Genomic DNA, 72,089 nt, shown 5'->3' on the forward strand with positions numbered 1-72,089 from the left:
TCATATACAGTATGAAGCATAACATAACAGCAATAACAATAATAATAACAGTAATAATATTAATAATATTGCAGAGTAATAATAAAACAATAATACAGATAATCATGTGTTATATTGACCTACAGAGTAATTTATAATACCAATGGTGAGGCCACCTTAAAACGACAAACAATCTATCCAATCAGCTTTGGGTATTTGATTGAGCTACAACCCTTTTAGCCAATGAGATTCTAATTTTTGGAGTGAGCTGTCAAATCGCAGGCCGGCGTATCCTGGAAGAGGCGGTGCGTTTCCTCCGCTGGCTTTGCCCAGTCCGGATGTTCCCCAGTAGCGAGCAGCGCTGTGAATGTGGCAGCCGAGGTAGACAGGGAGTGGTAGACAGGCTGACCGGAGCACGGGTTTTTGTCTCTTTTCTTTATTTTTCTTCACTCCCGGCGCCAGTCCTTTCCAGTTTATGTTAGGCCACGGCTGGAAACTTGTTTGTAGAGCAGAAAAACCCGGTTGCTGCTGCTTTTTTTCGGCACTAACCGGTGTCGTAGTGAAACCAGAAGAAAGAAGCAAAGGGAGAAACAACATGGGGCGATAATGAGAAAGGAGGTGTTGTGAACCGACGATGACTCTCTGGGAGGATCCGTGAAGCTTATTTATTTTTATTTATCCCCCCTCTTCCTTTCCCCCCGTGTCTTTCTTTCTTTTTTTTTTTTGGTTTTATTTTTCCGTTTTCTCCTTTGGGGGTTGTGCTTTTTAAAGAAAGGCAGCGGTGCACAGGGCTGGAGGATGGACCAAGCCGGCATCCTGAGAAAGTTTATCCAGGGGGTGAAGACCATGAGCGAAGGGGACGAGGAGAGGGGAGAGGACAACTTCGGCAGCGACTTTATGGTGGGTCAAAATTATTATCATATCTGTCTCAGCCGGACCTCTTTGCCTTCATAATTTCCACCTTTTCCTCCATATCCCAGCCCCCCTCCCTGCCTCCTGGCTCCCTGTATCCCCCCGGAGGTGAAGCAGGGGCGGCCACACTGCCCTCTTCCTTTTCCTCCCATTTCCAGGCTTTACATGGCGGCCTAGCATTGTCTGCCAAAGCACAGAAACACCACAGGCTCCTCTTTCTTTAATTTAAAGAGAAAAACAACAAAACAAGACACGTTACGCGTCTCTGTCCAGGCCTGGGCTCTTTTTTTACACAGCTTATCTTGAAGGTAAATACCAGGCAGTGCAGTCTTATTGTGTCTGTCTGCTTACATTGTGTTAACCATGCCTCATTGTTGGGATCCAGTGCAATGATTCACTACAATCCAGAGTATATAGCACAGATCAAAGCATCTCATAATCATTTCTTACACATGCAAGGGGTCTTTTGAGAGTGAAAATGGCTTTTGTTGTAGGAAACATACACCGATGACATATTTTCTTTGCCTTATGATGAACCCAGTCACAGGTTTGTCGCTTCATCACTGTGTTATTGTGTTGCAACTCTGGACTCTAAACAGGGCTTCTCCCAGTTCTGTCATTACGTGGTCATAGTAGTTTATTGACTTTGATTAGGACATGTCAGGAAATGTTGTGCTATCTTGAGTGCGTATAAACATTTATGACCTGTGTTTGCAACAGAGCAGTTTGTAGCTGCAGGTTATGGTTTGGTTTATGTCACATAAACATACTGTACGTTATGTTTCAGGAAATTTAAGTGTGGTAATTTCGTTTTTTTTTGGCAAACAGTTTACTTCTTCTCCGTCTGGTTACAGATGCAAACACACACACACACACACACACACACACACACACACACACACACACCCTTCTCCTTACTTCTTCTACTTCATGCAAGCTGCTTGCTGGAGCTTGCAACATTCTTCTCTTGGCCCATTTCATAACAGTGTGTCCTGGGTTTCAAACTGGAGCTCGACTATTGGGCACACGTTGGATAAAATCTGCACAAGGACAGGCCGTTGTCTTTGAAAATACATAACGAATGGATAAAACTCTATGTACTGTATGTGTCTAGTTGTGTGCAGATGACCTGGCCCATCCTGTTCTTCGAGCGTGTTTCAGAAAACGAAGGGGCGTGGGGGTGTGTAGCGGATATTGCGCAAAACCCAGACTACCACGGGCGTTAGGCTGTATGAGAGGCATTGAAGAAGTGCTTTATGGATATGGGAGACAACTAATTGGGACTAGTAGATGTAATCAGAAATACAGAAACTACACTATAGCCGATTAGTTGGAATGATTTTCTAGTCTAATCTTTATAAAACTGCATTTTCATTGGCTGATTGTTTCTATTAATCTTATGGTGTCACCATATTATAGAAAAAAAAAAAAAGGGTTCCATTATCAGTTTTCCCAATAAAACATCTCTCCATCCTTTGTGGCTACGGAAAATGACATCCTTTTATGGGAAACCCAATTTAAAAATTGTACTGTAACTTTTTGCCACGTTCTGATTCTTGAGTCTTGAGAAATAATATCTGTTCAGTTTCCTTCCAAATCAGATTTATTTGCATGAAATGAAATAATTTTTAGTAGATGCTGCATGCTATTGTACCGAGCATCAGCCAATGTTTACGTCAGATGCTGCTGGTCTGTTGTACCAATTTTAAGCCTTAGTTGAAGCTCTCAATTTCTGCAGTCAAACTCGCAATACCGCAAGCGTATGGGCTGTGCTCCTCGGTACACTGAGTCACCAGAACGCCCTGACATAACACCCTCTTTAACTGCCTATTGTTGTTTATATATAGAATGTGTTTTATAGACATAATTACAGTGCTCTGGTAGGGCAACGAGTCAGAGATTATACGCTTTGGTCAGTACTTGTTTTCAGCTGCAACAGGAACACTTGAATTTTTTTTTTCTCCTGGCACCCAAATGTGCGAAGTGTTATTTTCTCCTGTTCTGTCGTGGTCCTGTCATGTTTGAGCCCACCAGATTTATTTTTGTGACCACCCTTTTTGTCAACATTAGTACTGGATGATGTTAATTATTTTAGGAATTTCATTTACTGGCATTTCTATGAAGAAACATCAGCCACTGATCTAATTACATGGCAAATATTGGTGTAACCAAAGGGTAAGTTGGACACGTTTGTTCATGAAATAAAGAGCTAGATTACATGGTTTTGTATTCTCTTATAGCCAGTATTTGCATATAATCCTGTGTTTTTCTGCTGAGTATTTGATAGAGTATGTTGAACTAGACACCTTTGCATGGTAGTGAATACAAATGTTAGTGAGAACTATATTAATCGTTCAAACCTGCACAGGTTTATGACCCAGTTTTTACCCAGGCTGGTCTGATTAGGATACATTTGAAAGCCCAATACCCAACAGTACAAAATATGTACTGTTGGGTATTGGGCTCTGCAAAGCTGGGGTATTTGTGCAGTCTGTGGTTCCGTAAAACCAAACAATGGCAATCTTACTTGTTTCACAAGAGTTGTTATCAACTGGCTCTGTCAACCCACGACTTTCCAAACCAGCTATTAGTACGCTTATGTAAGGGAGCCAGAGTTTTATAACAAATAGCCATTTACAGAGGCTGCACTGTGGGCACATCTAGTGAAGAAGGTGAAAAATGTGGGGGGGGGGTTGATTGTGATACAATAATCAAAAGGAAACTTGCAAAGTAACTCCTCTAAAAGGTCAGATGAAAGACAAAATTGCAGAAATATGATCTGGTGTAATTAAATATGTTGGATTACTTGTAAATTTTTGCTGCTTCATCTTTTGTGATCAGCTCACACAAAGTTGATCATAAAAGTTGTCACTGGTGACTCACAGATCTGGCTTTGTGAAGCTTAATTGCTGTATGGGCACAGCGCTCGCTGCCTGCTGTCTCAGAGATGTGTATTTTGCACTGAAGTTTTGATGTGTCACTTCCTGTGGGCAGAGAAAGTGTCTGTGTTTGACACAGACTTTTATTTTGGCCAAGACAGAGAGAAAGAACAGCATTTTCTGGTTTGTCAATCCAGGGGCACTGTTCTTCTCTACATTTATTATATATATGTATATGAAATGTATATTTAGGCGGTACTTTGAGGACAGTGAGGTTGTAGGAGTCTAGAGTTTAGCTTGAGGCCAAGATGATTGAACATGCAGCTGTTGATGGACATACAGGCTGCAGGGATTGAGCTTGTGACCTCTGTTATGGGAAACCTGTAACCATTAGAACTCCCTGCGGCCTGAAAGAAACATGCTGTTACAGAAAACGTTTTTCCTCACAGTGTTGTAGACATGCGTGCTTCAGATCTCCGTACTCTGGCAGTGTAATAGTGGCATTACAGCTCACATTAAATGAACCTCCAACTTGTTGTCAAACTGAGAACAGATTCCTTTAAACACAGTGTAAATCTGTGTGTGTTCATATGCCAGGTGCCCTCATGTAGCACATGAGCAGACGTCTTCGTGTGAACAGATGCCTGCATTTCATGGCCTACGTATGGGCAAGGAGGAGGCGCTGAAAGTGTCTTTATGGAGATAGTTTCACAGGTTCAACAAATGGAGCTACAAAGTACTTAGAGTTAGAAATAAAAAGATTTTTATGGAGCCTGATGTAAAGACAGAAAATAAACCACACAGCTAAAATCAAAATGAAACACAGCTCTGTGTGATCTGGTACCTCTGTGATGTTTTACCTGTGTCACCACACCAACTTTGATATTGTTCTCAAATACACACATTAAAACACATTATAATATTTGGTGTGTCTGTGTGTATGTGTGTGTGTGTGTGTTCCTGCCCCTGCCCCACCTTTGTAAGCAGATTATTCCCAAGCGGGGCATCAAAGAAAGCGAAAAAGTGCAAACACACACTCTTCTGTACACATGTCCTGTCGGGGAGACATAAAACACTCAGAGGGGAGGCAAGAAAATGAGATGTGACACTGCCAAACCTACTGGTGTGCATGAGTTCTTGCAGGTTTGTGCTTGTGTATAGTAGCAATTTCCATTGTCAGCAGGGGGGCTTCCCCTTCTGCTTTCTGGGTTTGTATGCGTGTGTGCATGATGAGCCCCCAGCACATGATCTGGAAGCTTTTTTGCCCCCCCACGCACAAACCCCGCACAGGTCACAGATGCAGGGCTTCTGTTTGTGTGTAAAAGCATGGTAGGTTAGTTCTGGCACTGTGTGTGTGTGTGTGTGTGTGTGTGTGTGTGTGTGTGTGTGTGTGTGTGTGTGTGTGTGTGTGTGTGTGTGTGTGTGTTTTCAACAGAAAGATGGACTTGTGTGTTCAGGGAGCTTTAATTAGAAGCCATTCTGATGATCTCAGGCCATTAACGCAGATTTTAAGGTTATTGTTGCAGGAACAGCTTAAGTGTATGGATGTGCAACCAAAGGTTTTTGTTAGTATGTATTATATGATATGAAAAAAAAACCCAAACTCTTTGAATCTGACCCATTATGTAGTGAACTGAGGCATCACCGCTAGTGGCTGTGTTTAGACTCATCAGTTATTGTGTTGGAAATGAGCTGTGGGGAAACAGAACCCTGACCATTTAGCTTCTACATTTATCTAAAAAAATAAAATGGATGCATAGTGAACATGGTGTATTTATTCAATTATTTACACCGTTTATATATAGCTGCTTAAATTAGACTTGATACTCCTCTCTTCTATCACCTAAAAATGAGAAGCTTGTTATGTGTCTAGTGGTCAGTGCTGTTTGTGTGTGCGTGTGTGTGTGTGATAATCTCTGTAAGGCCTACTCATGTTACTGTAACAAGACTTCCTCATTTCTTTTGGTGTCACAAGCCTCCTTCTGTCTCATCCACCACCTCCTACAGCTTAACCCAGAAACCAGCCTTTTGCCCTTAAGCTGGATGTTTCTCAGAAGAGATGCAACACAGTATTTCCACTCTTGTGTGTGTGTGTGTGTGTGTGTGTGTGTGTGTGTGTGTGTGTGTGTGTGTGTGTGTGTGTGTGTGTGTGTGTGTGTGTGTGTGTGTGTGTGGCTCTACACTATGAAACTGGCTGACCCACCGACGAGCCCGAACCAAGAACTTTATTGACCACATGCTTGAATATGTGCATAATACGTGAAAATACGAGGAGTCAATTAGGCCTTAAGGCAACTCTCACACATCAGAGAGAAGAAGAAGAAAATCTCCTCTGGAAATGAGCCAAATTATTATAATATCAATAAACAAACACAGAACGTTCTATGGACGTCCGAATATAACTACAGTGAGGGGTCGTGAAAGGGTGAAAGATGTAAAATCACGGCAGTCACACGGTCACCAGTTTGACCCCAGATACAGCCGGCGAATATCTGAGCAGGAAAGTGATTAATACCCAAACACTGAGCACACACTCAGCACACAATGAGCTCCTGTCCCAGATGATTGGGATTATATGCGGTTTGTGCACATCTGCTTCCTGCTGTAGGCCCAAATCCAGAGCGGGAAGTTAGCACCAGCCAAATAGCAGCACTATTGACTGTGCATGGCAGTGAAGTCAACCAGCGTGTCAGACTCCTTAGGCTGTGTGTTTGTGCTTTAAGGAATTATTTCCCTGTTGATCAGTTTTTGTATTTATGCAGTTGGTGTTAGAGGTTGATTGTGGTTCGAGCGTATGGTAGAGAAGAGAATTACTGAGAAGAGAGCCGGGAGGTCATGCTGTGAAAATGATGTGATCTTTACAGAAAAAGTTACCCGGCGGTCAGCTGCAGTGGTTTATGACCGAAAATTCAACATACTTGTGTGTCATGAGTTTGTGCATTTATTTATTTCTTTGCACCACATTGTTTTCACTTGTTTTTTATGTTCAAATTGAAAATGTGCATAGAAACAGGTGGATGAGAAGGAGCTTCATGTCACACAGTGAACTTCTGGTACATTCCAAAGTGTTCTGCTTATTGTGATATTTAATTTTCCACTTCCTTCACCTCTACTCAGCCCTCATCTGTTTCTCCGACTATCCCCCCCAATGTCTTTCCCATCCACAGCCTTCCCTTGCCTTTTTCATTGTCTACTTTGTTTTGTCTCCTGATGTTGTCAAGACACAAACTTTATCAGTCAGAGGAAGCAGCATGAGTGGATTTTCTGTGATGTTCTTGCTTTTCTAAGCCTGTAATGTAAATTGTAGTCTGTGTACTGAACATGCATAGCTGACTTCTCAGCTCCCAAAGGAAGTGGGTGCACAGGAGTGTTTTAAATGGCTGGTTGAGTCAGGTGCTTTCAGTTTAGCACAGGTGTGAACAGTGTGACCATGTCGCCAACCACATACACATGAAACGGACGTGTTGACACAAAGAAGCAAGTTAAAGGCTGATGCATATATACTTAAATAGGTTGAGAACTATATTTGCTTATGTGTTTTTTTTTCTTTTTTCTTTTAGAGATTCCTATTTTTAACACGATGTTCTGCTTTTGGTGTTCACTTGCAAAACCTTTAGAGTTGCATAACAGAATAGTCATGGTCTGATTCTGTCAGATGATTTAGGAATTGAAAATGAAATCATGATGGAGACAAAGACGAGTCCGATACCGAGAGCATGTTCTGGTTTATGCCAGTGAACGTCTGACTGCCCCTCACACGCCTACGTGTGTTTGATTGTTCATGTCCACCAGCGCGCTCAGTGCTCCACTGACCTACATTGGCCAGTAGCCATAAAGCGACTGCACAGTGAGTGCACGTTTGCATGTGTGCATGCAGTTTTGCAGCTTTGTTGGCCGTAATCTCTGTCGGGATCTCTGGCTAATGAGGAGGTCTCCCACAACCACAGCCAGGACCCCTGACTCACACTGGTGGTCAGGGTGTGGTTTTGTGCTATTTCCTTTGATGATGGCACTTGAACCGGTGAACTCACAGCACATGAATGACATGATGACATCTGAAAGATATTTTTTGTTTGTCACCAGTACATTTAAATGGAATAGATCAACATTAAATTAAACGTTCAATCCCACATTTCTATACGTTAAAATGTTGTTCAGGCTCACAGCTGATTAGCTTAGCTTAGCACAATGACTGGAAATAGGTGGAAACAGTTAGCATGATCTTTGTCTGTTTAATTTATACAAAAGCTGTGAAGAAAATGTAAAAATGCCATTCATTGGTGGATAATTGCTGCAGTAATTTCCTGCGTGCGAGTACAACAGCGTGAACAGTTTCTCATCTAGCTCTCAGATAAGTGAATTCCTCAAAAAGTCAATTTTTTCCTTTAGTACTGTTGCTGATTTGTGTTTAAATCATAACTCCTTTCACAACCACACATTTCATTCATTCGTACAATTAAAAACAGTTGATGCAGTCCCATTTTCTCTGTCGGCAAATCTAACTTTGCACATTGCAGCGTTGTCTGATGGAAGGGCAGAGAGAGAACGCCAGTCAGGCTTATTGAATTGTCAGGGGGAGAGAAGCAGAGCGACGGAGTCAACGAGAGCCACGCAGACCCTTTTAGTGTCTGTGCATCTTTTACCCGTATGCTCGGAGCGCTGGAGATGGATTTTTCTGGGAGTATTGTTAAGGGTGACCTATTTTATTCTGTGTGTGTGTGTGTGCGTGCGTGCGTGCGTGCGTGCGTGCGTGCGTGCGTGGCAGGTGACCCTCAGTACAGGCTCTCTGCAGCTGGTGTTTGACACCCCCACTTCCTGGCCACACACACACACAAAACCCCTTTCCCCCACTGTTTCTGCAGGAAAAGGAGATTTTCTGCCAATCGGTGCTCACTGCTGAGTTCAAGGAAGAGAATGTGTGTTTCTCTTATGTGTGTGTTTGTGTGTCTGTGTTAATTATTCAGTGTGCCAGGGAAGTACAGCGATGCTGACTTATTCAGCCCGGAGACAGAAAGTAGGTTAGATCTCTCTCCTCACCTCGTTTTACCTCTGCAACAGTCTGTGTCTTTGCCAGGTTCTCTGTTGGTATTTTTAACCTATCACTTTTTTAACATCCTTTTCTAATCATCTTTTTTTTTTTCTCTCTCTCTGCCCGGTAACTGCCTTGGCATCCTCGAGTCATTTCAGGCCACGTTCAGTCAATGTGAAGAAACATGCGTGTGAGCACACATGACTCAGTGGGACCCTGAAGGGGGTCCAGGAAGTCGACCCTGGGCTTTTAAGGGGCAACGCCCTGTGTGTGGCAGTGGAAGTTGAGCATTCACAGGAAACTGGCCAACCCAGTCATGCTGTTTTACACTTCTGGCCCATAGGATCTAAGAGCAAGTGCAAGAGCAACATGGGAAAGATGCTGAATGATTGTAATTTTGCTGTAAAGCAGATAAAAAACAGATAGTATTCAATTTCAGTAGAACTTGAGTTGATAGATGACAATTGGTTGAACATGGGGCATGAAAATGCATCAGCCCAGTCTCAGCAAAAAGGCGCTATCAGCTAAACTTTGAAAAAAAGTGCAGGCGAAATCTATCAACTAGCAGATGTCCATCGCTTGTTTAAGTTTGAGTAATCTGCCTCACACGTTTTACTGCCAAAACCACAACAGTGCCGCGTAGGTGGTTTCATTTTATTCTTTAAATGTGTGAAAACCGTAGAAAACTTATTGAGTTTGTTTTGTTTTTTTTTTGTGGTGCTTTAGTTACATCCTTTTCCTGTGAGGTGTTTTAGCTTGTTCTGTTGTGCTTAACAAAAGTACAAATGATAGATTTAAAAAAAAAAAAAAAAAAAGAGTGCAAAACACCTTTTCAAATATGAAGATGACTTAATTAAAAATAAAAATTTCAAATCAAATCAAAAACTGCAAAATATGCACTGATTTCCAGCATCTCAGTGTCATGATTTCCTGCTTCTCCATGTATTTGTCTTTTATAACAGTAAATAAAATGTCTTTTGGCTTCAGACTATTGACGAGTCAACACAAGACATTTATAGACGTCGTCTGGGACTCCGGGAAATTGGGATAAGCACCAGAAAGTCAACTGATTAATTGGGAAGTCATATTTTGAGTAGAAATTTGAATAATTTACCTTTTCCAGCTTCTCAAATGTGCTGTTTTGGTTATTTTGTTTTATCTGACAAACAGTCCACAAGTCAGAAATCTTCAGTTTACTATCACATGATGAAGAAAAGAATGAAATCCACATATCTGACCAGTTCGCACGTTCGCGTTTGGCAAATTTGCCCGAGAAACGACTTAAGTGATAAATGCATTGTTAGAATAATTGCAGATTAAGTTTCTGTTAACTGATTGAATAACGCTCATTATTTCAACTCTACATAATTCACTCAAATCAAAATCAGCATTAATTCATCTCCCATCCTCTTTTTTTTGTTCTGGTCAGTGCTGCTCCATCACTACATCACTAACCTGAATAGAGGAGTACACTTGAGTACTGACTCATTAGCTTAGTTAAACTCTTAAAAACCAGTACTTTCCTTCTCCATCTTTTTTTTTTTCTATTTTTTTGTTTTCCCCCAGAATCAATCCTTTCCTCCCCCCATCCTCTCTCCCTCTCCTCCACCTGTATTTTTCTCTCCTCCTTACATTTCCCCTCTCAGCAGCAGGCAAAGGACTCTTCCCCCTGTATCATTCTTTAAAGTCCTCTTCACTCATGTGTGAGCTGACGTGCACGCTGCTGTGTGCAGCTATCTGCATATGTGTCTTTTTGTGCGTTTTTTCCATGTGTGTTTTCATGTAACAGAGAAAGTAAAGAGGAATTAGAAACAACGTCTGTCTGTCTGTCAGCGCGATGAATGATCGAATTTAACTATAAACAGCAGTTGGAGAATATTTGCGGACATTTTGAAATGCTCATTCATTATGTTGTCATCATCTCTTAACTTAATTTGAGTTGATGCAATAACACAGCCATGGATGAAAATGAGCTTCCTTGGGTGGAAGATGTTTGTGTATTTGAAATAGTAGGAAAACTTTATACTTTAATGTAACAACAGAGTTGCACTAATGCATTTATTGAAACCAGCAATTATCTCCTTATGTTTACTCATGCAAACGGAGTTGCATCTGTTGTAGTATAAATATGTTGCTAATTTGACAGTTGTTGTAACAGACGTCCCTCTAAAGTGATAAAATAAAAACAAGATACCAAAAAAAAATCACAATATAGATGGCAGTCAAATAGACAGTGTGCCAATGTGACTACCCTTTCTGTCAGATTACCAAATAAATTTTCTCAGTTGCCGTCCAGAAAATGTCAGTATGATCGAGTGTGTTGCTGACCATTAGAAAGCAGAGGTCACCTGTTGCTTAATTGAAATTAGTCAAGAGATACAGACCTTAGCATTAAAGTTCAGGACCTCCTGATTTGAAAAATAGAAATTGCAACTCTGAGTGCTGAAATACCTGAACACAGGGTCAAACTAAGGTCTTGATGAGGTGCAGAAGGTTACTATAATGAGACAATCATCTTGCACTTCCCAGTGTTATGTAAATAAAGTGAAATGGGATCTGAAGAGAAAATACACATTGTCGTTACAGCATTAGTGGGCTCGATCGTGCGTATGTTTGTCTCCACATAATGTGTTTTGTGGGTTGGGGGATCACAAATCACTACTGCCTGCCTTTTCTGCTCATTACGTATGTGTATATGTGTGTGTGTGTGTGTGTATGTGTGTGTTTTTCTGTGTCTTTTTCCGGGCTCTGGCCCAGCACAGAAGCAGACCTCTGCTGGAAATGTAATTCACATGAGGCCAGAGGAGCTCTAATGCTATTACCACACACAGACACAAACGAACAGACACGCACGCACAGCTGTGTTGCCGCCCACAGTTTCTGTCTGTACCTCTGTTTCTCTCAAATTCCTCTTCTCTCACTTGCTCCCTCCAATCAGTTTTTGAGTCTGTTGTCGTGGTTTACAAAGATGTGTGATGTAAAAGGAAAGGTGAAAGACCTAGTATGTCTTTAGGTTGTCTCTTTGATGCTAGTCTATCACAGTCCACTTGCAGGAGTTGAAAGTTGAGATGGAAGGTAGATTTGTGTGGTAATTTTATCTTTTTGAGCCATTTTAAAGTATGTGTTTGCAATATGAAAGATCATATGCAGGGTTAGCTGTTTGTAATATCAAACTGCATCTGTGTGCGCTGTTGTACACGTCTCTGCAGTAGCGGGGAAACGACGTGACAACAGGAGTACAGAGTAAAACGAGGACAGGAAAAAAAGTCTGCGGTTTGAGAGTCTCAGGAAGTCAGGATGTACGCTACAGTTTGTGTCCATGTAACAGCAGCACGAGGACAGTGCCAGAGAGACGAGAGGTGGGACCATTTTTCACACGAGGCTCCAGCAGCCCGAACACCCACGCTGACTTTCTCAGAGACAGAGAGAGAGAAAAGCTGAGAAGGGGAGTGAGAGAGGCAGAAAAAGTGGAGTGATGCCTAATTTCCTCACTCACAAGAGAGAAGAGAGTGACTGAACCAACTGAGAGAATCAAAAAAGACCCTTGAGAGCAATATCACGTGAAAGCTATTAGAGTCGAGCAGCGGGAACCTTTTTTCATGGCACAAACGTCTTGTCTCTCTTGTGAAGTTTCTGTTAAGTTTGACTGTGGTTCTTCAGGAAAAAGGAATTCATGGAAAAGAGTCACACAATAACATTTATTGAAACTTAAAAAAGTCCCTTAATTTGTACTTGAACCCTAAATCTCACGTTTAGGTGTGTAAAGTACAATCTGCTGAACAATGGTCAAAATATTTTCACCACTCCAGCAGGTACCAACCACGATGAAACTGAACATTTGCCCTTTTCATAGAGGACGATTGTCACATATGAAAACATTAAAGCTTTTAACACCAGACATAAAAAAGAAAAATTATATAAAAAGAAATTATGGAGCTCTTCAGAGAGTACATTTCCTCAGGTGAAGTTGCTCAGATGTAAAAAACAATTAAGTGGTGCTAAAATGATAATGTATTCTTTAGCAGGGGGTGATGTAATAATATTTTCTTTCCCAATATATTCCTGGTATTGGATTCTCATCATTTCTCATTTTGCTGAATGATGTTGCACTAGTGATTAAATTACAGTACATTTTTTAGAGTAGATTTTGACTCTAATGGATTTAATAGAATACCTGAAAAATGAAAGTACTTTCACACATTGAGGCAAAAACCTTGTAATTCACGTTACCATGGGAGATAAGTCATTTGCATCAACGCCATAACCAGAGGTAATAAATGTATATCTTTATGTGGCAGACACAGTAATAATAAAATCTCTACTTACTAATAAATCTCTGTCTTCTTGTCCGGCTCAAATGTTGTTTTAACTCGGTTTTATTGACATTCTCATTAGTGGAGATAACTTCCCTGATGTTTCTGGGCCACAGTGTCTGAGCACAGCTAGATGAGCTTCGTCCTGCTGTCAGACAAGAGACATTGTAATTGTTCTCTTCCCATTAACCGAATGTGTCTTCATCAGTGTCAGCCACTATTAGATTTGCAGAGTGAATGTGAGCGTTGAGGGTCGGGCAGTGTGTGTGCGCCTAACCTGTTTGTGTGGCAGCTTAAGAGGCCGGGAAACTAAGATACACTAAACAGCTTCACTGTAACTCGATCAAGTGTGTATGTACCTGTTTGTGGAGACACTGCGGATTAACAATTTTATTATGTCACTGCACCACAGCTCTTAGAAACTCTGTCATGTCACATCATGTTTTACTGTCATAAATGTCTTTCCTGTGTGTTGTCAATGAAAAGCAGATCCGACATGACCCTAAAACCTGTTGCTTTAGCAACAGTGCATTTATACAAACAAATCAAACTACTGTAAGAGTGGAGTCAAATGTCAGTATTTGCTATCTACTAAATATTTTTTCTTTCCTTTGTCTTGTTTATTTTCAGCGTTTACGGAGGTTATCGACCAAATACCGGACGGAGAAGATCTATCCCACCAACGTAGGAGAGAGGGAGGAGAATGTGAAGAAGAACAGATATAAAGATATTCTGCCATGTAAGTCGGGCACACCCACAAATGCACACCAACAACGTGTAAATGGTTCTTCCTCACAGTGGACGTTTTGTGTTATCAGCTGTCTGAGGTCACAGTTACAGGTGTCACTAATAACTGCTTTACATTTAGATGTATATACTTGCTCACTTGATTGTAACGAAACTACCGTTGATGATATTAGCTTTTTTTTGTTGTTAAAACAGGGAAAGTCAGAGATGGCTTAGATATAAATACCGATCTGTCTGCTCTGTTAAAGAAAAAGTTACGGAGTAGAAATTTGGATGTCTGTTTTTATGCGGACGATTGCATACTTAGTATTACAAGTTCCACATCAAAGATTTGTAGTTTACATTCATGGCTAGATTTCTTTTATTTATTTTAAACTTTAAATGTGGACAGAAATATACATAGAAAAATGTACATAGCTGCCAGTTCATTAGGTATACCTGTAGATACAAATTAAGCTTCATGGTCATTTTCTTTAGTTCGTTTGTTGACTCAAACCCTGGTTGGGTGGACAAAAGTGTCCAATTGTGTTTAACACAACAAGGGAAGGTTTATAGCACCAGGTGATCGGGATAACCTATGCATGAATGCATCTATCAGACAATATTTGGCAGTGTCTGTCTACATCTTAGCTGTTTTGGTTCACTCTGACTTTATGTGAGTCTTTTGTATCTTCTGTCATCTGACACATCCACAACAAAAGCAAACCCAAATATACAAAATTAGATTTAAACCAGATGCTGTCAAGCGACGACCTCAATCCTGAGCGGCTAGATCTGCTGGTTCAACAAGCTCTGTCACATTCCTGAGGCTGATACACAGCGATAACCTTGATGTGCTGCTGTTAATAGCTACAACACTTTAATTTGGCTAAATTTTAGGTGCGTGTTCAATGCTTGACAATATATTCTGTTTGAAAGCTTGTGTCCTGCGTGCCAGAAGCATTAAGACATTAAGTTAGTTCTCAGCTTTAAAGACTGGCACTGCTTATGCCAGAAAACAACTTTCAATTAAAGTTAAATAGCTTTTTTAACCATTTCACCTGCCACTGTTCAGTTTTAGCCAGAATTTCTTTACCCTAACCGGCTACATAAAAACAGATTAAATTAATAGAGTAAAGAAAATGATGTTGGCTAAAGACAAGGTGATGACAGAATGTACATGCAAACATTCATTCACTGTGCCCTCTGCCTTGTATACAGGCTCTCTCACTTAATAACTTGGTGGCTGGAGACCTGAAGCCTCCATGACACAACATCTGTCCTACTTTTTTTATACCTTTTATACCCCCCCCCCCCTTCCATTCATCCATCCATTTATCCACTCAATAGGGCTTTTATGAGCTGCAGATAAGGCAAAGGAAGGACTGATACATCCGTAACAGATGTGTATATATGCACACACACATATACAGGAATGAGGATATTGCTGTGCGTGTCCATTAACCTCTTCACATTCCACTTGTCCTTGTTTAGCCTCTCTTTGTCTCTTCCCATCTCATTCTTTTAGTTTTTCTGTCAATCCGCCTTTTCCTGTAAGAAGAAAATGTTTCAGATGCATCAGAATAAATATTTCATATTTTCTTTATTATTTTTGTCCGCAGTCGATCACAGTAGAGTGAAGCTGACTCTAAAAACGACCAATCAGGACACAGATTACGTCAATGCTAACTTCATTAAGGTAACATCCTTTGTGGAAAGTTAAAAAATATATACATAAAATATATAATAAAAAAAATTGTTGTTAATTGCCATACTTTGTTCCCTTCTTTCTATTCAGGGTATAGATGGCCCAGAGGCCTATATTGCAACTCAGGGCCCATTGCCGAACACTGTCATCGACTTCTGGAGGATGAACTGGGAGTACAATGTAGCTGTGAGTATGGCTCATTGGATAGAGTTAAAGCTAAACAGTGGATTGACCAATCAAGTACAAAAAAGATTGTAGCATATATAATGTTAATGGACTTATTTCTGAGTTTGCATGGGAACGGAAGGTTGTCACTTTCAGTTTTATGCAGTATTTTTTTATTAATGGTATATATTCGCTATTTACCAAATAGGAAAATTTTATTTTGGCTACATTTGTGCAAGGATTCAAGGATTTAACTAAACTGTTTTTGGAAGTGCACGATTTGGTTGTGATAGTGTACCTATGGGTTATAATCCTTTCTGTTTTGTCTCTGCAGGTTATTGTAATGGCTTGTCGAGAGTTTGAGATGGGAAGGGTAAGACGGGGATATTAAATCTCTTCATTTGCAGTACATTATGTATGGGTATGCAAGTGGACATACAGTCCATAATATATGTATCTGGACAGTTAAACTTTGTGTTTCTTATTCAGATGGGCTTTAGTCCATTTAATTTGTAATGAAATAATGGATACAGCATTTCAGCTGTAATTTGAGTAGGTTTGAGTCAGTATAGAAAGAACTGCATAAGCTGAGATACATCACAGACCCTGAAGAAAAATTTTTTAACTATCCACATTTTTAGGGTCTTGACATTATGTATGTATTCATGTCTGTTTGCACATCTGTGCTTTAACTCCATCAAAGTTAAATTATGTTTTTGGTCCCATTGTTGCCTGTTAGAATATCAGGAAAACATTCTTTAGTCCAGTGAATCAAATAACAGAATTAGAGGATTGTCTGTGATTGGAAACATTTCTAGCATTTAGTGATTGTATTTGTGTGTGTGTGTGTGTATTTATACTTTGAAAAGACTCAGAGGTGTCTAAAGACAGTTTCCACAAGCTTGAATTGTTTTAGCTTTCCATTTTAGACCAAGATATTCACTGAACTGAATACTGGGTGTATCTGATTCATGAGATAGCTCATATATTTCTCTATAAATCAGTGTTTTGCATATGTATTGAAATATATAGTAATATGTGTAAAGTATATGCTTAGTCTTTTTTCTGTAACTTCTATTGTCTATGTTTGATGTCACATTAATTGTTTGTTTCAAACCAGAAGGTGAATGTGCACAGGAAGCTGTGGTATCTCTCTGGTATTTTGTTGTCAGCCAAAACTAACTCCTGTTGTTCTCTGGTTAGAAAAAGTGTGAGCGGTATTTCCCGCTGCAGGGGGAGAAGCCTATGAGTTTTGGCCCTTTCAGAATCTCCTGTGTAAGTAGACAAATATATTATAGCTGTGTGTGTAATGAATGTTTAACAAGAAAAGGGGGTGGGGGGGGGGATCTGTTTTTGGACTGCATTTCTTACATTTTGTTCTAGTGACTGTTTTAGTCGAGATTTGTGTAAATGTTCCCCCTATCTTTCTATTCTAGGAATCAGAGCAGGCCAGAACAGACTATGTTATCAGGACTCTGGTGGTGGAATATGAAAATGTGAGTTCAAAGTTGTCAAAAGCAGTGGCATGTGTTTTGCTGTTATGCATTACATCTAAAAAACACCAAAAAAAATTTGGTATATAGGTAAAATGCCACTGAAAATCATTAATTTGGCAAAAATTTAGTACGGTGATACATATGTTTTTTTTGTACAATTCCAGTGAAAGTTGATTGGTGATAATATTGAAACCCAGGCCACATATACACATTTTGATTCAGTTCATCCTCCCACCTTTAAAAATGTTCCCCTGCATGTTTCCCTGCAGGAAAGTCGGAGGATAACACAGTTCCATTATATGAACTGGCCGGATCATGACGTCCCCTCATCATTTGACTCCATACTGGATATGATTGGACTAATGAGAGAATACCAAGATAATGATGACGTCCCAATATGTGTGCACTGCAGGTAGCTACACCACCATAAATACACCCATGTAGGCACAAACTGTAACTAAGGCAGCCTTTTAAAAAAAGATGCTGATTACTAATGTGAAAATAAAGTGAGATGGACATGAAGCAGGGGGCTGTGTCTTTTGACATCAAGGTTCAGCAGAGAATTGTAGCAGTAGCTAAACTAATCATTTATAAATACAGGGCTACTTTAATGTTCAAAGTCAGCCTGATACTTGCCAGTTTTGGTTGACATTTCATTGTTTGTCACCTAATCTTTGATTTTGAAATGGATTAACTAAATGGTAGTGTCCAGATGAGCCGAACATTTAAGAGTCTATACGAATCTATTTTCTCTTGATGGCTGCTGTTGAAATGCCACCAATCTGACATTAAGAGGCTACAATGCACCACATTTAATAAATATGGAAGTAATCACAAAATTGTTGCACAAGAACTATGTTAATCATCTCCTGTGTTTTAATTACTGGATGTGTCAGTATGGTGCAAAATTATTACAGACTTGTGGGGCCATAGATCCAGGTTCTCTGCTGGACAGATGTGTGGTTACACACACACACACACACACACACACACACACACACACACACACACACACACACACACAGCACATACAGCACATACACTGTGTCCATGTGTGTGTAATCAGCTATAACGAGCAGCCTGAGGACATTTCCTGGTTCCTCTGTTACACAGCAGGACTCAAAGCTGCGCCACTGCGTCTGCAAAGATGCTTAGTGTGGGTCGATGTGTATTGTTTGTGTGTGCTTGTTAGAGTAGCAGAGACAGCACGAGATAAAGTTTTATGATTTTATGTGTCAGACGTGATGTCACATCATCTGAGCTTCTGTGTGGGTCCTGTCTCCATCCTGTCTGCATGAGGTGTTGTTACTACACACAGACATGAGACTGAGTGTTTGTCTTGTGCCCGCTTGATAGCTCTTTTAGTGGATTTATGTTTGGGATGAGAAGCTGAAATGTGAGCATTTGTGTCTTTAACCATTTGTTTGTGTGACTGTACAGTGCAGGTTGTGGGAGGACCGGTGCTATCTGTGCTATTGACTACACATGGAACCTCCTTAAAGCTGGGGTATGTGAACACCCACACACACACGCTCCTACTCCTAAAACACATGCATGTGTGTAAATACACACTTTCCACACACAATGTAACGTCATAATTAACGTTTTGTTATTGTGTCCTCTACAAGAAAATTCCCGAAGATTTTAATGTTTTCCGGTTGATCCAAGAAATGAGGACACAGCGGCACTCTGCTGTTCAGACCAAGGTTTGTTCAAAGATTTTTGTCATATGCTTTTCTGGTGGTCAAATAAATGAATTTTACCAACTGGGGCTTCAAAGCATTGTCCGCTTCTTTGGATGGCAATTACAGGAAGTTATGAATAATGATGTGGGTTAAAGAAATAATAAACCTTTAACTGCATTTATAGGTCTGCAAACACAAAGATGGAACAAAAATATAATAAAACACAAGTTGGATATACTGTGTTTCTGGTGTTTCTCAGCAGCATTTGGAAAATTATGGGAAACTCTTTACAAGGCTGTTGCTCTGTTAAGGCTTTAATGTCTTTATTCAGAATTTGCCTCAGGTGGTGGTGACTGTGTTGTAAAGCTTAGCAGCATTTTCTCCTTTATGACCGCTAGCACAGTTCTCATCATTCATGTGCTACCTGCCACACACCTGGCTGAAAATGCCTCCTCCTTCTATTACTTGTAACTGGTTGAGGTTATTCTGCCACAGTTTTGACATGGGTGTGTTTGCATATTTTCAGCAATTTGCTGAAGTAAATTCTTTGCTGGGCGTAACTTACATCTTCCATACCTTCCACATCATACTCCTATCTTTAAGTGGTGTGAATTCAAAATAGTCTGGGTCTTAACAAAACTGTGTGGTTTTTTTTTTTTTTTAATCTTATTTATGGAGTTCTTTCTTACACACATTCCACAACACTGAGGGGGGAAAATAAGACCTGTTGGATAAACTAAAGAACTGGTTTGACACATGTTTTGATCCAGGGTCTCACACCAGAATTCTGCAGAATTTGTTGAAGCCCTTTTATGTTTTTTTTGTTTTTTTTTCTCTCCCCTCCAATCTCCTTTACCTCACTTGTCCTCCGCGTACTTTCTGTACTGGCTTTTTGCAACTTTTCTCTCTCCCCTGCTTCATTATATATTTGTCTTTTTCTCTCTATCACGCTCTTTCTTCTTTGTCTCTCTCCAGGAGCAGTATGAGTTAGTTCATAGAGCGATCGCTCAGCTCTTTCAGAAACAGCTACAGCTACTGGAGAGCCCCACCAACACGCAGTTACACGATGGCATGGTATGGCACACGCACAGACACATACACACACACTGTACATGCTGTCAGAAAGACAGGATGTCGCTGAGTAACACATTCAGAATAGGGAAAAAAAAACACAAATAATTAGTCACAGGGGAAGGACAGGGTAGGAGGAATAGAGGAGAGGGCGTAGAGGTCTTCAGAAAACAAAGAAGAAGAAGAAGAGTTAGTTTGTGCCTAAAAGAGAGAAATCTCCATTCTACAGGGTAGTCTCACAGGACTGCATGCAGTGAAGCCCTATTTAAAAGAGCCAGATAAAAAGCTTTCCTCTGTCAGTCACCAGTGCCCTCATTCTAATTTACTTCACGCTATCCTCTATTGCCCCCAATCACACACATCAACAAACACATATAACATATACAAAGTGTCCTTAATTGTTCGTGTCCTTCCTCCTGCTGCACTAGAAGCACGACCTAGTCAAAAAGTTTACTCATATGACAAAAATAGCAAATAAGGAAATCAAAGGAGCAGAAAACATTTTTGTTCTCAGTGGCTTATACTAGTTTTCTTTTTTTTTCCCCCCTTTGCCAGTCAGTTTAATTATTAAAGTTTTTAGAATCTAGTCAAGCACTGCATTGTAACACACAAACTGTTCAGGTCATATCTTCTGTTGATGCATAAAAAGTAGAGTGTTATCATGTTATTGTTAGTTAATTTTTTGAGATCACAGGACTCTGGCACAGGTCGACTGTCAGGCTGTCTTCTTCACTGATGTTGCAGGAATCATTTTAGTCCTCTTTTAAAATCTCCATTAGAAAATAACGTGATGTGGTGCTTGGTGTCACTAACTACAGTATGTCAAAAACCACTGGGAAATGTAGTGAAACGAGCAGTGTCACTACCACCCTTTCCCTCCCATTGCTGTTATGTTGCTATGAACATAGAAGTAGTTATGAAGATAAATGACAGCCAAAGGAAAGAGAGATCAGAGAGACAAGGGGAAGACAGACAATTGCACAGACTGAGGACAAGGAGAGATCATGAGAGATTGCATTGGCAGAAATCCCGGGGCTGACTTCCTGCATAGGAAGCTTTATGACATCATGCCTTTCCCATAATGCACTTTCAGTCTGAGAATAGACATGCATCCGTTGGGAAAGGGGGGACCCTCACAAGAGACAGACACATGAAAACATAACACCCATGTTTATGTTAGACAACACTCAGCTGACACAATTTGAGACCTGTTTCCTAAAATCCTAAAATATATTTCAGTATCCCTAAAATGAGGACAAGAGTGTGTGCTGTAAAGTACCTTACTACACTTTATTACACCTTATATTACTGCTACTGGTTTTTTAGAGCTTACGCTGTTGATTATATGTGGTATATATTGTCGAAGCTTGTTGCTACTTATTATAACCTTGACATTATCCTACAAAGTTGCAAACCCAAGCATATTACAATCACACACACTATTGGTTTGAAGAATATTATCAGTGTGCTGTACTGACTCAGTCCTTACACACATTGACTCATGTCCAGTCAGCCATGGTTGGCGACTAAAACACCCACACAGGTGCACTCAATGGCAGTACGAACAATAAACCTACACATACACACATCCCACACACGTTTTTCTGCTTACACGCACACACACCATTGTTTTGCAGGAAGTTTTCCTACCAAATTAATTCTCACAACTCAGTTCGATAAACGTAACCAGCCGAATGAGATGGAATCTCTCTGTACCTAAATGTGCTCAAGTTAGTTACTTTAGCATTCATACAGACGCACTGAGCTGCAGGGGTCTCATTTGCCCCTGTGTCATGAGTGTATGACGACTACGGTTGTCCTGTCATTTCCTCAGTATCAGAGTGGACAGAGAGCCAAATTAATGAGTCATGGGGGAAGAAAGTAAAGTAGGAAGATGAGAGGAAGAGAAAACATTAGGTGGTAGGAGGAGGATTTCTTTCAGAAACAATTTTGATGCTTCAGTGAAGAAATTTTACAGCAACTCTTATGCCTGCTCCAGAAACATCTAGGAGAGAAGAGATAGTCATGACAGTCTGAAAGAACAGTTCTAATGCTTACAGTGACAAAACTAATAATGTGTGTAGTGAAGTATTATGTGATCTGACAGTTATGCAGGTCAAATTCCAGCAAAGCAAGATGACATGCGTCTTTCTCATACAGAGGAAATGTTCTTAGATCTGTAGTACCTGCAGAACCTCACATTTTGGAATGCAGTCAAACAGAAAATACCTGTACATGTGCTGCAGCTCAGGTGTATTCATATGATACATCAGTGTTGGACGAAAGCACTTTGTAGGCCAAATGGGAGCAAACTCAAAAGTTTCACAGAGCAGTAAACACAGAACATGCTTTAACTGTAGAAGTAAAAACCACTGAGAGCTTGTATTTAAATAAAAATAACCATGCCACAGTAATATTCCATTACTAGTAAAATACCATAATAACCTTAGGCAAAAGTACATGTTCACATCCAAACATAGTTGTATTATTATTATTATTATTGCTGCTACATAAACTGCTATGCAACGTTGTAGCTGTTTGAGATGCAGCTTATTTTAGCTGCTTTATGTACTTTGTACAAGAACTACTGTACAAGTACTTTTCTCTGAAATACAGTGGAGTATAAAGTGGAGTATAAAGTAGCTAAAAATAAAAGAACTCAGGTGAATTGCAAGTATAAAGTATATTATGTGTTATATCTGAGCCCACCATTTGAAATCTGAAAACCTCAGTAAGAGTAACATTTGATTCTGCATGTGTGTACTTTTGTCTGTATATTTTTCTTGATTTGTTTGTTTCATTATTCTGTCCAGGATGAAAGCAGTCCAGACAAAGCAAGCCACCAGTCAGATGATGACAGATGGGACACACCGCCTCCCAAACCTCCCCGCATACGCAGGTAAGACCTTCCACACTTTTTTCCAAAAACCTTAAAAAAAAAAAAAAAAAAACTTCTGCTTTTTTTTTTTTTTTTTTTTTTTTTTTTTAAGTTGTTTTACTGAGAAATCACAAATCACCTGTCACTTTCAAAACAGTTGTAGAACAAACTGACCCGCAGGCATCCTCCACACAGATGAATGAACAGGCTCACACAGGAGTGAGCAGTAGGTGTGAAGTGGCCCGTCACTGAACACAGTGGGTGTTGTGTTTTGTAGAAGCAACAAAAAAAAAAAAAAACGTTTGTGTGATGCACACAATGAAAACATATTAAACTGACCAAACAGAAGCAGCTGGCTTTGTTTTCACCCCGAAAGAACCGGAGCTTTCTGACACATTATTTCCCCGTCAGCCCACAGACGCATCGAGCCTCCACTTTTCCAAAGTTAATTTCTGTTGTGGCCTGCGAAAGAGCTGGATCTTAGAAATCAATTTGCAATGGTTTGCAATACACTGTAATGCTTTTACATACAAGCAGGCATGTTATTTCAAACTCATACGCACTCTGATCAATTTATATGCACAAATACACTTAAATAACCCTCTCACTTTTCCTCTGCAACTCTTCCCATGACAGATTTGTTGCTTCATCCCCTTTCTCAGTCTTTTCTCACTTTATCATTTTGTCTCTGTTCCCTTTGCCTCCCCTCATCTCATTTTTAATTTTGTTATATGTGCCCAGCAGGGGTTGTGCTCCACTTTCTCTCCGCCAGTTCATCTCCAGGCCTCTTTCCATCTTCTGATAATTTATCCACAGACAGCCCGACCTCTTTCCCCTGTTAATGCCGCAATACATTCACCTCACGCTAACTTTTTAAACAAACCTGATAGATGTCATTGCTCAGAGAGTTATCTGTGCTATTTCTTTAATGCCACAGGGGACGTCTTGTTGCCTGGAGACACTGTTTCATTTAATTACCTGTTGCTAGAAACATTGTCTAAAAATGCCCTGTTTGACAGCCTTTCTTGTGCTAATATGTACATCATTGGCTCTGTGATTATCCATTTGATTTAGATATTTTCATTCCTTGTTATTGAAGTCCACTGTCATTTATTGGAGCTAGCATGTCCCTTGTTACATTCACATATTGCACTAAAATTGTTATGCCCCTGATTTTCTTTTGCTGTCTCATGTACCAGCCGGCTTGACGGGAAAGCCGACATTTTTCAGAGGCTCTAAATTTGTGATGTATCTGTAAGTGACTCGTTCACTGAAGTTCCTTTCCTGTTCAGACCAAATGTTCTGGAAACGCTGCCAAAAGCTTTCCTTGAAGTGGGGCAGAGCGAGACTATCAGGAATATATCGGTGCCTTTCCTAATGTGACTCTCTCTTACATCTCTGTATTGGTCTTTTTTTTCTCCATGTCATCACTCTGTTTCCTGAAGGCCTACTTTAAGCCTGGGAGTGATGGTCAGAGCTATTTTTACTAACATAGTCCACATTCTATTGGCCACACTCCCTCTGGGTCACTCCAGTGATGTGTGTGTGTCTGTGGGAGAGATCAAGTGTGAGATACTGCAGGAATGCCTGTGAAGCATCTAGGTTGCTGATACTGAGTCATGGCTTTCACATATATACACATACTCATTCACAGCCACACCCTGGAAAGTCATATCCTGTACCTCTACTGGGTATTAAACTTCCAAACCAACATGTAGCTGTGTAGCATCTTGGTTATTGAAAACTGTCAAGTATCCAAACATACTTAATGTATTATCAGATAACTTTGGTGGGAAGATATTAAAAAAGGGATAAAGCACCATAGAAATAACAGTGTGAAAAAATAGGTCTCTTGATGCAACTTTTCAGTGTTTGTTAGCGTTGCAAATTTGTTAAATCTTAGTGTTTGCAGAGTCGAATCATCTTATCCAGAAGGCACGGATACATATTTGCTTAAGCAGTGATCTAAATCTGTGTGGTCTGAGTGTACACTTTGTTGTTTTTCGTGCTCGTCTGTGAATTTATTCTCCACACAACGTGAAACCAGAAAGTGTATCTCTAAGTTCTGTCCCCTTCAGCCCGCCTCCCATGAATGCATGCAGGTCCTGCAGTGAACCAACGCTGTGATTAAAAATGCAGCATCTTCCCTCCGGAGTACATATGTGGAGGGCACAGTGCTCTTGTCAGGCGTGTGTGTTTGAGTTTGTGCATTTATTTATGAGTGTGGGTGGTGTTATTACATGCGTTTCAAGTTTTTTGTGGAGGAATGCATCTGTGTGTACGTGTGCTGTATGTTTATGCGTGGGAGTTTAGGTTGTGTATGTGTGCATGATGTTTGTGTGTTCGATGTTAGTTCTTATGTGTATGTATGTTTTACAGTTTTACAGTTTTACAACTTTAAAGAAAAAAAACTGATTCGGACAGCAGAAATATATAACACTCTAAGAGCTAGAAATCAAAACATTTACAGCTCCAAAAGAAATGCAGAGCAAAATGAGTGAATTCAGCCAATCTCAATATGAAAAGCTGAGTGAATTAGTTTAATGTGATGTGGACAGCTTCTTTTTGATTAGGCAGGTAATGCTAGTAAATTTTTGTGTTTTGTAGAAAACCACCATTTTGCTGAAATCACTAGATGGAAAATGAAGAAAGCAGGAATAAAAAGGTGCATTTGTGGTATTACATATTGTTAAGGGGGTCTCCATTTGCTTCCATTGATGCATTTGCTAGTCTGACACTAGTCAGACTCAGCCTAGTCTGAAAACTGGTACATAACCCAAAGAGGAAATGAAAGCTAGATGTCTAGATTAAACCGCATTAACTATTTCACTTGATGTTTGCTTTTAAGATTAGAAATGCATTCGATGTATGTTGGTATTAGCATTTGATGAGCACATCTCATGTCCACAAAGGGGAGTAGCAGACGGTTTTGGTAAAAGGTTGAATAAGTGATGTTTGTCACAGTCTACAGTCCATTAGAACGTTTTGACGGTGGTAATGAAAGCCAAGTTCCTCCCTCAGGAAAAACACTACTGCTACCTATTTGTTCACCTTTATGAAAACTTCGTAAGACCTGAGTTTCTTTTTTCTTCATATGCTTCTTGGTGCTGTGGATGTCTGATGTGTTTTGTGCCTGTGATTTAAATTTTCTTTATTTTCATAGGTAGCTTTTATTAGTTTTTGCTGTCACATATTAATGTTTGCTCCTCTAAATGCCCAGCTTCCTCTTAGGAGTCATTAAAGTTTCATCTTATCTTATCTTACCTTAGAGGGATGCAGAGCCTGAATAAACTCTGGCATCTGAATGATTCATATCCCCATAGAAACAATCAGCACCAGTGGGAATCTTCTGTTATCTGTGGTATAGGCAATGAACATGATATAGAAGAAGGAATTCTCGTGGGTAATTTATGTTTTCGTGAAAGAAAACAAGGGAATAATGGCGTTCTTGTTTAAATAATGTTTAGCTTGGAGACCCCTATTTGCCAATAAGCACATGCAAGGAGGTTCAGGCGGTTAGAAAAACTCTGCTGCACTTGAGCTTAATGTCAACAGGGGCACTGTTATCCAGCAATCATCATGTTTGACCTCCCTGCTGAGAATAATAATAAAAGCTATTATTCTAGTGTTAGTGTTTAGCAATTAAAATAAACAGTTTGGGATGATTTGCTTTAAATCCCTGCATGGTTTTCATTATTAGTGTACTTTGTCGTGCCATGTTATATTAAAGTCCCTATCAAAAATCACGAATACAGATTCATAAATAAATAAAACACATAACCTATAGTGAGATCCTTCAAAGAAAAGTAGCTGTCAGTGGCAGCTATATTGCACTTTTGAGGCTTTAGGAGGAAGCCTCTCACAATTATGACTGCAACCCCAGAACTGTTTAAGAAAAGGAAATCCCCGTGCAGCTTGTCTGTCTTTGATCCACACACACACACACACGCACACACGCACACACACGCGCAGCATCATGTGCAGTCGGTCCTATGTTAGCTCCTGCTTCAATCATGTGCTCTTGATTTAGCGCATCACCACATCCTTTCCCTTTTTTCTCTCTGTGTATATTATATATTTGCATGCTAATGTGAATGTATATTCAGGAGAGTGGAACAGATTCATAATATATAAGTTTCCATCGCTGCGTGGCTCGCCTTGCCACGACCTCAGCATCCTGTGTTTAACTCACACCTACACTTCATGTATCTATAGGTGTGTTGCTGAAGTACACTGTACTGTGAATGAGAAGAGAATTAAATGTGTATATATTTTTAGACATTACCTCCGTCATAGAACAAAACAGAATAGAAAAGGACAGCAATCAAATCCAGTGAGCAAATCATATGTTGATGGATAAACGGTGTAGCACTGATTCAGTCTGTTCTCACTTTGTTTCACATCAACACATCATATCAACCATAAACCCACAAAATATGGGTGAGAGCTGTATTGGTGAAAACAGTGAAAACTTACTGAGCATAATCTGCTCAGACATACTGCCAGCATATTGCTGCACTTTTTAAAATTCTGCCATCTGCTGGTGAAAGACCTGACAGCATCAATGGAACCTAGTTTTATTTATTTATGAAATGAATTTAATATAACTTCATTTCATCTCATTTTCATTAATCTTCTTTTGAAACAGAATCATTTAAACATGGATGACCAAATGATGTCTGACCAGTATGATGAAATGCTTGCATTTTTCTCATTACATTTTAAATTTGAAAATTTGTGGTTTAAAAAGGTAGTGTTTTTTTCCCCTGTGAATATGCAGTTGTGAATGAGATTTGTATTTTTTTTTTTTATTATAGCACCTCTGCTGCATTTTGAGATATCTCATTAAAAAACACCACAAACCTGTTGGAGTGTAAAATTCATTTATAACAAGTCTTTTTTTGCCTCTTTCTCTCTAGCTCCCAGGCAGAAGGTGATGTGAAGGAGGAGATTCTTCAACCCCCAGAGCCTCACCCCGTACCCCCCATTCTGACCCCGTCTCCCCCCTCAGCCTTCCCCACCGTCACTAATGTACGTCAGGACAATGATCGCTACCACCCCAAACCTCTCATACACGTCCTGGCTTCTTCACAGCACAGTGTAACCCAGGTGAGCTGGCTAATTCAGTACAGAATGGTAAATTGTATATGTATGTGACTTCATGGGACAAATCCACATTACTGTGTGGCTTTCAGTTTCTTATACATGGAAAGTTTTGCTATGTATATATGCATGTATGGTATTTGGGCCTGTAAAACTTGTATATTTTACATCTCATGCAAAGCATTTTACAGATCCCCATATCCAGGGTAACTTATCGTATTGCTATGCACGATTAACACTGAAGAAAAGTGAGCTTCAGTGAGTTCCCCAGAGCTCGCTAGTCATCACAGTGAAATAGAAAACACTTTCTCTCATGTGATCTGCGGTATAAGTGAACGGAAAATAAATGATTGGAAGTCAGAAGTATAATGTGGCCATACCTTTATGCTGTAGTGGCCTTCTATGTTCTTTACAGGGGAATCTCACATTTATGTTATGTTTTATGTCTTCTGGGGCCCCTTTTACACCACAATAATAAAACAGCTGGGGGATTTTATGTGGTTCTGAATGACATGTGCATTCAAAAATGTAAAATGTATTTTCCTCTTAGAATAAAGAAGTGGACCAGCTGCAGAGGCAGACAGAACCCAGTTCGAACAAACAGACCAGCCCCTCAGAGCAGAGACACAAAGATGTACAAAATCTGGATCTCAACGACAACTACAACAACAAATTGTCTTCAGCGTCAACAAAATCAGAAGCAGGCCAAAGCCAGACTCACACACCCTCCTCTCCCAGCTCCCCGGTCGTTGAATGTTCTGGTGCTCCTCGGATCGAGAGGAAGCTCAGTATTGAGATTAAAAAGGTGCCGTTGCAGGAAGGACCTCGTAGCTTCGACACTTCCTCTTCGATGGGAGTAGCGGGCGGGCACAGCAGCAGTTCAGCCAACAGCACAGCTGTGCTGCAAAGAAGCCACGCCTTCAAAGCCCGATCTGGCCAGTCCCTGCTGACATCTAGCTCCTCGTTGTCAGAGGACTCGGGTGCAGAGGGAGGAGCAGGTGGGGACAGCCATGGAGACAGAGTCGTCCTCGCCAGACCAAACCACCTCCCTGTGAAGAGTGGAGAGAAGGCGGAGGCACAGGGAGGGGAGAAGGGAGAGGTGAAAGCTGGCCACGCAGCTTGGGCTCAGACCTCCAACAGCCCAGAAAAACAGTTCCCAAAGACCTCCTCCTCTTCTTCCTCCTCTGACCGTGTCGCTCCATCCTCATCCTCATCGTCTCACCTCTCCTCCTCCTCTTCCTCTTCCTCCTCCACTCCTGTTAGGACTGCCCTGAGTTTCACAAACCCCATACACTCCGATAACTCGGACGAGGAGGGGGATGGAGAGATGTCCGGAGGAAAGGAAGGTTATCGTACTAACGTATCCACAGCGACGGCCATGGTAACTACATTCCCTCACCATGGAGACCAGCAGCCAATCAGGAAGGTGTTGCCAATGTCAATCGCAGGGCAGGGCTCTCCATCACTGTCTGCAACCACAGCAAGTATGTCTGCTTTAACAGAATGAGTCGATCTAATTCTTTTAACTAACTGTGTGCTTTGCTGACAGATCGATTAACAAAGAAACCAACAAATGAGCAGTCTCTGACATCCAATAGATGTGGATTCACATGTTTTGTCAGGTTTGGTAATGAGCAACATCTTACAATTTGAGCTAAATGAACACAGAAATGATCTAAACTAAACATTCAACTAAAACACAGAAGTTCAGTGTAGTTAATTTCTACAGGGTTTAGTCAAGTTTTTCCCCTTTAAACGCTGGTGGTAGAGACATTGAGTAAGTCTGACAACCTGACTTTATCCACTCTCACATATTGTATGCTCAGGGAAGCCACATGGTAAAGTCATTTTCTGCATCTGTAAGGAAACAAAGGTCTCTGACAGACCACATGCTAATGATAAGTTATGTCTGTCAACACACACACACACAAACTGTGTTATACTGCACATATAATAGACATGGAAGAAAGCAACAGAACAATGAGAAAGAAGGAGAAAACAATTCAGAGTCTCATTGGAAACACAACTGTACGACTAATTGGTTGGTTTGCAAGGAATGCTGCAAATGTTAACAGGCACACATCTGTCAAAACATCTCTTCAGCTTGTGTGTGTTTGTCTAAGTGAATGAATGGGGAGGCAGGATGAAAGAAATCCTGTTTGTGTGTTTTTGTTGCAGTGCACTTGTGTGAGAGCAGAGAAGTGCGTGTGCATGTTGTATGGTGAAGGATCAACACTGCATGATACTGATAAATCCACACTTTTGTGCACGTTGGGTTGAACAGAGCAGTGTCATGCTGTTTGCTGTGTATGCATCGGTCTGGCTGCACTGTCATGATTGCAATGATAAGGTTTTGATCTTCTGGGGTGTAGAGAACCATATCCCTTCTCCTCCTTTGATTTCAAAATCATGAGATTCTGAAATCTGTGCGATTGCAGCTGACATGGAATGTCAGTCCATTCGATCGGACTGGATTTTGCCTGGAACAGTTTTTATCTTGAGTGGGCTCGGGATGAAATAAATGCATGTTTAAATATTTGAATGAATCTTTGAAGAGACATGATGTGATTCTGTTTGCTGGCAGTAAGTGCCCTTACTTCAAGTAAGGTTAGTGTAAATTCTACAAGCAGAGTTTCTTGGACTTTAAATTATGCATTGGTTTTTGAAGACGTTTTAGTTAAGAATGAAAGTAAAACAATGTGATTATTGAACCAGATATTTTTTATTAATCCTCATTTTCACTAGCAATACCAACACAAGGCACAAGACAAGAAGAATTGCTGTGCCTCAGCGAAGTAACCCATTTCTGTTAAATAATCAAATGAGATTTAAATGTTATAGTAGCCATTAACATATCTGGTATCATACATCATGCTCTCCTCAAGTTATTCCAATATTTAAACCAAAAGCAGCAACATTTGCCTCAGTCTTGAAGTGGATTGTTTTTGGTCTGCTTAGCTTTCTGGCACATGATTTATTTGGGCTGCGGTAGTGCTTTGTGATCGGTTATGAAAAGCTAACAGCTGCTGTGTGATTGGTTGCAAATACCTAATGACTGCTTTTCGATGAGTTGCAAATTGCTGCTGTGTGGTTGGTCAAGAGAAAGCTGGCGGGTGCTTGTTTTTGCTGGTTGATCAAAATATTTTGCACATTTCATATGTATTAGTATGTAGTATTTTGGATTACTGTACACGTGAGTGACAGACAAATTATAGACAGCAACATGTTCAAGCTGAGAGGTGACATTTGGAATCAATTATGTAAAACATGACAAATATGCTAAAATTGTAAAAAAAAAAAAAAAAAAAGTGACAGAAAATGATTATTAACTTTAAAGGTGGAGCTGTATAGCCTCTTAATGTTTCCTGGAAATGGTGCAAAGCTTGATTAACTAGCCATCAGACTAATGTTACACTAAAGAAGGCTGGTTTATGGGCTTTCCCAGGGCAGTCTGAAATCCAGTGGATTCAAGTGGAAACATTCGAGATAGAAGAACATAGAAAAAGATTCAGTTAAGCTCATTAACAGTGAGATACAATGATGATCAGATAGAGCCAAGTCAACTAGAGTCTAACTAGTGTACAAAAAATTACAAAAAACACCCACTAATATACTGCTGGTGTAAAAAGTAAATGAATTATTGCATAGGCATAGTGTCACTTCTCTGAGGCTGTTTTATAATGTCAGCATTGACGCTTCAAAAGCAATATCTCACCCCTTCAGAGTCCCAGAGTAAATTTTAACCTAGATGAATGAGAGAAATTTTAATTAAGGGGTCAAGCTTCTCTGAGAGTATTACACCTAAGTGTAGCCAATAAAAAAATACAGTTAACCTTCTGGTGGGTAATAAGGTCATTAATTCTAAAATATCTACTTGGATATTGGCCTTGAATGAAAAATAATCACATTTATTTTAGCTGGAGAACAGATAAAGGGTAGCTTTGTATCAAGAAGAGCCATTAAAGGTTCCTATATTCAGGCCCCATAAAGATTCTGGTAGCAGTGTTGTCTTAGATTAAGATAATGGAGTTTGTATAGTAATCACTAATAAGTCCAAGAGTCATAGTCACAGTCGATATTTTACATTCTCCCATGTTCTTAATTTCTCATTATTGGACTGTGTGATCCAGTGTCCAAAGAGAAATTTTATTGATTAGGGGTGGTTGTCCCTGGTGTGTACTGAACCAGCTGGAACACAAAATAAGATCATCCTTTCCTCATTACATTTCTTCTGGCAGCAGCAACTTATTTTAACGTTGATGACCCACATAAAAAGACAATATAAGACGGAGATGGTCCAGTAAGAGGATAAGATCAGGAAAATGTCAAGATTTTTAATCATGACTATGACTGTCTGGAGCATATCAGGGATTTTAGTTGCAGATCCGTCTGTCATGTAGTCGTCTGGTAATAACTTAGCAATAACCAGCATGTAAAATAATGAAGCAGCAACACAGAAAAAGCAAGTTCAATACAAGTTCAAATTGTCTTGTTGATCATGTCCTAATGCAGTACTGCTAATAATATAATATAAAATTAATTGGTTTTAAAAAGTTGTTACAACAACTGATTTAATATTTCCAAAAGATAAAACATTATAGACATGATTTTAACGTCACCTCTTCTTTTTGTAGTTAAGGGGTTTTGAATCACTTTGTGCTTAATTTAGCACTATCTTTAGACAGAGAATCAAAGACACTATGGGTTTCAGCATTCAAACTTCCTTTGCCTCACTGTCCTTTGACTGCCCATCTCTTGTCTTTCTTCTCGGTCAGTTATTAATGTTTGACCTCTGACCTTTTAACCCAGACTGCTGGGACAGCGATGACTCCCCTCCCCCCCTCCCTGAGAGAACCCCCGAGTCCTTCATACTGGCCACAGGTGCGTTTGCATTGGTCAAGATTCACAGGTGTGTTTCCAGTGCTGCGGGTTCACTGGGTCGCCAACGGGTGTAAAGTATATCTGGTCAACTCCTCGAAGGTGCATGGATCGATGAAAATGAGCAAAGGAGGAAAAATAAGAGTCTTTGTGTTTGAATCATCACCAGTGGTTGTTTGATAGAGTTGCTTTGGGTATGACTGAAACAGGATAAATATCTGTTCCTATTTTATCTGTTTCCTTCCAGTGCATGAACAGGTAGGGACCCAACCTCTCTCATCCTCATATCAAACACACACGTTGCAGATACAAGTTCTGGGACCTCTTTCACAGGATAGTCTCTTTAGTAACTGCCAACCTGTTGCCTTCTGATTGTTGTCTATGTAGCACAAGCGTTAAAATATTCAACCACACATCAAAAGGTTAAACATTTCTGTTAAAAGTGAACATGTTGCTTTGTGAGAAGCTATGTCAGTTTTACCGCACTAGAGGGCAGCATTGGCTATTTCAAACCCACAGGGGAGATGATTTTGAAATAGGGCACGATCAGTCATAGTATACTGCTTCTGGAGTGATTTGGAAATTGAAGCAGAGATAAGAGAAATGAATGCTGGATGAAGGGACACAGCGGATAAAGGGATGCAGGAAATAACAGGCTTTTTAATCTCATGTTATTCTGTGAAGAATCTCATCTTTGTGTCACTTGTTCTGAATATCTTGCACAATTGGACACAACACTGAGTCATTTTTGAGGTCTGGAGTGGAGGTTGTTCTGTGACTAAAAGAGTTGCGTTAAAGGTTGAGCGGAGAACAACCTGAAGGTACTGTGAAGGATAGTGAGTTTGAAAGGAAATATGAATGTGTTTATATGTATGTGTCTGCTCCTGCTCATCGTGTGCATGCCTTAACATTTTGTCATCGCTCATCCTTTCTTCGTCTCATTCGCTCATTTGTTCTCCCGCTCTCTGTCAGACCCTTCGGAAGTGAGAACGTCAGCCTCAGCCGAATGGAGCGGCTCACGCAAAGGTATGAACACACACTTAATTAACTCGCTTTGTTTATGGGTGTGTTGGTGTATACAGAGGTTTGGTTTGTTTTGCATTCACAGTATTTGTCCACAGACTAGAGGAGGAAACAGACCTTTAGTGTTTTACAAATTAACCAGGCCACGATAAAACGGGCAACATTTGTCAAAAGCACAACTGTAAGACACAGAGAGAGAGTAACACTGAGAAGGAAAGATACAGCAAGACAGAGGGAAAAGGAGAAAAAAAAAAGATATAGAGAGGTGTGTGCGTGTGCTTATCCATGCTCCGGATTGTGTGCTGATGGTTTCTGCCAATTTACTGCTTCACTAGTTTCAGCGTGTGTGTGAGAAAGGGAACGAATAATCAAAAAGAAATAACTTTTTGGCTTATAATGATTTTTTTTACTAGCTATGAATATACCTCAGTAGGAGCATTTATACAGAACAGCAACGCTGCAGTTTCATTTATTTGCTGATAAACTGGCTTTAAACGTCATGCAATTTCAAGTTTCTTTTGCAGAAGAAATGATTTGTTGTAGTTGTTTTTCGTACACGTGGGTCTATGCAACTCATATTAGGATATTTGAGCCTGAGGCCTATGGGTGTTAAACCAGCCAGCGGTCTAAAATGTAACACATAAACAGAAATCAAGCCAAACCTAACTATTAAATGTAAGTAGATAAGGTTTGATCTAGTATTTTGTGTTGAGTACAAACTACACTGAAGATATATAATAGAATAAAATAAATGAGTTGGTCTATCAGTATCACTGATTCTATTATACAGCACCTCCTAAGCACTTTACACTACTGAAACCCTCGCAGTGTTTCCACTCCATTAAGCTGTGTGTGTTTTGCTGTGTGCAGATGTGTCAGACTGCGTTAAGAAGACCTCTCCAACTGACCCGTCATCTGCTGGCACCACAGCAACAAACAGCAAAGCAGACCTGGGTGGGTAAGTCTGCTGTTGTACCTCTTTTAGATGTTATGTTTAAACCTTGCTGACAAACATGGCAATGACATCTTGCTGATTGGAAAACTAGCTGTGGGGTGAATGAGGTGAAAATGCGTGATGGTTTGGAGGCTAAGCACAAACCAAAGACGCGTTTTCCTTCAGGTAGAACATGTCTGGATGTATTTCATTTAAATCAAAGTTAAGGAATCCCTCTTCTTTCAGGATTCGGTAACCGCTGCATTCAGCCCAAAGGCCCTCGACAACCCCCCTTGGAGTGGACATGATGGAACGATGCGTCTGTCTGTCCACCAACAGTATCAAGAAATGGACTCTACCGATCTCACCTGGCTGGTCCAAAAACCAAGTTGATAGATGCCTCACAGACAGACAGCTCCTCTTCTTCCCCCTGCTCCTCCTCAGTCCTTCCTTCAAAGTGCCACTGTGCAAAGCAGAAGACTTTCTGGTCAGGTGGCTTGTCCATTTTAGAACAAAGCCCACATTTTCCTGTTCAACATGCTGATTTTTTTTTTAGAGGTTTTAACTTCTGTAGACACTTACCCAGGATCAGTCAGGTTATTTTCCTGTTAATGGTTAAAGTATAATTCCTGTTTTTACCACATTTTTGATGAGTAGATTAAAAAATGATCCCTGTGTAGATAAAAAATTGAAAGTCTCTACATTCTTTGACTCAATGGAGAGGAACATAGACGTAACCTTACTTTCTTAAATTCCTCTCCTTAAATTAACGGCAAGAAAACTTTTCATCCCAAACGAGCAAAAAGTAAAATTTTTTCTCCTAAACCAGGAATTATCGTTAATCAGAAAAGCTACTGTGGGAAGCTGATTTCTGAGGTTTAACTGAACTCCCAGAACGTGTCTGCTTCCTCCTACTGAATGATCAACAATCTTCAAAGCGAACCTAGATAATCTGTTACCCATGATGCAACCTTTTCTCTCGGGTATGTACAGGTTGCCAGGGTGCTCTCTCTTTTTCTGTATCTCTGTCTCTCCCTCCTATGTGCTGGTGCTACATTACGAAGGATCGGCATAGAAACAGAAAGACTAGAGCTGACTTACCAACATAATTCTGTTTCTCACCTCCTGTTTCCTGTGGGATTTGTTCCTGTGCTAGCTGCAGTAATGTCAGCTCTAGCACTTTATATTTCTATGCTGACCTCCCTGTTTACCAGAGTCACAGGCTGACATAGTTTGGTCATTGCAGTTGTCAGTAGCTGCCATGTTGAATCCAGAAATCTGCTGTGAGGCCATTAAAGGAATAGTTCGGCATTTTTGGTAATATAATGCATAGAGACTGGAAATACGGATGCCAAACACAACGCTGAGAATTTAAAATAAGGGATTCAGACAAAACGATGATAGATTATACAAATTTTTATCATATTAACAGTTTTTAAATTATTTCACAGGAAAATTTGATTATTAAAAAAAGGGTTATTAAAGTGTGTAAGTACTGTTTTAATCTCTTTTAATCTTACTACCACTCAGATGGATCATTTAATACCTTGTGGGCTACCAACCTTCAGGTTAAAAATAACAGGCCACAGCTGTTTGCCATCAATCTAGTCTCAGCACAGTTAATAAAACAAAAATCTGGAAACACATCAGCAATGACCCATCTTGTCAATGCTGTGACTCTGGCTCTCACTGCTGGGACCATGAGCCTGCCTTAGTCCGCCTCTCAGAGAAGACAGCCAATGACAGCTCTCCTCACTTTGTCTTTTCTCTTCAGTTCATTTCTCTCTTTGTGATTTTTGCTTCTTTTAGCCTTTACTTGGGACTCATATTTTATTGTGTATCTCTTTTTTTTCTGTTCTGTTTTCTGTTTTTCATTCTCCCGTTGGCGAGGCCCTCAGATGAGCGACCAAGCACGTTCTTTTTTTAGCAGCAATTTTACTCACCTCAGTGTTTTAGGTTATGAATGTTACACCATCTGATACTCTTATGGGACAGATTAGAGTAATATTAAACCTGCACACCTCCTCTACTGACTGGTTTGGTTTGTCATCTGACAACCAAATCATACTTATACATGTTTCTGTGTGTGTGAGACAATGATTCAATGAGACCACAGAAGCTACGGGCCCAGGACTACTGTTTTCCCCTGATTTTTTTTTTTTTTTTTTTTATTGATCACTGCTAATTTCTCCTTCATTAGCTTTCATAACTACACAGTATATGCATTGTTTTATAAAGATAAAGAACTGTACAGGACAGTTTGGGTATATAATATTTTCATTTTTTTGCTATCTCTTAAATATTCTTATTAACAGAAGATGTAAGAAAGTCAGTGCATGATGATGATTCCTCTCCCTTCACAGTGTTTCCCTTAGAACTGTAAATTATTCTGCTGCCCTTTTTGCTTCATGGCAAATGTTTCAGGGTTGTTTTATTTTTTATTTTTATGTTTGAATTATATGCTAAATAAGATTTGTTGGCAGAGGAAAAGCATAGACTGCCAGCTGGCCCCTTTTCACATAGTTACAACAGGCTCCGATTAAGATTGTAATAATAATATTAATGATGATAATAATAATGGTTGTTTTTTTTTTTTTGTAAATGGTATTTTAAAAGTTATTTTTGTATACACGGTTGTTTGTTGCAAAAGAGGTCCACTGCTCCTGACTAAAACCTCCATAATCTCTCTTCTCTTTTCAAACACTTGCTCCACCTGTTTTTTTTTTCCCCATTCATTTTTCATGTTTTGATTCCTTTTTCTGTCTCTCAGCTTGCTCTTTTGATGTAAACATGCAGCAGAGATAGAACCAATGCTCTAGACAAGGAGCACCTCATTATTTTCCTCTTCTTTTTCATCCTTTGTACTACCCCTGCTGCTTTCTGTTTTATCGTCCTCCCCTACCACCCTCGTTGCTGACTTTAAATTCGAAAAAGCTGTCATTTTTAACACGTTGGTTCACTAAAGTATTGCAACTCGGTGGTGGTTGAAAGTACCAAAAAACCCACGTAAATGGGCTAGTAGATGGGTTGAGAAGTGACATTGTTTTTAATGTTATTCATCATTCCTCATTGCTTGTTTTCCTCAACCTTCATTTATTTTTGTTTGCTTACCACATGCCCATCTATCCATCTCATGCATACTAGCCTCGATTTCAGAAAAGAGCCCACCTGTGCCTTTAAGAGAGAGCCTGCCCTCCCCCTGTCCCCCCTTTCCTCCAATCATCATTAGCGGCGTTGAGTGTGAGCGATGTGATTCGCTGCTGCTTGCTCATCGCCTTGTGTGGGACTTTCATTCAGCCACATCCCGTCCCCTTGCACACATAAACACACACACACACACCCAAAATGTTTGTATGTTGCAGAAATCAATCAGTAAAAACATCAAGTAAAGAAGCGCCTCTTTTTTCTTTAATTGTACATAATTAGGTAACAGTAAAAATTAAATGGACTGGATGTGTTTTGAGTGAGTGTATAGAAAACCTTCATTTATAATGTAGACCGGTTAAGTGGTTAATAAATCACTTGTCTCTGAAGCCACAAGACATAAAATAATTTAATTGTGCCTCCTGCAGGCTCACATCTCCGCACAGGTAATCTGAAAATGTCAATCATGAGTTAACAGTGAACTTTTAGTCAGTGTCACTTCCTGTGTGTGTGTCTACCGTAATGAATGTACGCACACACTTACTAATATGACAATTAATTAATCACAGCAGGTGGGATAAACACACGTTTGCTTGCTGCCTTACACCTAAACCTTGAGGATTTTACATTTGTATTCACTTTACACACATAGATGAGCACAGCAGGTGGGCACACATACTGTAATTATTCGCTGGTGATCACATGAAGCCAAGGCTCATTTCAGATTAATTATACAAACATGCTCAGTAGAATAGTTTATGTATAGTTATTGTAGCAGAGCTGGATTAAGGTAGGTTTACTTTTATATCAGTCCACTTTGATCGAAGTTAAGAACAAAGGCATCTATTAAAACAATGGAGCATTGAGGCACAAACATTGCACAATGAGTAATTATCAAATTTCCTCTCATTATAAGAACATTTTCTGTTGGATAAATTACTCTAGCAGAAGAAACGATTATTTGAATGTTTAAATCCTGCAGAAAAGTAATTTCCTAAAATGTATTTTTTAAGAATAAGACAAAAACCCCTTTCTCGAACAGGTCATTACCACTGCAGTATTGGGGGCTACATGCACTGAGGTAGTAGATCGATGTTTTATGTTTCCAATTTGTAGTACTGTTCTATTATGGTGTAACACAACAAACCATTCAACATTCAGCTAGTCAACACATAGACAAGAACTACTTTTACTGTATAATATACTGTATACACTACATAATAAAGCCCAGTAAATACAGTACACAGGCCTGCCAACACCAACATTTCATTTTTTCTTCTCTTTACTGTTTCAAGTTATAAAATGTGCACATTTGGTAACTTTTTTTCATTGATTTTTACCTGCATCTAATAAGCTATACAATGTAGTCCTCTCAGTAACACAGTATGAATACATGATCTGTCCTACACAGTATGTAAATTAAGCCAGGTTGCTAGCTTAACTGGGTCACCTCAGTTTTACTATGGAGCAGTTTAACATATTATGTAATGGTGTATAAATATAGCCAATCAGTGACACTGTATGTCAGCAGTAGCAGCAGGCTGCACTGCCATCTGAAGAAACTGGAAAATGTGTCAGCCCAAAACATAAAATGTGCCTGGGTAGATTTATTGTTAAGTATATTAGTTTATAAAGTATACACTAGAGGAGTTTCACATGTCCAATACACATATATCTACATTTACTTCATAGTATTCCCCAAACCTGTTACTATACGCACATACATTAGACCTCCACTTGTGTCTTGCATCGTACAATAATTTTGCCGCAATGTTTATGGGCACTTGTAACTTAACAGCTCGCCTCATGCAGCCACTAATCATGTTTAGTAGTCAACGTGACAACGGTTAGCTGTGGCACACTGACAGGCCCTGTGCTGAGAGCTCCGCTAATCAGTCTGAGTGAAGAAAATGTTTTCATCTCAGTAAATCAAAGTGTAAACAGTGCCGGAGGATTCAGGGACACTGTGATGACGAGTTCTGTGCGTGAAAGCGATAAACTCATCCAGTTGTGATGATTATAAGAAAGAGGGAAAGTTTGTCCCTTGGATGGGAACATTTCCATTTCAACAAACATACTTCTGATCTTTTTAAATAAGCGACTTGTTTTTTTTATTTTATATCAGTGTAGATTAAATATATTTTGATTTTAGATTGTTGCTTAGACCAAACAAGCTCTCACCTTGTTGGATCACCTCGGACTCTGGGAAGTTGAAGTGAGGAGTTATTTAAAACACTTGTTACTTAACAGGTTGGAATATTACACAAATATTATCAGATTATAAATCAGTTATGAACATTAATTGTTACAGATGTGACCAAGATGTAAATGTAATGTCATTAAAATTAGGTTGATCTACAACATTAAAATACAGCATACATGTTTTCCATCAGATGCAATGATCCAATACAGGTGCCATTCTGCATTATGAGTACTTTTACTTTGAATGTGAACTGTGAATGCAGGACTTTTATGTTAGTCACATTTAATGTAGCATTACTTTTATTTAATTAAATAATCATAGACAAATAACATAAATCTTTTTTGTTTTCACAATGACATGACCAAATATACCTATGGGGCTCAAGGTAAATCTATTTTGGGGCCCCAAATGACCTTCTCTTTACAGAGCAGTTTCATTATTTTGCCTGGTGCTTAGAAACAAGCAAGCACAGTGGTCCTGAAAAGATTAACTGAACAGATGACTGACAGAAAATTAACAATTTTGATATGCACTTAATCATTTGAGTCTTTGATTTTTCATATTTTTCAAGAAAAGTCCACCCCACCAAATAAATAAATACTGCTACCAGCTTAACAAATGTGAATATTCGTGTTTGTAATAGAAAATTCCACATCTTTGGGTTTTTGACTGAAATAAATTAAAAATTCGGCTAAATTATTTAGACCAAAATATTGATCCAGCCTTGCATACTGGCTGAGAGTTTAGTTTAAGTCCAAATCTTTCTTATTGAACAAAATGCGTTAAAATGAAATACATATAGTCATGTTAGGTTACAGGCTAATCCCCGCCTCCAGTTTTTCCCTCTCTGCCTGTCAATCAAGCATTAGCCCCGCCCCCTTCGTGTCCGCCTGTCAGTCAAACTTATGCCCCGCCCCTTCACTGCCCTCCTGCATGTCGCGCAAAAAACAGCAGCGGCCGTTGAGGAAGAGAGTAAATAGAGAGAGAAGCCTCAAGATGGCTGACTCGCAGGGCTCCGTTCACCTCGTCGGAGCTGCTGCTAGCGCGGTGTCCCCGCCGGTCGCCTCCACCAAAAGCCCTCTCGTAAAGCAAACCGAGGCGAAGGGAGCGCCTGACAACCGCTCTCAAGGTTCCCGGGATTTCAACCCGCCGCCGCCCAAGAAGGTCCGAGTCGAAGAGAGGAGCATTAAACCCAAGAAACTCAGCAGGGAAGGAGGAGTGGGAGGCAACGGTAGCGGCAAAGAGAAACTCCAGCAGCCCGCGAAGCAGCAGAGTTATGGCAGCAGCGCTGGTTTGTGGAGCTTCAGCCAGGTCACGACGAGCAGCAACAACCCTCCGGTGCCTGCTACCGGTGGATCCCAACCACCGACAAACACACATAAAGTCTTCAAACAGAGCGATTTCTTCCTGCACAAAGCGCCTTCCACCTCCAAACCCAAGAAACCGAGTAAAGATAAGCAGCGAGAGAAAGAGAGAGAGAAGGGGAAAGGAGGCGGAGAAGAGAAAAAGAAACATAAACTGTTGGTGACCTCCGGGTCCGGGAGCACCGGTAATAACAACAACGATCTCGGCAAATTTAATAACATTTCTGCAGCGAAGAGAGAAAACGGGGAGGTCATGTTGCCACCCAAAGGTAGGCCATCACAGTGTATTATATGGTTAGATTTGACTTTTTTGATGGGGCGAATTCATAAAGTTTCAGTCGTGTTTATTATAAGTATCCTAACCAGAGTCCTTCCCTTTACAGTCACTTGGCTCATTGTAAATTCAGCCACCTGGGAAACGAACATGTGGCCCGGAGTGCGCAGTTGTCTGCCTTCTAATTTGTCTGGACAGTCCCGTTTTCGGACTAGCTACTGTTCAAAAGGCGCTCCTAAAGGTTGAATAAGATCTGGTAGAATACTCGGCGGTTACTCTAATCGCCATTTGTTCGCCGGGGGAAATGTTTACGTCGAGTTTAGCGGCGCTAAAGCCCAGTTTAGTCGATGTTTCTCCGGGATATGGCTGCCAGCTTTCGTCGCCTGTTCACCCGCTCGTGAACCCTCGAGCTCCACCGCGTTCCAGGGCAGTTGCTTTGTAAGCAGCTGCTCTCGTGCTGCTGCGGAATGGTTACGTAGTTACGTCGTGTTGCCCAAACACAACCTGTTTTATTCGCGTACGTTTAACACTGATGCCTTACAGATCAGTTAAGATGTTAGAAACGGGGAAAAAAAAGCTATGATATTTGTCAGGTTATCTTACAATTGAGATAAATAGCTAATTTAGCCTGTAGCGTCAATGCGCATGTGATTTTATTTCCTTTGTAGCGGTGCATGGATTAAAACTACAAGCTGCTGTCATAACAATATGACAGTCGCCCGCCATTATAGGGTAAGTGTTGTTTTGGTAGAGCACCACGCCCCCCTCTGTAACCCCGGGCTGTATGGGAAACAGCTTCGATAACAGCTTTGATAATTTGTTTTACAATCAAAACCCTTATTATTATACTTAAGGAATTACTCCTGGACTCCACTGCCAACAGAAGATATCACCGCACTGTGTCACTAAATTATTTAGAGCTTCTGAGTATGATCACTAGTGTCGTCACATGGCGTTTTGGTAGGTGAGAGGAGGAAAAACGGGATAATTTCAGTCAGGCTGAACAATACGTTAAAAAAAATGACCCTGTAGTGTAATGCAGCGTTTTAAGAACACAATAAACTGCATTTAGTGGTACAAAATAATATACAACAGCACCGTCTGTCATTAACAGTCTGTTTATTAGGGATACAGTTGATTCAACTGTATGATCATTCTGGAAGATGCAGTTTGTGTGTTATACAGATTTTCAGTTTGTTGGCCTGCTCTTATTGATGTTGATGAAATGTTGGGACAAAACAGTAGAAAAGCTACTCATTATAGCCCAATACAATTTAACAGCAGCACACACTGCGTCTACTATAGCTACAGTAGTAGACTGCATTACCTTGGTGTACCTAATGAACTGCCTATATGTGAATATTAGGACATATCTGTATTTATGTGTATGGGTGGAGGGCAAGTTAAAAAAAAAAAAAACATTAGAATTGTTACAGATGGGGTTATTCAAGAATTTACACATTACTGTGTAAAATAAATGTCCCGTTACTGACTTTAAAGGTGTCTTGTTTGAATCTTTAGTTTGCTTTACTGTTCTCGGCTTATCCATTGTCCCCACAGTCCTTTATTAAGTCTTTCAGACTCATCTGAATATTCAAACATAATTTGACTGACTGAAATGATAAAAAGATTTATTAGTGAGTCTCAATTTGTGATTTTTTTTTTGGTTAGTGTTGAAAGAAATAAAAATTTATGCTTGTAGAGTTTTTAGGCGAATTACTCACTATATTTGTAGTGCATAGGCCTCAGCACCTCATTAGTGTCTAAATGACTCGATAGTGGTGACTCATTATTTTCCAAATCTTACTGTGATAACTTGAGAAATAATGAAGCACGGATTTTGCTTGCACACAGGTGCTCAGATAATGTGCAAATGAGTGAGACCTTGTTGGTCATTAGGCCAGTGATGGGGTTAGTTAGGCCTGTGCTTAAAATCTTAATATTTCATTTCTCATAAACTGTACGAGCACAATCATTTTGCTCAAACATGCAGACACATGTTCAAGTTTAAAATAGGTTTTTTCATATAATGATCACAAGGAATGCCAGCCTAACAGGGGTGCATTGTTTGCACAGGGCTCAAGAATATACCCTCCAGATATCAGTAATTCATCACACTGCCCAGCAGGATTTACTAGTAATCATTTAGCTTTGCTAGTAACAAACACTTCATTATGGACATTAGGATTAGGAAATGTCCACTTTGACTAATTTTACATATTTCTACTGCCTTTGCCACAGAAGTGAAAAGACTTTGATGGTGTATGCCACTTCTCCTGAGTGAATTATCCAGTTCATATATATTAAACTATTATTACACTGCTAAACAATGCGGTCATTGTGTGTGCGTGTATTTCTCCCAGCCAGGTGCATGCAGTGAAATGGCAGGTTGTCGTGGTTACATTTTGCTGTAAATATGTGATACTTCAGCACTAATGGAGAACAACGTGTGTGTATATACACGTTGTACAATTATTATACGTGTAGCTTAGTATTGATATGCTTACATTATGCTACATTATTTTGTAAGATAGATACAGTAATTTCCTGAGAAGGAAATAACTTTTTCAGTTGACTGACTAGGCCGCAATGTGGCAGCCACTAATGTCTTTAACATCTCATAAGCTTTTTTGGATTATTTATTTGTTTTTGGTGGCATCTGGTTTGCCACTGTGTGTAAATGTGATTTGCTTGTGAGTGTTAAAGCCCAAGCAGGAGTACTGAGTGGACATGTGTGACAGTGTGTGAGTGTATGATGTCACCCCTTTCCAGCTGGGTAGTTTAAGAGGTCATGACACGCTCTGAACACCACTGCAGTCAGCTGAACACCAGAACGAGATGTGTTGTTGGCCTGTAGCCCGAACACACTATCAGAAACACTGCCTCATAAACATGCTGTGCCGGATGTCAGTTTTATTTTATTCAAGCAAAAATATAACAAGCAGTGCTTACAGGATTTCAGTATAGCTAAGGACTCTTTTAAGGTAAAAGTTTATACATAAAAGTATAATATTATTATACATGAAAGTTTATATATATATAGTTCTCATTATACAAAAAATGAATACGTTTTATTACTGCCATGACAGATTTTAACTAACATATTGTAGAAATGTAATGAAAGCATATTGTATGGAGGCTTGTCAGGAATATTTCTAAAATGCTCCTTCAGTGTGCTGTTTAGGTTGCATCGGTTTTCCCGTAGCCTCAACTTAGAAGCAGCAATACAGAACAACAGATAGTATCGCTCCAACAGTCCCACTGTGGTTCGTTTGAGCAAAATGCACTGGACCTCTAATTGCTGTAGTGAGCTGCTCAATGGCCAACAGCAGGAGACTGTAATTACACTTACTAGCTTAAAATGGGAAGATGAAAAAGCACAGTATATGAATGTGGGGCAGAGTGTTGCTGAAATACTTGTTAATCCTGGGGGTGAGGTGAAGCGACATGTCTGTCTCATCTCTTGGGCTGTCTGAAGTTTAAAAAAAAAAAAAAAAAGTGTGACTTATAGTCCGGAAAATAGGGTATATGTTGAGGGACAGGCTGGCCCAGTGCTGAGGCTGCTGTTCAACAGAATGACATGAGTTCGAGGCCTGGTGCTGGAAAATGTCCTTGAGCTATAGAGTGATCCCCTGTCAGCTTCAGGACTCAGAAGCCGACCTTCCTGGAGGGAAAGAATTTTCCTGCACTGATCCAAAGAGTATCACATCATCACAGAAATATTATTAGTGGTGAGCTTGCTGTTGGGAGTGAGGCTGTAGGCAAGCACGAGGGAGCAGTGACCCCTGGTTACATTTGATACTGAAATAGAAAGAGACACAAGTCCAACAAAGTGCAGCGAACAAGTGCACCAAGACGACGAAAACTTTAAGAAGAAGACCTGGAAGGCTACTGCAAATATTGATTGACAAATAGGACTTCCCACTAGGCTGGTTTATCTAATTGTAGTTTATCTAAATGTAATTATTCACATCAAAGGTCACAAGTTTAATCAGCCAAAAGCAGTGCTTTTAATAGTTTAAGCGTTGAACACCTTAAATAGATTATATTTCTTCCATCTAGGTTGAATCCTGAGACATTGTATCTCAATTAATGAAGCCTGAATACTTGGCAATGCGTAAACAACATAGATTAAAAGAATAAGGCTGATGAAAAACCACTCTTTTAAGGGTAATGTGGCAAGTACGTTTTCCTGGTTGCAGCTATCATCTAGTGACGAGTACTGCAAGTAACAAGCTACATGAAGGTGCTCTTTAAAACAACAAAGTCCATTTATTTTCTTACTATTTAGCATCCAGTTTTGTACTGACCTCTGACTTCTAATCATTGTGATTATGAAACAAGCCACAGAAACCTGGGTTTCTGGGGAAGTCATGTTGTGAATTATGTAAATGTCTGAATTGTCGTAATTAGGTTGTTTATGCACATGTAAATGCACCACGCTGACAGAATCCCTGACTGTGTCTGGGGCCAGCCGTCTGTGGCCGAGTACAGCCAGAGGAACAACAGAGAGAAATTGAAGCTTAGCTGCAATCAGAAACCAATTAAGTTACTGTCAGCTCAACCATTTGTTCATTCCCAAAATTACAAGACACTTAACTCTGCATGTACAATAGCACTTTAGCAGAATGGCAAAGACTGTATGAATCTTACTGCTAAATCATTATGGGTTCTGTGTTGTTGATGAAGCACCACACCAGGGGTGAATTAACCACCTGGCACAGCAGGATTTTCCACCACATTGGAGGAACCCATCTTTCTTTGACAGACATATAGTTGAAGTAACAGTATGTTTTGAAATCAACTGTAATCACCTGCAAATATGCACATAGACTTTGTAGGACTGAGTGGCTCTTACCTGCTTTATTCTAACCCTAGTTTGCCACAGCACGCCTGAGTCAGTTTACCAACATAATTATGTGCGTGTTAGTGTTCGGCATTTTGTACACATGCTGCTCCTCCAGTTTTGGCATTTACAGTGTTGAACTCACTATGTCTAATGTTTGTAGTTCTTAGATCCTTTCACAAAATCAGCAGTTGAATGATTCTGTTTAATTATCTATATAAGGAAATTTAATAGAAAGATGTGCAATAAGACCCAGAATTAGTCAGTTGTTAAAATCAGATATTTAGAACATTAAAGTGAATGTTAAAAGAAGTTCCTTATAGAGGTAGACGATTGGTAGAAGCAGGTTTTCACCGTATAATATACATAAACACATTTCTGATTCTCCTTTCCAGCGCAAAGAATTTGGATGCCAGTAAATACTGGTGTAGTTAAACTTTACAAACTGCCTGCCACTGGCCCTCTCTTTCAAAGTGTTTTCTCTCCTGTGATCATCCACACAGTGAAAACCACCTGCTGTGTTTCCCTTCAAAAACAGCAGCTGTTAGAAAGTCAGAAAGCAAAATGAGCTACGAAGTTGCAGTTTCAGGGATCCCATCCTTTTTTTTTTACATTCATTTACATCTCTTGGTTTTGTGCTACAGACAAAATCAGTATTACTTTACATTTTAGTTGTATAGACCAAATGTAACTTGAGCCCCAGTCCACTGGTTTGTCCCGGGCTGCTGGAGTGTTATTGCTTTCCTTTAGGGTCTGAGATGCTCAGATGAGGTTTTTAGCATCTGAATTTGACCAACTGTATTTGAGAAACCACATTTTTTAAATTGAATTATTGTGCAACTTCAACATAGGTTTAAAATATTAGGCACATCTGTGAACTTGAGAACACTAAAATGAATATATAGGCTACTTGTTTTAGGCCTGTTTTAAATTGAGCAGCTTGAAATTTAGTGGTATTCATGTGTTGGTGTAACTTAAATTGTTATTCGTTTTTATACTGGAGAGCCATACTGTCCTGTCTTCGGAAAAGAAAGTTTGTCTCTATTTTACGAGAAAGTTCCTTGTCTAAAAGTCAGTGTGTTTAAGGCCAGGTCATCCACCTGGACTAATTTATCCAATCTATGCCAATAAATTAATCGTTTATGAATGTTACCACTGTCGCGTTGTCTGACGTGCTTTTATAAATCTGGCAGTAGATCCGAGTGAGCCCTGTTCTGTAGGTAGCTTCCTGTGGAGCTAAATTGATGTTTTGAAACATCCATTTTTTTCCCCACCAGGTAGCTTAATTTCACAGCATTTATTTTGCATAATTCTTACAATGGTTTGTTAACATTCTTGGCATTCCTCTTAAACACTGGGTATGAGGTGCACGACTACACATGCAGGTCCTTTGACGTAGCTAAGAACAACAAATTCAAAATGCCAAGGTATTTATTTAAATATTACCATAGGAAATAGTGTATTGATGTAACTCTCATTCTGCTACTATTCCTTTAAGGCTTTTTACTTTCAAAGCTTTTTCTCCTTTGATCGTGCAAACAGCGAGTCCAACCCAACTGTGTTCACTCTCCCACTCCCCAAGTCCACAGGAGAGTGAGCAGTCTGAAAACACAGCTTCCTTTTCAAGATGGATCTGACAGAGTTCAAAGAATAAAGTTCTTTGCAAAGGAAAAGAAAGAAAGCAAGAGTAAAAGAACTACTGTGGAAGAAATAAAGCGGGGGGGTTCAAATTTGCTTTGTGGGAAAATGAAAGGAAATGAAGAATCAAAGGAGGCAAGTTATACAAGACAATCAAATAAATGAAAGTTATTTTAAGAAAGGTAAGCTTTCTTTTAGCTCAGGTGGAGGGGCGATGCTGATTTACAGAATAAGAGTGTGTCAGTGTGCACAAACTTAGACGTGCCTTGCCTTTCAGATAGCACTCCAACAACCGAAGAGGTGTGTGCGATGGTAAGATATTTACATTTTAAACTGATGCTCTCACCCACAGCGATTTGCAACGAGTGTTGCATTAGAGTGCACTCCAGTGCCTTGATCTGCAATATTCCCGCAACACTCAGACTGAGAAGCGCTGGAAGTGGAAATAGAAATGAGTCAAAAAGCAAAGGAGGATGTTGGGACTTTTAAGACTGGAGCATATTGGAGCTAGTACAGAGGGAACATGGGAGAGGGATGAGTTTGGGGGTAGAAACGTGAGGTGGATGTCGATAAGATGTGCTTTAAGGTTATGAGTGATGATGCAGAGCAACTGCAGTCTTAGAGGGAATTGGAAGGTCATTCTGCTGCTAAGGAAACATGAGATGAGGATGTGTTGGAGAGATGGATTTGTTGCAGCTCGGAATGAAAATCCAAACGTTTTGTAGCGAGGAGACCAACGAGATTAAAGAAAAGAGATGGTCAAGGTGAAACACTTGGCAAGAGTTCAGTATCTGTTTAGAGAAGTAAAATGAATGAAGTGTGTGTGCGCACAAGTGAAATATGTAAGAAAATATGAGGACTAATGCTAATGTGTTTCTGCCATCAAGACCTAAAACCCTTCACTCTGCTTACACAGAGCACTCCAACAAGGACAAGGCAAAAGACAGAGACCGAGAGGAGAGGGGGGAGAAGAAGGTCACAGACGGAGAGCGAGAAAAGGAGAAGAAGAAACACAAAGTGATGAATGAAATAAAGAGGGAGAATGGAGAAGTCAAGCAGCCAATTAAAGGTTGGTGGAAACACACATACATGCATATGAAATGATTTATGCAGGGCCAAAACTTTTTTTTTTTCTTTCCAGTTTTTGTTTGGTCTATGAAATGTTAGGGAATAGTCACAAAACACCCATCACGATTTCCCATGGCCTCTGGTTGAGTCAAAGTCTGATTGCTAAATTTGTCCAGGCAACAGTCCAGAACACAGGAGTGTTCAGTTTTCAGTGTTATAAAAACATCAAAAAAGTCAGTTCTCACATGAAGCTGGAAGCAGGGGATGGTTGGTGTTTTGCTTAAGTGCAGATATTAAACATTCCTCCTTGTCTTTGAAAACGGCAGCATCACAGTAGTTCTTTTACTCTTGCTGAACACAAGGTCCACTTACTTGGTGCCTCTGAAGATTTCAACCACATCTGGTGGCCATCCTTAGTGTATAGAGTTGTTCTAGTACTACAGAGCTGATTTAGTTACTGTCACATGACCGGCAGTAGGAATTTTGGTCATGTGATATATCAGGTGGGTGTATATGAGGAGAGGTCACAAGACATCAAAATTAAGGTTACACAATATAAATTACTTAATATTTGTTTTTCTAAACTGTCCATAACATCGTAGCATTACTTTCTAATAATACTGTTTGTAAAATTTTAAAAAAGCAGATCCTCACATTGTGAAGCTGGGACTAATGCTTGGTGTCTGTACTTAATAAATGATTTAACATGATTAGTTGAAGTGCTAGTGATAATATTGCTGATGTTATGGTGATGTCATGATTGTTAACACTGTGTCCTGCTAGAGGAATGGCCTCTGATTTTTCTCTCTTCACTTTTCATAAAAAATAAAATGCAATGATGATGCTAAACCTGGGACTAAAATTAAACTGGAACAGATCTCAACTATTGGCACACACCATTACTGGAAGCATTTATTGCTTTCACTCCTGTTAGAAACAGGCAAAACTCATAATAAATATCTCTCTGGGTTGCACTTAGTCATAAATGATGTTTTCATGTGTGTAAGTGCACCCTGTTGGACCTCAGCATGTATTTTAGTTCAGTGGTGGCACACTGAAAACCTGCTGCTAAGGTAACCAAACATAGTTGGTGTTGGCCCACTTTCACAGGGAGCTCTACAGTAAATCATCATTAACTTTGTAACGTACAAGCAGCATACACAACTGCCCAGCACCCAGTGGTGGTTGGAAATGTGCTAATGTTGTGCAATAGGCATAAAAGGATATAGCAAAGTGTGTGTCTGTGTGTCTGTGTGTCTGTGTGTCTGTGTGTCTGTGTGTCTGTGTGTCTGTGTGTCTGTGTGTCTGTGTGTCTGTGTGTCTGTGTGTCTGTGTGTCTGTGTGTGGGGAGAACTCAAGCATGACAATGGTTGTAATTTTTTTTTTTTTTTTTTTCTTCTTTGAGATTTTTATCCCTGGCATTAGATTGACCTGTGCACTCTGTTGTGCACCACATGGAGAAACTGGGCTTAGGGTTTGTTTAGTCTGACTGTGTGCGTGCGTGTGTGTGCGCGCGCGCTGATTGTGCTTCTGTTAGGGTTGCAATAGGAGAAGCTGAGAGACAAGCCAGTGTAATGTAGTCTTACCTGTGTTTCTAGTACAGTGCCTCAGTGTCTGTGTCATTGTCTCTGTTATCTCGATTCTGTCCCACTAAGGTTTGCTACTTTTCTGTCAGCCTCTTTCTGCTTCTTGTTTTTATTTTTTAAGGTTTTAAGAATTTGTCTTATTGTCATTATTTTGTCTACATGGGTTTTTTTTTTTTTTTTTTTTTTTTTAAGCAAAAAAAAAAAAAAAAAGTTACATGTAGCTCTTTTTCTCTAATTTTTTTGTATTATTGTCGAATACGTTTTGGACTCAATATCAGCCTACCTAATTATTAGTGTTTCTACTGTATGTTCATGTGACCTCTGCTGTGTGTACTTTATGAATGCAGTGACATGCCTCACTATTAACTTTTTGACAGTAGTGAATTATTTGCACAGAACCATGACGTAATCGCTGTCTGTCTGTAATCCGAGCTCAGCCTACAAACTGCAGTGTCCATTTATGAACAGTGGCTGTTTTCTTTTTAAGACTTGACCTTTTTAGACAGACTCCACACACTGGCATGATTGCTGCTTTTATTTAAATTGACTCGGGTTGTTGTAAAACTCTAGTCAGGCTTGCAGTGACACTTCAGGGACTTAGTGAGGCTTTGGCCACATACATAGCCATTTGCTACATTTGAAAATTACAGATGGGTCATTTGGTGCACTATTTCAGTCTTCCTACTTTCAGTACAAGTGTAGAGTTAGGAAAAGACTGGACTGAGGAGAGACTCAGTGTGTGGTCAGCCTGCACATATCCTGTGAGAATGCCTGGCATTTAATCATGTGTTTACAATAACAGGGACACAGTGGTATACATAGTGCGATACCGCATCAGAGTCGAGGGACCAGAGAATAGGTTTACTGTGATCGTGAGTGAGCCATTTAATCAGAGCGTGTTAAGTTTGTGAATGTTGAGGCAAACAGAAATTTAATCAGTGAGAGTGTTAAGTTTACAATTCCAAAGGGTGACACAGAGAGAGAAGCTGCCAGAGGAAACTTATAGGAAATCGGTAAGCGGCAAAGAGCCATTAGCCACCCAAATGTAGTTAATATAGTGTTAAATATTAAGTCTTTATTTAACATGTTTGACAAACTGTTATTTTAAAAGACCTATGATGGGCATTATTCTAAAACTATTATAAAAATGTGTTAAAAAAATATACTTGCATTGGACGATGATTATGTACACAGTGTTTACTTCATGCACATCTTGCACATCTTTTCAGTAATGCAAAATCTGCCAAAAAAGATGTTTATTATGAAGTTGACAATGTCAATGAATCTTTGAAATGGAACATTGGTATTTTTATAATTTTAAAATGCTTTTTTTTATTATTATTATTCAGAAACAATTTTTCCGCTCTCTGTATTCACAGTTTGTATGCATGGAACAGTGAAAATACATGCTTACATTCTGCTTGTGGGTTTTCATGTCACTGTTGCAATATCCAGTCTACCACAAATTCTCCCAGTATCAGAGCTCTTCTGCGGCTTATTGAACATTGCAATATTGGGAATGAATGTGTGTTTTTGTGAATGCATGTTAGGGGTTGCGGGAGGAGTGATTTATGGGTTAAAGCGCTTTTGGATTAGTAGCTTGAGTGTTGTACTGCGAATACCTTCTGTCTCTCTGTTGCTCTATTTATTGCTGTCTTTGTCTCTGGTGTTTTTCATTCTGTTTCTAGTTCCTGCCTTATCTAGTGTTGAGCATGTGTCGGGTACAAACTAGATTACAAGATTGAAAAAGTGTGTGTGTGTGTGTGTGTGTGTATATATATATATATGTGTGTGTGTTTGGATTATGCTGAGACAGCAATGCCTTTATCAAAGTGGCTTACATGTATGCGGACACACAAACTATAAATGTATGCATGTCCACTTGTTTACCCAACCACTGCGTAGGGATGAACCCACACATCAATGTGAACAGCACTGACACACACAATAAGAAACGCATACAGTAGCAGTATGCATAAATTTGCACCTTCCTCCCTCAGGCCTTTAAGGGATGGACTACCACGTACAGTATTATCCCTGTTCAGATATGCCACTCAAAAGCTTGTTTTCCTGGCTTAGTCATATGTGCTTTTCTCATTGGTTTCCAGTTATTTTATGTATGCACCCCATGAGATGCACACCATCTGGGAAAAGCTATGAGTCATCTGTGTACACCTGCTTAAAATAGTTAGCACTAATAATTTTCAGTTGTATATTTTAAACAGGGAATTTATCAGGTATCTGTTTTGATGACTAAACTGTTGAAATAAATAAAACATCAATCTGGGTGAGAATCGTGTGTGTGTGTGTGTGTGTGTGTGTGTGTGTGTGTGTGTGTGTGTGTGTGTGTGTGTGTGTGTGTGTGTGTGTGTGTGTGTGTAAAACTTTCTGAGCTTTGTATTGTTGCTAGAGGACCTGATTCATTGTAAAGGGCAACACATACATCGGCAAGAAGTGGCTGATTATTGTTACGTTCTGATTTATTTCACATTTATCATGATGAGTAGATTCTTACCTGTACCTTCAAGCCTTTTCAAAAAAAATTTCTCACATCTTGTGTTGATCTGTGTTGAGAAGAATACCTCCTCCTGTAATAAGTCTCTTTCCTTTAACTAATTAAAGCCTTTTCTCTGTCTCTGTCACACTGTCCAGATGAAAAAGAGAAAGCCAAGATTAACTCAGAGGAGCTGCAAATCAAGAAAGTAAAGAAGAAAAAGAAGAAGAAACACAAAGAGGGGGAGAAGCACAAACGAGTGAAGATGTACCACCGCTCCTGCCAAACCATTTGTGCTGGCCTGCTTCTCTCCCCTCCTTCCTCCTCTTCCCCATCCTCTAATCCTACACACAACCCTTCCTTGTCTCCGTTTAAGTCCCCGCTGCCTGTTTACCCTCAAACTAACAACAAAACCTTACATGTCATGCCATCCTCCTCTCCTGTCACCTCCAAACCCCTATATGACTCCTCTCCCCTCAAATCGCTGTCATCCTTGAACCCACAACCTTCCCCAACCAAGCACCAGCCACAGTGCACCTATCCTGGCATGGCAGGTCTGGAGTTTGCGTCATACATCCACATAGAGAACCAGCCTAATGGGGGAGCACTAGTGGCCCATGCCTACACTTCTCAGCTCTCCTCTCTTTCGACGTGCGAGCGGCAGAGATTTGCAGAGGAGTTTGTCACCTTGTCTTTCAGCGAGGACTCATCCCAGGTGTGGCATAGATATATATCATATTAATCCATGTATGCTGAGTTCAGTGCAGCACAATGCTGTTGCAACAATACAGTAAAGTTTTTATTCTAATATTGAAAACATAAGCATTATCTAACCTGCATCACCTACTGTGTTTTCCAGGCAGCCCATTATGTCATGGGAATTGTCCATGGAGAAGCCAGCTACTTGCCTGACTTCTTGGACTACTTCTCTACCAAGTTCCCATCAGCTCCAGTCAAAATGGAAATAATAGGAAAAAAGGATATAGAAACTACCACAATGGCTAATTACTACTCTCAGGTTAGTCACACTTGATCACACACAAAGGGGAACCAATTAAATGGAAAACAAAATCTGTTTTGGGAATATAAAAATAGCAAGATCCAAGTGTTTACAAGTCCCTGTCCTGTATTTAATTTATATGGCTGAATATCATATCTGTCCATGAATATAGTACCTGTTGAGACAGCGTAATGCCACAGTAGAAAAAGTCCTGTTTTGATAAAGTCACCTGATGTAATAAGTGTCATTCAAGGTCATAGGACAGAGAGCATGCACTGCAGGTGAAGTGCAAAAGGAAAAAGACGTTTTCATTACAGAATCATTTTTCATTTTTCAAACCTTGTTACACGCAGAAAGAGGTGGTGGCACAGACAGGCACACACATACAAATGCACAGCTTAGTTTCTGTTCAAAATGTGTTGCTGGCTTTGGTGTGGGGAGAAAACATCATCATTAGTAAATGGGGTTTGCCACAAGAGTGTAGCTCTGTGGCTGTAGTTTGCTTTGGTGCCTCTCACAAATTCAGCTTGGTAATGGAGCATCTGTTCTTGTGATGTTGGTGTAAATATCGTGTAAAAGATATTTTAAGATGATCTGGGTTCAGCCATTAGGTTGAAGCGTCTACTTTTGTCTGTCCGGCATTAAATGGGTTCTGGCATTTCTATTGATGTCTGATTTTTCAGACTAGATGACCACATTAAAAATAATGACAGAGTTGGGTATGGCGCACAGGTGGCTCACTCCTCTCACTTTTAGTGCTACGTAATCTTAAGAAAGCAAAGCTAAAAATGAGGAGATAAAAGAAATAGAAAGCCAGAGGGCATTTTTAGAAAAGGACACACACAAGCACATACACCAGTTGAGAGATAGGGAGAAGGAATGAGAGAAGGAAGCTCAAAGAATAGAAAGTTAAGTGACAGATGTAAACAAGATAAGAATTTAAGTTGTAGACTGTAAGAGGTGACTGCTGTCTGTGGGGCAGCAAACCTGGACCAATTCAGGTTAAAGAGTTAAAGACAAAAAGTTCTTTTTTGTCTTTCCTTTCCACAAGCACAAGTGTATGAGTGACTGTAGTTGTGACACCACTCACCTAATCCTCAGCATATCTCTTGGCCTTTTGAAGACAACTGGAAAAACGAGAAATGTGTGTATTTTTGCTGGTGGTGGGTGTGTCTGGTTTGTCTCTCCTAAACACAGCTAGACCTCTTCATTTACAGTTGTCTGTAGTTCACTAATGAAAAGCCTTTTGTTGCCTCAAACCTCTTGAGTGGCTTTGTATTGAGATACTGCCTGTTTTTTTTCCAGGGTGAGTACAGGCCACACCAACCAGCTTCCACACTGTGTGATTGTGTGTGTGTGTGTGTGTGGGTGTGTGTGTGTGGTACTACATGTTCTTTATCATTCTCCTTCTAACTATTTTCTTCCTTTTTAACATTATCAAATATTTCCAATGTTAATTCTGTATGTTTCTTTCTGTTTTGGCCAGTTTTACCTCCACAAACACTCCCTTGATATTGGCATTGTTCTGGATTAATTAAATCTACATAATGAATAGTTAAATATCTCAATGGTCTGTTGTCTAAATGAGTTTTCTAGGCAAACCTGTGGTCTGTGCTGTCTCTTTAAGAGTAGTGTTCCTTGCAGGGCTAACGTCATTGTCCACTGGTCTTATTAATTTTTTTTCCCCTCCCTCTTTGCTCTCAGCAGTGACCTTGGGAAGTAGACATGTAGTCTCACACTGCTGTACATGCGCATTGATGTATACACACATAGGTGTACACACAGATTAATGGTTTATCATGCACATTTTCCCTGCCTTTCTTTTCTCTTTAGCTATCCATCTCTTTTTCTGTCTTCCCCCCTCCCTGTCACACTCTCGCTCTCTTTTATCCCCGTACTCTTTATGTTTCTGCCCTGTTATGTGGCCCTCCACTCACAAATGACTGGATGGCTGCTTTCTGTAGCGTGAGTGCAGACGGGAGTAGAAAATAACAAATGCGCATCTACTTGCAATGGGTTTTTTTTTTTTTGTTTGTGTTTTTTGTGCTGATGTTAGATTGTAATGTGATGCTGCTTCGAGTATGAGACATTTCTCTTTGTGGAACTTACATATTGTATTTAATTTGTGTGTGACCGTGTGCATTTGTAATAATCAAGGTATCAAAGTTGCTTTGCTGCTGTTCTGACTGTGTGTGAATAGTTTGTATTCAGCACCTGACTGAAGGCATTTTCAGTGCTGGTAAGGATTATGGAACATTACAGCACTCTGTATTTTTAGTATAGCATGATGTGCTTGGACCGTGACCTCTGTATTTAAGCTGGTCTTTCCTGTTGAGTCACTTTTTGTAATAATACCAGGGAAAAAACATTTATCAGTTTATTCTTGCATAAAATTGTAACAAAGACAATAATAATGTAGTGTAAATTAGTTCCTTACCTGCAAATAACAAATGTTTGTATGCATGTGTAGTGTTTCAGATTATAACTGAGCCAGTTATTTTCTGACTTCAGTTTATCTGACTCTAGCTCTACCTGCTCCTTCTCTTTCATAAAGCCTATGCTAGAGGCGGCACCTTGTATGTGTACTCCCTGTATGTTCACTTTCACAACCATGATGTTGAAGCTGTGACACAGTCCTGGTATTAATTTAATTTGTAAAGGAGGCAGAAGGAACCATTACTGTATTTTAATTCAAATTGTATTTGTGCATTCACCTGCTTCTCTTTGCAGATGAGCCAAGGGAGAGATTATGTAAGAAAATTGTGTGCAATTGTGTTTGCGCTACCTATCGGTAGCCAGGAGCTTTAATGTGACGCAGGTACAGTAATACACTAATAGACTTAGTACTCTAGAGACTGGCTGGACATAATGATTTAGAAATAGAGGCACAGAGAGCTGACAAAGAGAGGAAGAAGCAGACAGATGCGCAGAGGTCAGGAAGAGGGAAGGTAGCAGTGAGATAATTTCATGACATGAATTTAGCTAGCGAGAGGGAAGGAGAAGCTGACAGGAAGAGGGAAACCTGTTACGGAATTAACAAGTGGTTGGACCAGAGACGGAAAGGAGAGCAGGAAAGCAAGAGGCTTGATCTAATAAAATTCCCTCTGGGATGTGAATATTGTAAGGAAAAGAGGCAGAGGAGAAGATGGAGAGACTGACAGACAGGAGAAAAATAGATCATCTCCAAGTGGAGAGAGAGGGAGATGATATACTGCTTTTAGCCAAGGAAAGTGACAGCAGGGGAGAGATGACAGTAATGATAATTGTATATAATAACATCAGCTTTTTAATCTTGTGAATTTGCAGATCTGGAATACCAAATGGGCTGCAGTAAATTTAGATAATGTTACAGGGAAAAAGGGATAAAATGATTCTTCTGTGTGCAGCATTTTTATAGTTTGATAATATAAATTCTTTGTAGTAACTGTCTGTGAAGTAGTATGGTCCTTTTAAATAAAGCATATTATCAAGTCTAGGAGTAAACGATACAAGTAAATATGATGGTAGTCGTTTGTTTTTAAACTTTCACCCCTTAAGCGTGTTTCCAAGCACGTACACAGGTGGGGAAGGACTGGAGCATCTTGAAGCGTACCACTCAGAGGAAATCTGTCATATTTCCTGTTTCCTTCTGTTTGCCTTCACTTTGCCTCTTATAGACGGACTGTGTGTGTGGGCGAATCACCGACTGTTAAATTTATCCGTTTATTTCAGGCAGAGGTAGTGTTTACTAATCCTGCTCCTGTGATAGTGAGAGACTGTTCTCTTTGCAAACAGCGTGGGGGTTATTCTGCTGTTAAATTATGCATGTGTAAACACACACACACAGAAAATAAAAGCTCACAAGCACAATTAAGTGCAGAAAGATGGATTCATACACACAGACTAGCTGAGAAGTTACATGACTATTAAGCATGATGAGTTTTTGTGAATCCATGTGTGCAGACTCAGAATCTAAGACTGACTCTGTGATTCTATTTCAAGACGTGTTTATTTGTGTGGGGTTAGTGTTTCAACCTTTTAGTCATCACCATCTAATAAGGATATTGCACTGTAGGGGCACAGATGCAGGGAAATGAAGTGAATAAACACACACACACACAGCCATGTGGTTTAGCCTGTCCATGCATGTAAAGCTGATTAATTTTGATAATTTATCACAGGCAGCATATTGTTGCATGTATTTAGACCAGTTTCGAATTGAACATGCAGTGATTCAGGGGCTTATCTAAGAGATTTTTTCAACACCACACACCACTGAGTAACAACACTGAGCTAACAGTTTTGATAAGCTTTTCATCTTTAATTTATTAAACAAAAATGCCAAACATTTTAAGCTTTGATTATATCCTTGTAAATTCAACATTTTTGTTATTTTATTATGTGGGATAGACATAAATAGACATGCATATCAATTTGGGCATTCTTCACTATTCAGTTGAGACATTCTTAACCATTTTCTACATTTTTATAGATTAAATCTATTATTTATGAACGTTACACTATGAAGACATATAATTGTCAATCAGTTATTCCTGTCTGGAATGACAATTTGTTCAACTTTTAAAGAACATTTAATCATTGACCCCTATAAAGTTTTTATGGCCAATCTATAGTAATTACCCAGTTTATATTAAAAAAAACAGATGCTACTGAGAACTGAGAACTCTTCCCTGTTAGCAGCAACAGCCAGACACACACCTGAAAGCTGCTTGCATCCACTGTCGTATAGGATTGGCCTCTGAGCAGCTGTTGTGGGATTTAATGCCTTGCTCGAGGACGCACTTGAGAGCTGCCAAGCGGTCCTCCTTCAGTCTTCCTCCAATTCATTTCTGTCTTCATTACTTGTCTTCCACTTCCCTCCTCCCCTTCTCTAAGATTCTATCCTCATGTCTTTCCCTCCTTATCACACTCCCTCGCTTTGCCTCACCTCTTCTTCTCTTCATCTTTTACTTATTCTTATCTGATGTGTCCTGTTCCATTATCCCCTTCTCCTATTTACCCGTTTTCCCTTTTCTTGCTCTTTCTTTGCCATGTTATCTTTATTTTCACCTGCTCACCCACCAGTCTCTGTCCCTCTCATTCTTTGTCTCGTGTACCTTCACTCTCTTCTTCCTCAGGTCTGTCTCTCTTCTCCCCACTCTCTCTTTATCTCTGCCTTGTTGTCAATTGGTGACTCACTGGAGGCATGCAGCCAAGGATCTGGCCAGCACACATACACACACATCCTGATCAGCCAAGAGTACAAGCATGCAGGCCACATGCTGCACGTACTGCACACACAAAGACACTGCTGAGGGCCAAGGGTATGGGAGACGGGTTAGACACACATACACGATGCCCTGTCAGCCAAGTGAAGAGCAGCAAACAGTCTGTTGAGTCACACTGATGGAGCAGAAACCTCAAGTGAAACCACCAGCACTCACATACATGGTGTCTTTTTTGACACCCAGTAACGATTAGCAGGTTCTCTGTGTATGCTTCCTGTCTTTTGGACAAAATGACAGTGTGCAGTTTTGTGTTTGCCTGCGGTTTATTGAATTCAAACAATATTAAACAAATATTATATAAATCTTTATACTGCAGCCTATTGGACAAGGCCTTACATTTACACATCCAGCAATGTGAGTGTCACTTGTTTCATAATGACATTGTTTTCTCCCATGGTCCTGATTCAGGAGGAGATAATAGTTTCTACACATTGTATCCGAACTGTAGAGAAATACTATCTTAGACAGGTGGCTTGGTAAAGGTATGGATGTATATTAATATAGTGGGATTTAATATCTGGGTAAGCTCATTTGAAACCACCTGTATATTTTCTTGTGAACTAAAATCCTCCACCTGTTATCTGACTAAAAATAATATGCAGCCATATCTACTTGCTGTAGTGTTACGAGTAAAATTATAACATTGTGTGTGTTGTTTTTTTTGTTTTTGTTTTTTTTTTTTTAAATAATTTTTTTGTCCTGTGGTTGCTGCAGGTGAGGAAAACGTACAGTCACGGTACATACAGAGCTGGGGCCATGAGACAGATTAGCCTGGTGGGAGCTGTGGACGAGGAGGTGGGGGATTTTTTCCCAGAATTCCTCAACATGCTGGAGGAGTCGCCGTTCCTGAAGGTGAGCCAGGACAGGATGAATGGCAGTAATCCCAAACAGAATGGAAATCAATAACGAATGGAAAAGTGACAGTGGATTTTAAACGGGAGTTATTTTCAGCACAGGCTTTTATACAAGTTCTGTGTTCTAGTTAGTATTTAAGGCAGCAGGACAGTGTAGGTGGGATTGACCTAAAATAAAATACAGTGGTCACACACTGCAATAGTGCATATCACTGTGGTTTTAGTTTTGGGTAACATTAAAGCTCTCTGGCACTGAGGAAATCAGCATATTGTTGGATATTGGATAGATAGTACTTTTAAGTGCGATAAATTAATTAGTTTTGCTTACAATAGCCAAAATATAAACTATCTCAAGAGTGAAAAATTGTCATCTGACAACTTTACATCTGTTTTGCATTATTTGTCTGTTTTTCAGTCTGAATTTTTTTTGTGCGTGTATGTGTGTGTGGTGTCATACACTAGCATATGTGCCACATAGCTTTAATTGGATGTGGAATAAAGTTATTTTTTGTACATCTCCTCTGTTCTGTGATGAGAGTTTACTGACTGCCTCTGCTTCTTGCTTTGGTCTCTCAACATAGTTAAACACTCATTTCCTCTTACTCCAAAATACTCAGTTTCATTTCATTAATTTCTCTGCAATATAAAGCCTTTAGTCACTCCAGTCGCAATTTACTTTTTTGTACCTCATAAATAGTCCATTTATTCTAAATTTCCACTGCTATGAACTAGATGTACCCACAGATTTTGCTGCATTTACACCAGTGATTATTTGGAAAAGTCACAAACTGAGCAGATGGAAATAAAGGACACTTATATCAACAACACACCTAATATTCTCAGTGGTCACTGCCAAACAAGAGGCATTAGGTGTTGTGTCAGACTGATTTGGTGCAGCTCCGAGTCTCGGTTCATGAAGTCAGTTCTCCTTTTTAAATGCCTGCAGGAACAAACTACCAAAATACTGTTTACTGTGCTCCCTGAAATGCAGGAGTGACAGGCTTTTCCTCTGTTTGCTATTCTGTGTTGACACTTCAAGTCTCCTGCATGCATTGTGGGGGAGAGGCATTGGATGCTGAATATCAAAAGGCACACATCCTCTGGCAACTTCGTATCTGTTTTGGGCTTTGGCTCTGATTTGGCACCCTCTGAAACATCTTGGGTGCCAGTGACAAGTTTCGCCAGTGGGCTGATTTCAGCTCATGAGATTTCATTTTTAGAATCTCTAATAAATAAACATATAATAAATAAAGTACTTGATGGAAATGTACTAACCCACTACTTTGATTATATTTACTCATACTACTGTTTTTCTCTCTTTCTCCTCTCTACTTCAGCGGACTCTTCCGTGGGGAACGTTCTCCAGTCTGAGGCTGATGAGTCCCACAGAGAGCGATGACGGCCCCATAATGTGGGTCAGACCTGGAGAACAGACGATACCTGTAGCTGATGTACCAAAGTCCCCCTTTAAAAGGAAGCGGTGAGTACACTACGGTTTACTGTACATTACTTAAATACACTCACAGAATAAGCTAGACAATATTTTGAATCCCTCTTAAACAGTGCATTGAGACAGAGATAGGATTAGCAGGGATTTTGGTCTCTGTGAATCTACTTTAAACTGGCTGCAAGTGTCTGCACGGTGTGTATTCTATTGAACCAGCTTGCCTCTGTACACTCTGCGCAGCCCAGGAGGAGTGTTTATGAAAAGCAGTAACCAAACACACTCACACATTTGAAGCAGCAGCCGTGGTAGCAGCGTGAGGCTTTGTTGTAGCCGAGCAGCGCCGGATGAGGCAGTTACACCCTCTCTGCTTGTCTCTGCCACCATGTCATTGTTAGTTACGCATAAACTCCACACACACACACACACACACGATTTCTGGTGTCAGAGCATGAGGGAAACTGTGTTTTTGTGTGACGTGAGCTGTATGTGACTCACCACTGAGATGAGATCATCGTTATGTTTATAGAGTTTACATCAGACGCTATTCACATGGCAGCAACCCAAGCAGGGTAAACGCACACCATACACATCCTTTCTATGCTCTGTTTATTTCCCACTTGTCACTATCAATAATAATGTGTTGAATTTTTTTTTTCTGTATTTGTTTATTTTATCCAGAAGGTTTTATTGATTGATAAAACGATTTATTATGAAAGTAAATTCTATTATTTTAACTAATGTTATTTACAGCTCTTAAATAATTAGGCTTTGCTACTTTTTCATATTTTATATAATTGTGAACTGGGTATCTTTTGGGCTGTTGGTTAGACAGAAAAAAAAAAGACACTTGAAGACATTGCCTTGGGCCACAGAAACTGGAGATGGTAACTTTTACTTTTTTGACACGTCAGAAACCAAAACAGTAACAGAGGTTAATCGAGTCAGAAATTTTTTTGGCAGCTCTAGTAGATTTTTTTTTTTTTTTCCAGTTCATTCAAGAAATCCTTATTCAGTCTGATTTTTCTGGATTTAAAGTGGGGTATTATTGAAGGAAATATACCTGCCTTTACATCAGCCTGTGAATACAGTGTGTTGCATATTTATACATGTTATGCCTTGTTTGGTGTGCAGGGTGCCCAACCAGTGTTTGAAGAAGTGGCTGCCTGTCAAGAAAGTGTGTGCATCAGTTGGAGTGTGTGTGCGTGCTGACTGCCAGAAACACTTGTTTGACTGCTGGGGCTGAGAGAATCTGTTTTTACTGAAATACAGAAGGGTGGATGTATGGAGGAGGCGTTACCTATTCTTCTCTTCCTCCTTATCTTGTGTCCTGCCTCATCCCATCAGTGTTGCACCATCTTTATTAGGCTTTACTTGGTTAAAATTTACCATGAGAAATGATTAAAAAATAAAAACTGGGATCTACAAATGGACATGTGCTTTCCTCAGAATTGAACATCTCTCCTCAGTCTTTCACTTCCATTCTCTTCCAGACTCTTTCCTTTTTTCCCCCTCCTCCTCCCATTCCTGTCTCCTTTCCCTGTCCTTGTCCTCGTTCTACCATTAAAAGCCTGCCCTGTCTGTCCCTTTCTATTTCTCTTACGATCTGTCTTCTGTTTCCACCTTTTGACCTCCTTTTCCTGCTTTAAGCTGATTTATTGTAGTTACTGTGCTGTTACTTTGGGGAACTCTAAAAGTGCATTTAAAGTAAGCAGATATATATTAAAAATGTCACGGGGTGCAAGTGTTTTTGTCTCTGCGTATAAACTGTTGTGGACAGAAAGAAAGATGTGATGTTATTTTCAGTAAGACCTTGTCTGTAGTGTGACCATATGCTGTGATGAAAGCAGGAAGGCTGCTTGGAGCATCTCTACAGGGCATTGCTTCTTTTTCTTAGCGGGTCTAGTGAAAAGGTCAGGCATTTCTAACAGCACTGAGACTCTCAGTCTGAGAATTCAGCTTGATTATAGTGGTGAAATGATGAAAATAAACCAAAATATTTCATCTTTTAGTGAAAGAGAGCCATGCTTCCGGAGATTTACGGTAATTGCATAGTAACAGCAGCAGCCCTTGGCCACCACCAATTACAAAGAGGACGGAGGCCTGATGAAGAACATGCTGTTCCTGCTTCCATACAAATTGCATGACAAATGACAATTAAGATGAAGCCATCCAGACTCTGGTGGCTGTCAACAAGATGCTAACCCCAGGCTTCTCAGTAACATTGTTTTTGTTTGTTCTTCATCTTAAATCAATTTTTGAAATATATTTTATTTATTTTTTTGTTTGTGCCTTAGCTTTAAGATGTGCATTAATAGTATTTGTCGGTCTACTTTTCTCCTTCTCTCACTGGTCTTTACTCTCTTTTTACTGCCTTATCCTTCTTCACCCCTCTCTTCTTTATCCCGTTCTCCATCATCGCCTCTCCCACTCTCCCTGCCACTTCTGTCCCACTCATCTGATCCTCTTCTTCTCCCTCCCACTTTATGTTTGCCCATAAATGCACAGGAATCTGTCCTGGTGCCTCGGTGCAGACAGTTGCCTACATGGTGCCAGAACAGCAGGACCTCACATATAGGGGATAGTTAATGGCTTTCACTAGACAGTAGACATTAAATACCCATCTAGATGTGCACATTCAGCACTCCTCCCCTTTTCACTTTCTTCTTTTCACTGTTTCACTTACCAGCTTTCCTGGTTTTACATTCATTACTGCCAGCCTGCAGTCAGCTCAGACACACTGAGCTCTGTGTGTGTGTGCCTGTTTCGTCGCCCCCTTCACACTCTATTTTCCTCTGCTTCTTTCTTCCTCTTTCACCGTCTCCTGCCTCTCTCCTCTTATCTCTGAATGAATGAATTCACAATTCAGTGTTCAGCACGGGTAGTCTCGCTGCTATTTCGCGTGTTTGTCTGCGTTACGCTCTCGAAAGAATCTCTCGCAGACTGTATTCATGTGTTTATACTCGTTTGAATGTGACTGCAGCTCCAGTGTGAGTCACTGATCCAGTAGTGAGCTGACTGCAGTACTTCTATTGTTTGGCAACACAGCTCATTTTCTGCTTTTACCCCTCAGCTTCTCAGTCTGGGGTATGTATGAGTACGTGTTCGAGCTGTTGGCTTCATTTTTACTTTCCCTCATTTAAAATGCAGCCTCATCTTTTGACACAAAGCCATCGTGATTTCATCCCCACAGCTCGATGAGAAAAAAATACGAAATTACAAAAAAAAGCTCAAAGGAAACTGGTGTAAAGTGGGGAAACACTCAGGTGTGGGTGTGATATCTGCAAATTATATACATTGCTTTGCTGCGGTGCTGCAGCTAAAGATTTTCATAATAATTTGATCTCTTACTTTGTAATTTGAATTTTTTGCTGTACAGAGCATGTTGTCAATTTGCAGTACAAGACATTTACAAAAATAAATAAAAATTGCACATGTAAAGAATTTGAACCTGAAAATGTGACATTTTGCATGATAAATATCTTGTAGCTTAATTTAAATTTCTGACATTCAAAAATTGCATCATAAACCCATTCAGCTTTAGTCATTTCTTCTTTATTTAGACAGCAGGGAAGTGGAGACAGGAGAAATGTCTGTGTTGGCACTCTTTCTCCTTTTCACTCTACTGTTTTTTTTCTGAAGCAGTGATTTTATCTGTTCTCTTGTAGCTCCACCAATGAGGTCAAGAACCTGCTGCAGTCGTTGCCCAGGACTAGTGAGCCCAGAGAAATGCTTTTTGAGGACCGGACTCGGGCACACGCTGATCACATCGGACAGGGTTTTGAACGTCAGACTACAGCGGCCGTGGGGGTGCTGAAGGCTGTGTGCTCCCAAGAAAGGTAGGCAGGAAAAGAACATGTGATCACAGTTCGGATATCAGTCTGTTGGGTACATGTAGTGACGGATGTTTCGAAACAACACACTCGATAGTCACACAGCTGATATATCACACAGTCCCTTTCTGCTCCCCTCCCTCCCTTATTTACAGCTCGGAGCCTTCTCGTGTAACCAAAGATGTCGTGTGTTTCCATGCTGGAGATTTTCCTTATGTAGTTCAGAGGCTGCAGTTGGACCTACATGAACCCCCACTGTCCCAGGTGTTGCATTACACACAGACACACACAGAAGACAATAAACACTGCTCACATATTAGATTCAACTCAGTAAAGCCATTACACCCCAAATTAGACTCTGAATTATCCCAGTGTTACCCTAATGTAACACTTCATATCCCACACTGGCTTAGGTGTAAAGTTAATGTAATCTGATGTTGGATGCTGCCACCTGGTGGAGCAAAGCAGGACTGTATAAATTGACTGAAGCAGAGAAACCTGGAGCAGAGTTGAAATATTTTTTTTTTTTATTATTTATGTTACTTCATCAAGGTAATCCACCTAGTATCCATCCATCCTACAATTAAACAGTGTATCCAGGTTTTCAGCAGATACCGGCCCATCTCTGAAAATAAAGTGTAACAGAAGCAGCACAACGCTAGGTGTAAAGCTACATCATCAGTGACCAATACTCCAAAGCACTAATCTAAAAGTCAAAATAAATAGATGTTATGTTTCCATGGAGATTTTTTTAGCTTTGAGGTAAGAATTCATTGTTTTATTTTAAAAGATATATTTACTGAACTCAACAAGACTTTCAAACTTTTTTTTAAAAAATCAGTATCAAAAGATGGATGTTTCATTCTGAACTGCGCCCCTTTTATTTTCTCTGCCTAAACCCTCATTTGTCTTCAGTGTGTGCAGTGGGTGGACGACGCCAAACTCAACCAGCTGCGTCGCGAGGGCATCCGTTATGCTCGCATCCGCCTGTGCCACGATGACATCTACTTCATCCCCCGCAATGTGGTCCACCAGTTCAAGACTGTATCGGCTGTCTGCAGCCTGGCTTGGCACATCCGTTTAAAGCTGTACCACCAAGGCGAGGGAGTGAAGGAAGAGGAGGAGGAGGAGGAAGAGGAGAAGCCAGTTGAGTTGAAGGAAAAGGACATGAACAGAGTGGAGGAAAAGCTGGAAGAAGAAAGGAGGAGAGAAAAGAAGGGTGAGAAAGGAGTGAAGGAGAGAATAAAAGAGGAGGAGGTGGACATGCCAGAAAACAGGACGTTGATGGATGACAAAAAGGACGAACAGGATGATCATCTTCTTCATCCTGAACGTCCACCTCTCTTGTGTCAGCCTGCTGTTTCAGTGGACTCTAATGATAGCAGTGATGCAGACAGGAAGGAGGAAAGCAAGAGGGCAAAAGAAGATGAAAAACCCAAACAGCAGGGTTCTTCTCCTGCTAAGGCGACCGCAGACCCTCAGGCTCCTCCTGTTTACAAAAATAAATCTCCTTCACCTCTCCCTCCATCCCCTCCTGCCTCTCTTCATTCTCCTCTTCAGGGCATAAAACCCAGAGCATCCTCAAAGCCCCAACAGCATCACTACCATCACCACTCAGACAGCAGAATGACGTCTTCCAGTTCAACTTCCTCTTCCTCCTCTTCTGCTTCTCATTTGGCTCCCAAATCATCCCTTTCTCCATCTTTTTCTAGGTCTTCCTCCTCTTCAGCAGGATTCACTGATGCTTCTTTGTGCTCCTCTTTTGCTGCTCCCAGTGTGTCTTCTACGGCGTCTTTTGTTCCTGTTCTATCCACTTCTTCATCTGTGTCAACCTCTGCTACATCTTCCCAAACTGGTCCCAAGCCCTCAGCAGGCTCACACGCCTCTACTGTCTCTTCATCTTGCCAGCAGCCTCCCTCCTCTCAGACAGATCAACCAAAAGACAAAGATTCACTTTGGCTAAAGCCAGATGTTTATTCAGATACACGGACCCAGTCGGAGATTCGACCATCACAGGGGTCACCTGCCGTGGATCTACAGACACACACCTCCCAAGCTGACACATGGACACACACTCAAGCTGACATACGGACACAAACGCTCCCAGAGAAATGGATGCACAGTTTGGACTCAGACTCCAGGATGTCCTTGGATCCACAGATGTGTACTCCACAGGACAGTGGGAGGCGAGGAATTTACATGCAGCAATACGCCCCCCAGCATCTCCCACCTCCTCAACTTCCTCAGATGCTTCCCCCTTCTTTCCCCTCCCTGCTGCCACACTCGCACCTTCCGCACAGACCGCCAGTCCTCCCCCCAAATCCGCTGTCCAACCCCTCCCTCTCTGCACAACCACAAACTCTGAACTCTTTCCTGGGTCAGAACCCAGCACCCCATTCGGTTCACATGAGCCAGCTTCACCTTCACCCCCCGCACCAGCCAAACATCACCACCCAGTCTCAACCGTACTACCAGCCAGCCCTCTCCAGCTCGCAATCTCTTCCTCCTCACCTGCCGCACCATCACCAGTTTGCCAAAACCTTCTTCCCCCCACAGCACCCCCACTTCTCCTCTCACCCCTTCCTTCCCCCTCAGTCTTTCCTCTCTCAGCCACCCAGCTCTTACCCACTACAACCGCAATACCAAACCTCAGCACCGGTGCAGGTTCAACTCCCTCTCTCACAATCTTTCCCTCATCCCCCTCCTCCTCCCTCCTCCTCACTGTCTCCACCCCCACCTCCCCCTCCTCTTCCACCCCCTCTCCCACCTCAACCTTCTGTCCTGTCCCCTCCTCAAATGCATGAAGAGGAGCAGAAACAGATTTTATAGTAGTTTTGTACATAATGATGCTGTTTTTAAATGACTGTATAGGTACAAGGTTTTTATTTTGGTTGTGTTATTGTAAAACATTGTAATAAGGACGGAGACAGTGAAGTGGATTGGTATGGACACAGTATCATAGTTTATAAAGCAGAGTTGGACTTTATTTACCCCAGACCTCTTGACTGGACTGGTTTAGGCTGTACTGATGCTTTGGTTGTGCTTGGGTTAAAAAGTATTGAGCAGTTATTGCATGTACCGGTAGTTTTGGCCTTTAGTTAAGTATGGGTGCATCAAAAGCTGAACGTGAAGAGATTTTTCAGGTTCTAGTCTGCCAAACTGCTGTCTGATTCTGTTTTGAAGTGAGCATAACCTTTTTGAATAACAGGATATCTGTGAGCTATCAGAGGTAGAAAGAAAATAGGTACATTTCTGCGAACTCCGTCAGATATTTATGTAAAAAGGTCACGAGGGTGAACTTGCAGCTAATGCTTCCATTTTGTGGCTTTTTTTTCTAACACTTTCTTCGTGCCCAAGACTGTTTCTGGAATAATGATGGGTCAAAACGGTGATATTACACAATACACTAATGTATTGATGTGATATCACTGCATTTCTTCTCCTATATTGTAAAAATACATCTTAATCAATACAGTATATTGCAGTACTTTCCCTAATATTGTATTTTGAGCAATAATGCTCTACAATAATCTGCTGAGTATAAAACTGCATTTCCCATTTATTGATATGGTGACAAATGTCAGTATTTTTAGTTGAGTTCCAAAATGATTGATAAGGAGGAGTGCAGTTTTTTTGTGCTTCTATACAAAAGAAAAGCTCAGTTAGATTATAAATTGGCCTCATAAGCTTCAGGATACAGCCAGTGGTGCTGTTGGTATTTACACCATGAACACAGTCCAAATTTAAAGTAATACAAGTATTGTCTTGTAGCCTCAGCACCAGTGGTAGAGCACGCTGTTGTTTTTTTTTTTTTCTTCAGTGTCTGTTGGATGTGTACCAGGGTCTCTTAATTTTGGAAATCAAGCACTTGCTGGTCAGCCAAGGAAGAATTCGACTCAGCCAAGGCTGTTCACAGACAGAGACTCAGGAAAAACTATTCAGGACACGTCCATGAACTCACTGGTCTCCTAAAACGAAAAGTCCTGAATCTTTTCTTACTTGCTAAAACCTGATTCACTGATTTTACTGGGCATTATAGATTTTTAGGCAATTGTTCAGGGTCATTGGAATATTATTAAGTCTGCTATATACACTATCTGAGTACCCATGCCGCTACATTAAGAGCTCGCCATGAAATAACTTTAGATCTCACAGCATCTGGATAGGAAGAATGGAATGAGAAGAGCAATATTCTACAGATGTGATATGTTAAGACTTCCCAAATGTGGCTCATTACAGCACTTTGTAACATGTCAACCACTGTTTATTTACAATTGATGTTGTTGAATATTCTTATCATTGTTGAACACTTAGGGTCTGTGACAGACTGGCGACCTGTCCAGGGTGTACCCCGCCTCTCGACCAGTGTCAGTCCAGTGTCCAGCCCCCACAACCCACTATGGATAATGGATGTATGGAATTATGTCATGATTCCCAGATTATGTCTAATAACCAACAGGTCAGTTTCAGGTTCTTCCAAGATTTTAACTTTAATACATTCAGGGCTCAGCAATTCAGTGTTTTTCTTCTTTATGAACACTTTGAAAACAGATGGTTTACTGTTGAGAGCTCATTTCCAAAGCACTATCTAACTATTTACCTGAAGTCTGGTTTCTCTACAGTGTGGAGCATCCTGTCTATAAAAATGTTTTATTTATCAAACAGGGACTGAAGTGACCTCCTGTGTTTTAAAAGGACAATAAATTATTGAAATTCTGTTTTAACAGAAACTGAAGAGTGTATGTTTCTCCAAGTATCTGATTTTAGAGTCACAATCTTCAGTCTTCAGTGCTTGTCCCACAGCTGTGAAACTTAGTTTTTTGTTTTTGTTTTTTCTTTCTGTCTTTTTTGAGGTCTTGATTTTGGGGTTTTTGATCATTACAGGACTACCACCCACTTGCTAATGTAGCCCACATTTCCCCAGTGCCTGTCCTTAACTGTGAACTACTCACAATGGTCCTGAGCCATGTAGACATAGAGTTCTGTCCTTGCATGGTAGTTTTTAAGAGCGAAGTGTAAGATTTCACTTTTAAAAAAAAAAAAAAAAAAAAGGAGAGAATAAAGCCTTAAATCGTTCTGTCCAAATATCTGCGGTCTAAGTTGGGATGGCTCAGTGAAATAACATCCTACAGACAGGATTGTGCTTTTAATGGTTTTTCTCACCCCAAATCGGAAAAATGTCGGAAAATTTAAAGTTAAAACTTCAGCTGTTTTGGTAGGTTTTCCTCAAAGGCCTTTATTTCAGAGACAGAACTCTTCACTGTGTGGCTCTGGAGAGAGTGAGGTAGTTATTAAGCACTTGGTGCCAGTTGCAGGGCGCTCTGAAGTGCTTTTTAATGCTTTTGGGTTTCAGACATTACAAAAACATGACAGCAGCTTATATTTTTTGTACAAATGTGACACGCTATGGTTGAAAACAAAGTGATCAGGGGCTAGTATTGTTTTCACAGAGTTTATTTATCTCTTTTTTTAATTTTGTTTCTGTGATTTTTAACTGTCATCACTGTAGTGTATATAAGAAGTTTTGTAAAGAGGAAAAAACTTGTAGTGTGGTTTCTACTTTAAAAATGAACCTAGCTAATAAAAGGTTCAGTGTATGAAAATGTTGGGGTAAGAATTGGTCCTTGTTGGTGATGAAGGTGCATGTTTACAAAATGGATGTTTTATGAGAACTGAGAACATTTTATGTCTTGAAATTTAGTAACGTACGTATCTTTTGCAATTTGCAAACACTGTATGCAAATGGGAAAGTCATATCATATCATGATCAGCTGCATTCTCAACGCTACTGCAGTCACACCCCAGAACACTAAAAAAAAAAACTTTGTAAGTGTGGTTAGGTAAAGAGCAGGGAAGCTTGTTTGAGCCAAAAGGCCTTTTCTGACAGTTATTTTTAAGAAACTACACCACAGATGTATACCAGCCTGTGTTTTCTCTCACTCCGTTGCTGTTATGCAAGCCACCCACCCACTGCAGTCTGCAGCTGTGAGCTCAGCAGTTTAACTAGGCGAGATCTGAGCAGACAACAAATACACATCACAATGCAGCAGCCCCAAATTCAAGGCTGGTGTGTGTCAGGTCAAATACAACTCACACCAGCATTTCCCCTCTCTTTCCATCCATTCATGCACACACACACACACACACACACACACACACACAAACAGCAGGAATGCTGGATGAGCTTCACTGACTTTTACAGGCTGGGAGTGAGGCAGGAAGTTGGAGCAGAGACAAAGAAAGGGTTTTTGGAGGAAATACTTGGAAACACCTCAGTGAACCGTGTGAATGGGGT

General features: G+C 40.2%; 2 protein-coding genes across 4 annotated transcripts; both read left to right on the forward strand.

The window, feature by feature from the left end:
- Nucleotides 1-330: 330 nt before the first annotated feature.
- ptpn12 (protein tyrosine phosphatase non-receptor type 12) lies at nucleotides 331-38,169 on the forward strand. 3 transcript variants are annotated; one of them, XM_026326593.1, is made up of 18 exons: nucleotides 331-879; nucleotides 13,743-13,851; nucleotides 15,461-15,537; nucleotides 15,637-15,732; nucleotides 16,046-16,084; nucleotides 16,915-16,986; nucleotides 17,148-17,207; nucleotides 17,477-17,619; nucleotides 18,648-18,714; nucleotides 18,836-18,913; nucleotides 19,868-19,966; nucleotides 22,777-22,862; nucleotides 27,761-27,950; nucleotides 28,495-29,428; nucleotides 32,754-32,825; nucleotides 33,795-33,848; nucleotides 34,716-34,803; nucleotides 35,026-38,169. In XM_026326593.1, the coding sequence occupies exons 1-18, from the start codon at nucleotides 778-780 to the stop codon at nucleotides 35,033-35,035; spliced, it is 2,376 nt and encodes a 791-aa protein (XP_026182378.1). In that variant the 5' UTR covers nucleotides 331-777; the 3' UTR covers nucleotides 35,036-38,169. The 3 variants fall into 3 exon arrangements, with proteins under 3 accessions (XP_026182378.1, XP_026182377.1, XP_026182379.1); XM_026326592.1 differs by having other exon boundaries at nucleotides 34,716-34,799; XM_026326594.1 differs by lacking the exon at nucleotides 32,754-32,825 and having other exon boundaries at nucleotides 34,716-34,799.
- Nucleotides 38,170-40,940: 2,771 nt separating this feature from the next.
- LOC113141932 (lysine-specific demethylase RSBN1L-like) lies at nucleotides 40,941-71,397 on the forward strand. Its single transcript, XM_026326591.2, has 9 exons — nucleotides 40,941-41,759; nucleotides 49,165-49,317; nucleotides 53,555-54,111; nucleotides 54,256-54,414; nucleotides 60,378-60,515; nucleotides 61,855-61,997; nucleotides 65,630-65,800; nucleotides 65,950-66,058; nucleotides 66,710-71,397. Exons 1-9 carry the CDS (start codon nucleotides 41,060-41,062, stop codon nucleotides 68,621-68,623), a joined length of 4,044 nt encoding a protein of 1,347 aa, XP_026182376.2. The 5' UTR covers nucleotides 40,941-41,059; the 3' UTR covers nucleotides 68,624-71,397.
- The last annotated feature ends 692 nt before the right edge of the window (nucleotides 71,398-72,089 follow it).

The sequence above is a fragment of the Mastacembelus armatus genome, chromosome 23, assembly GCF_900324485.2.
Source record: "Mastacembelus armatus chromosome 23, fMasArm1.2, whole genome shotgun sequence".
NCBI classification, from domain to species: domain Eukaryota; kingdom Metazoa; phylum Chordata; class Actinopteri; order Synbranchiformes; family Mastacembelidae; genus Mastacembelus; species Mastacembelus armatus.

What these genes read in the sequence shown, in the direction of transcription:
- ptpn12 (XM_026326592.1), top strand. Translation starts at nt 778, where the DNA reads ATGGACCAAGCCGGCATCCTGAGAAAGTTTATCCAGGGGGTGAAGACC. An exon ending in TCAATGCTAACTTCATTAAG is followed by an intron (nt 15,538 to 15,636) that starts GTAACATCCTTT and finishes CTTTCTATTCAG; the next exon opens with GGTATAGATGGCCCAGAGGC. An exon ending in TGGTGGTGGAATATGAAAAT is followed by an intron (nt 17,208 to 17,476) that starts GTGAGTTCAAAG and finishes GTTTCCCTGCAG; the next exon opens with GAAAGTCGGAGGATAACACA.
- LOC113141932 (XM_026326591.2), top strand. Translation starts at nt 41,060, where the DNA reads ATGTCGCGCAAAAAACAGCAGCGGCCGTTGAGGAAGAGAGTAAATAGA. An exon ending in TGGCTAATTACTACTCTCAG is followed by an intron (nt 54,415 to 60,377) that starts GTTAGTCACACT and finishes TGGTTGCTGCAG; the next exon opens with GTGAGGAAAACGTACAGTCA. An exon ending in AGGAGTCGCCGTTCCTGAAG is followed by an intron (nt 60,516 to 61,854) that starts GTGAGCCAGGAC and finishes TCTCTACTTCAG; the next exon opens with CGGACTCTTCCGTGGGGAAC.